Consider the following 72,089-nt stretch of genomic DNA (forward strand, 5'->3'; position numbering starts at 1 on the left):
ATACTTGGGTTTCGACATGGGTGAAATGAACTGGACAGACAGGAACGAATCATAGCTATACAAATAAGATGTAACATGATTTGCACTGTTAAAGACAGATCCTCTTAAATCCATGTTCACATATTTTTTTCATGTAGCCCAACCGACACTTCATAATACTCTAACTTATTACTAGAACCATAATATCAGATCTGAAACCGATGTCTCTTAATATTTACGCTAAAGATTGTGGTTACATGTCTACCACATACCAGATAATGTGTGAAAGCTGCACATTTCAGCCCACTGTTGGCATGTCAAAGGTGGACTACTGGAAGAGGCTGTATCTTCACATTCACATGCATGGAATACAAACGGTTCCTCTCTATCTGGTGACTCCTATGATATGGCTCTGCATACTGTAGATCACAAGAGCTTTTTGCATACTGCTCTGAAGATCTTCTGGTTCCCTTGACTGTTATCTCTACAGACCTCAGCAAAAGGTATCTTTCTGGCAGAGATACGTCTAACAGTTGTATACTTAGTAGGTTCAAAATGTATGAGAACCGCGAATTCCAACGAAAAATATGGATCTGAAAGCCAACTTAGGAAAACGCATTAATGAATGTAAGTGTTTACCAGAGTAACTAGTAATTTCGTTCAATATTTTCCCTAAAAAGGTGCTGAGTAAGAACATATCTCCAACTTCACCAGCCTGAGGCACAAAAGCGAACGTTGTCATTTATTAAGTTTCCTTTTCCGCAGAGTTAGGGACTGAGTGGCTGGAGATGTTTAGAGTGAGTGATATGTACCTCATGGCTATTCTCTTCCCTCTCTTTGTAATTTTATCTATATATATATATCTATTTATTTATATCCGTCTAAATATCTATCAACCTATCTATCTATTAAATCCATCTATATACTTGTGTGTGTGTGTGTGTGTGTGTGTGTGTGTGTGTGTGTGTGTGTGTGTGTGTGTGTGTGATTCTGAAAAAAGGTTAAAGCCCAAGCTGTGGGCACATGGGTGTAGATGGTAATTAATCGAAAAGGTTATAGAATACCGTATCTGATGTATACTGAGGTCGTGTTGCTTTGTTATAATGGCCAGGAATTTCACAGGTTTGGAAATCTGTGAATGTCCAAGTTGCTTAGAATGAATGTACAGTAAATATAGGAGTTGGTAAAATGATAGTTACTGAGACGGAAGGTGACTCAGTGTGATGTGCTAGTGATTGGAAAGGAACTCGAAAGAGTGACGGAGATTAAACACCGCGATGCAGTAACATAAGAGAGAAGTAACTGCTGGAAGAAAGTGGAAAGGTGAGTGACACAGGGAGGCATGGTGGCTGGTACTGTGAAAAACATCAAGCAATGGAAAGTTTTGAGTATGGAGGCGGCAAGAGGGTTTCATGACGTTATAGTTATTACCTACATTAATGTATGGTTACGAAGGTTAGTTATGGCGTAAGTGTGAAAAGTCAGGGGTAAGAGCGGAGGAAATGGGGCTGCAGAGGACTGTGTGTGATTGTGTGGAGTGGAGAGGATGGGAGACAATGAGATCTGAGACAGATATGGAGTTACAAAAATCTGTTGCCAGTAAGGTAAAAAGAGTGTACAGATGGTACTGTAAGATGGAGGAAGAGTAGGTGATGTGTAGAATGGGTGGTGAAACAGGCAAATCTGAATATCAGACCGAAGAAGGAATGGTGGGCCAAAAAAGGTCGAAGGAATAAAAAGTGTGAAACACGAATTTGAAAATTTGATGAGCTGGGGAAATGATATGGATCGAGGTGGCTGGATAAAGTAACCATGGAGAAGTACATGACAAGATTTGTCACTTTTTTTTTTTTTTTTTTTTTTTTATGGTAGTCAACGGAATGGCTCGGTCCGAGAGATGGGTACGGTATGTTGTTATTGTTGATCTTCCTCAGTCTGTTTGGTCGAGCCTACCCATCAACCACAGGCAAGCTACCTTGCCTGCAAGGCCGTTGCGTACAGTGAACTGATATTCCCTTGCGGTTGACAGCGTCTCAGTGTGGCGAGACGTGGGGAAAATTGTGGTGTTTGAATCTTGGGTATATGCCGCATTTGCCTCTCTCGACTCAGTAAACAGGGGTACCGTAGGTGGCTCCACTTCACCCCGTGAACTCGTTATATGGCTACCATCCAACGTTGTAAATGGTTTCCTGGGCAACAGGAAACCATTAGACTTGGCATTGAGTGTACAGCCAACGGAAGAGGAAAGAAGAACGTTAATAGGTGACAGGAAGGGAAGGTAGGACTGGAAGAGACGAGGGCATATACAGAAATAAGACGATAAAGATGAGGAAAGTAGCACTACATGAAGTGAGTGGATGATGGTCGCCACCATCTGCCCCGGACAAATGTATGTGAAGAACATTTATGAAGTTGTGAAGAGCGGTGATGAAGAAAAAGTGCCCCAAAATATATATGCACATTGTTAGGTTTATAAGGTGCAACCCCATGGACTGAATGTCAGTGACTGAGTGGCTTATTTCATAGAGGCATAGAGCTGATAATACACACACACTCCTACTTTTTTCTGAAATCTAACCCACCCTATCTTTAGGTGAGAAAAAAGTTCAAAGTAGCAAAGATAATGATAAGTGATATCTGAATGAATGTTCAATTGATTTTCTTTTGTTGTTAATCAATACAGTATGGTATATTTTAATTGGCGATTGCAAGAGATTATAATTAATCGCATTAGGAAGAGCAGTGAATGATTTTACAGTTGGTTTATTTTGTGTGATTTGATGACAATGAAATTAATATAACCAGAAGTTAAATTCATTGCAATTACATAAACAAATACTGTACCTCAGAGACACATGTTACCATACTGAATGATCACTATATTATTAAGAAGACCTAAAAAGGATCAGAAAAATGGTTTGGCTACAACCTAAACTTACTGAGATCTGCAACATCTCCTTAGTTATTTCAAGAAACCAAACTGCCTCGATTTAGAATCCCTTGCACAAACTATAAATAACACAAGCAGTACAAACACGGCTTCCAGTAATGTAAGTATGGTGCTAATCCCAGCTTGAATGCAGGTGGTGGTAATAGGCCAGCCACGACTGCAGGTGCAAAGGTGGCGTCATATCGCTGCTTGTCACTGCCTCCGCAAGCGTGAACGAAGTTGTCGACAGATGCCATCAAACTACCTGTTGATACCAGTAAATGCCTCCACAGCTGTCTGAGACGTCTTGCTTGCACTGTATCTACATCTAGTATTTTGTGTGGCAGCTCCCAACAAACATCCAAGGGTTCCTTTCTTGTAAAGGATTTCCAGTACGAATTAAATTAACTATCATTCAACAAGAAGCGGTGCCGCAGTAGAGCAAACCCGTCCCCGGCAATCATTTTGGTGCTGACGTATAAACACAACAGGATATCTAGTTAAAGATGTCACATATCAAATTTAGAGCAAATCGCGTGAAATTTGAAGATTTTATGCCCATTTGAAATTTTTGGCCCGACCCACCTGACACTGACCCCCCCCCCTACCGCTAACTTGGGGGGTGACCCCCCTGATGTAATGAGGCATGTTATAGGATGCAAATTTGAAAGATGCATCTCTAGGTTTTGGTTTCATGTCGATATGACGAATTTGAAAGTAATTATGGCGGAAAAAAAAAATAACATTTTTAGGCCTATAGCGTGGGTCTTAGCCCAGTTTAGCCCAAAATTTAATCGGGTTATCAGAAGGTCGTAGCCCATCATCCCTGCAATTTTAGTCAAAATCGCACCAGTAGTTTTCGCGTAAAGTTAACAGTCAGTCAGTCAGACAGACAGACAGACAAACCAAGTGAAAACTAAACCCGTCCCCAAGCCCCTCCGGTGCGGGGACGGGTAACAAGAGATTTGCATGATATTCCAGGATTTGTATGAGCCCACGGATATTACTAATCTTGTCCCTGGATGAAGTTTTAATTGGACTGTGGTTTCTCCAAACTAGTGTCGGTGATAACAATTGTCCACGAAGAAGGCGAGGTGGGTCAAGGACTGACTTATGATATATCCCGCACAGATTTAGTATGGAAAGTGGGAAGGTACTGGTTTTCCTTTCTTCAGCAGAGACGTCATATTGAGACTTTTTTTTTCCCTTCAACCAATGACACAAATTTTCTATACTGAAACAGACTCGCATACACTGTTCGAACAGTAAATTTTAAGTCCACTTCAAAACTTAACCTGACTGAATCCCAGAAACTGTCTCCTCTTATCCATTATTCGTAGCTTCTTTTCTCCGGAATGCTTGAGTTGCGTCTTCGTATGAACAGGATGTTGTCAGAAGAATCAAGGGATAGTACGGTTTGGATGAATGGTACATAGAACCAGTAGAGTTTCGATTGATAATTGTCTGAAACTAAACTATATCATTATTCAGTAACAGGAAACCTTAAAGAGGATGCTGGTCATGACAGAGGGTTCTGGTATTAGTGGCTTTGGAGATTTTGTTAGATGTCATCCCGTAGCAGTAAGTTCTGCATATTACACAATATTCACATACCCTAATATGTTTCTGATTAGCAATATAATTAGCACGTGAGATAATGTTAAAGAATAAAATGCAAAATAGATATTATGAGTCCTCTTTTACGCTATCTAAAATTCATCTTAGTGGCAGGACTGTTATCACCCTCAGACGAGGCAGTGAAACGTGCTATTTCACTTGATAAAGAGGTGTTGATGACTTTTCCTGGCGGAAGACGCCGAAAATATCACCAAAGAATCAGCCTAGGAGCAAGGACAACATAGGCCGTATTCTTGTCTGTTTTTCCCTTAAATGTTATTACATATTAGCTGGGGTACCCGGCGTTGCCCGGGTAAAACCCTATGATCGTGCATACCGGCAGTGCCTGGGACTCTGAACAGCTACACCCTCTGTGGAAGATGATCCTCAGGGTCCCATGCTACCCACTGAATCTATATTCCTCTTTGGGAACATTTCCACAAGGATATATCCTTCACGGACCTCTTCGTACTATGGACCAATTTTCCCACTACCCAACACTCACCAACCGTGCCCACCCTCCCAAACCTCCCTGCCCCGCCCACTAATCCGCCCACCCATGCTGCCCGATTTAGTTAGTAATGATATGGTTATAAAAAAAAAAAATCAGGTAATTGTTTACTATATTTCCACCACGTTGACTTGATTATTTCTAATTCGTAATAATCTTGATCATCACGAGCACCACTTTAGCATCAGTATTGTTTCATTCATTCATTCATCGCCAGACGCCATGTATCCCAGACAGGGTGGCCAAGGGCTTAGAGTTAATTGTTTTACAGGGAGGGGCACTAATCCTCCACCAACCCCACTTGACGTACACATCTAAATTCGTCATAAAAAGTTACACCTGTTACAGTGGTTTTAAAACTTACATATGCATCTCTTTCGATTTCCATAGAGGACAGAAAGAAAGAAATACAAAGTTACTCCACTTTCTCATATATATATATATATATATATATATATATATATATATATATATATATATATATATATATATATATATATATATCCCATTCGATCCCAGGGGTCCTGGGCGAGGCACTGTTCTGGGAGGGTACTAAGCGTACCACCCTCCGCCTATCGGCTCAGTCGCGAAGCTCATAGGTCCCTACCCGGGGGCTCCCTACTTCATTAACTTTTGAAAATTCCCAGTTCCGTCCTATATTGAGGACACTGGGCTCCAATGGTTATATATATATATATATATATTATCTCTCTCTCTCTCTTTATATATATATATATATATATATATATATATATATATATATATATATATATACAGTATATATATATTATCTCTGTCTGTCTGTCTGTCTGTCTATATATATATATATATATATATATATATATATATATATATATATCTATCTATCTATATATATATATATATATATATATATATATATATATATGTTGCCAGACGCCATAATCCCGTACGGGGTGGCCATTTGACTCTGAGTTATTTGTTTTACAGGGAGGGGCACTAACCCTCCACCAACCCACTTGACACGTAGGAAGCACGTATGGTTTGGTTATATGGTTACCACTCACTGTTGTAAATGGTTTCTTGGCTGGCAGGAAACCATTTGGCTTGTCACTCAATGTAAAGCCACCTATAAGTTCCTTGTCTTGTACAGCCTCTCTCCTGTCTTCCTAGCATCCTCCTACTGTCTTTTTGTGTGTTCTTCTCTTCCATTCTTTTTTCCTTGTCTCGTACAGTCCTACATGTTTTCCTTATATCCTACGTCCTGTCCTGTTTTCCTGCCATCCTCCTTTCCTCCTGTTTTCTTGACCTTCTAGCCTCCTTCACCCTCCTTCTCCCCTAAAACCCCAGTTATTATCCTGCTGTCTTCCCTTTTTTCTACACTCCCTTCTCCTTCCAGTCCTTGCACACTTTCCCTTCACTACATCCTTACCTCCGTGCCTTCCTACACTCCTCCTGCCAGTTTTCTTTGCTCCAGTTTTCCTACCCTTCCTCCTCTTCTCCTTGAGTCTCTCTCTCTCATTTGCTTCTCGGTTCCTCTGCCCTTATCCTTTTCGTCTCCCTGGTCTCCACCCTTCCTCCGTACTGTCTTCCTTTTCTTCATCCATCTTCTTTGTCTCTTGCTCCTTCCTTCTTCCTGTCTTAGCATCTTACTCTTTTCTTACCTTCCAGATCTCCTGTATCCTGTATATGGGAAGGAAGGGAACTGGTGCGGTGCAGCATCCTTGCCGTGCGGTGCAGCATCCTTGGCGTCCCGGGACGTAACCACGCTGTCCTGTTGTCTCAAAATGGCGTCGGGATCTCATAAATCCGTGTGTGTGTGTGTGTGTGTGTGTGTGTGTGTAATTCACCGGGTCGGTCATGATCACTTGATGGTCGTGATCGTCAGCTTTTTACCCTCCCAGAAGGGAGCTGAGAGCTCATATAGTCCGATCTAAGGGCAAGGCTGTGACCTTCACACACGCACACACCCGTCCCCTTGCTCAAGGGGGACAGTAACCACCCACTTCGTCAGTGAAACTTTTCGCAACCTGAGCGAGGCGCGAACTCCCGTCCACCAGTTGGTAAGCGGGAACGTTACCACTGCACCAACGTAAATCAGTTATATCAAGCTTAAGGAAGGTACATTACATTATAGCGAGGAAGTTACTGCACGCAATATCTAACTCCTCCAGTTCAAAGTCTCCCTTCAGCGGAAAAATAAGCATCAAAATATAGCAGGAATAAAACAAGTACGTCATCGGAATGAAGATGTTCAGGAGGCTCCCTAGAATCATTTCCTCATCAGTTTATTTCTGTACAAGCAATACTGGAAATTAAAAGAAAACGTCAACATACAAAAGATTACGTAGGTGTCATGTGCAAGCTAATGGACAAGGAAAATATGCTGGAAAAACTACCAAGCCGACGAGGAACGGATTCATTGACTACACTGGCATCATCGACCACATCTTACTTGTATTTTAAAGGCCATAGAAGTCTTCGTAACACTTCTTCCTTAGCGATACATTCTGCTTATTACACATATAGGTTGTCTTGTATGCTGTTTATTTTGACATCGACATGGCTTTCTTCAGTATCTTACAAAAGGATCCTGAAGTGTAGTGTGCAGAATAAATCGTTATGCAAGAAGTGCTAAGGCCATTCGTGCTCAGCGCTATTTCATCTTACTCCTGGTCGGGTAAGAAGGCTCCCTAACACCTTCTCCTTAAATATTTATTTTTGGACATGAGTGGTTACATCCTTTTCTACGCTGTCTATGCAGGGTATGACGATATTGGAAAGATTATGTAACACAGAAGAGGCCAGTAAGGTTAACAAACAAAATAAATGCTTAGGGAAAGGTGCTATGAGCTTCTTTAACCTACGAGAAATGAAGCCATGGTGTACCCAGAATAGCTGCCAGCAGTGTTCAGCCCTACACCCCTATGACGTATATGTTACTTTGCTTTTGCTATCTCCGGTCGACTTAATTCAAATCAGATTAAACTTTGAGCAGGTGATGTTAGATACAGCCTTCATCATTCCTCCAGTAGCCCTCCTTTTGTTGAGTAAATTATTCTGGCAACATCAATACAATAACAATGATGTATCTAAGTGGACGGTGGTTAACTGTAATATAATTGGCTCTGAGTACGAACCGCGGATTCACCTATCGGAAAGTGGAAAGCTAACTATTCTGATAAGCTCCTGAGAGTCACCAGAATTTCAAAGTCAATTAGAGCGGTTCCATTAGCAGCGTGTGAAAGGTTTATCGAGAGTGAGGGAGAGGAATCCTAGGGTCTTGGGGTACATGGTCGGGTAAGTGTCCCAGATGATTTGAACACCTGTTTCATCATCATCATCATCTTCATCATCATCATCATCATCATCATCATCATCATCATCATCATCATCATCTTCATCATCATCCAGATTGTTTTTTCCACCTAAGGATAAGGTAACGCCCAACAGTATGCATAAAAAAATATAGAATGAGAACCAACTGGAACTAACCAAAATCTGGCCAATAAATGGGCTACACTCATTCACAGTTCAAGCCCCCGGTATAGCCTACTGGCTTCACTTCACAGGCACGCCATTAACACTCACTTGTATGTTATATCTCATTTTAATATTGACATATTCATCAAAAATACACAAGAGAATAATAATGTATAATGTGCTCAATAAGTTGCCAAGGAAGAGGTGTTGCTAAATCTCGACAACCACACTGATTATAACGAAGACTGTCAAAAGAGGCGTGCATTCCTAGGTCCAGTTCATTATCTTTTTATGCAGTTTCAGCACAAGAGTATCAGGATAGGAGTATTGTGATTTCTTTTCATCCTCAATATGTATAGCCTGAATCCACTCTAGTATTCTTCACGAACACAATGGCTACTATCGGGTACAAAAATCTATTCACACTGAGACCAGAATCTGACAAATTCTGGTTAAAACTGTCCGATTGTTTATGTTGGGATAAAAAGTGAAGAGACACTCCTTTGCACTGAGCCACGTTCTTGGCAAGCTGTTTCTTACTGACAGACTAATGCTGGTGACAATGAGAAGGAAAATGATCAAAATATGCTGGTGAAAATGAGAAGCAGAATTATGAAAATATGCTGGTGAAAATGAAATGCAGAATGATCAGAATATGAAACCGTGAAACATATTCTTTGTCCAGCTTATATCCTGGCCTACACAACTGGACAAATGCATTAAACGAAGCCGATTCAAGTCTCGGTGGGAAGGCGCCCTAAATCAAAATCAAACTATAAACGATTTCCATGCAACCATTCTTCCCCCTCCCTTCAACCCTCCCCCTCCTACCCCTAGAGAGAGGTGGTGGTGCAGAGGTTGATGGGGAGGAGTTGACCCCAAGATTAACACGAAATCGCGGCTAATGGAAGCAGCGCCATCACGACCCATATTTTTCCTCAGATTATGCATTTCTCCGAGACAACTGCTGACGCTAGACCGACACTGACGATGATCACGGCGGAAGGGAGGGCTGCAAGTCACGCACGGCAGCACAATGCCCATATTCTCGCTGACGTAAGAGACTTGGAAGCTTTATTCTAACAGAATATCCCATGCACACCGAATACTAGCTTTGTGTTTGATCATAATTCAGTTGGGTATATCGTGAAGTGTGTTAAACAAAAATTGTGATAATTTTCAGATTGGTTGTGGATGTTACATGTGTAATGTGCTCAGGGCCAAAACATAATCTGGCGAACGTGAATCACTTCCAAATTCCCAGACTGGTTAAAACAAAGGCAACTTTTTCAATGCCCCTTAACCCGTCAATAGATTTTTTCTCCTTTCTCTCTTCAGCGACAAGACCTTTTTTTTTTTTTTTTTTTTTGTGTGTGTGTGTGTGTGTGTGACGATCAGTACTCAGTGTCACTGGGTCATGAACAACACCGTCATCACTTTTGTCTAACTGTGACGATTCACTAGTTAGGCCACACAAAATCGCTTATAGTTTATTCCCTTCAAAGAGCAAGCGGACTTTGCGATCACGTGACTGGCCTTATGATCTCGTTTTATATGACGATGTTGCCTGATGGATTTCCTGGGTTTAAACTTGTAACTCGATCTTATGACACCGAGACTGATATTCTGGATCATCAGGAAGTCGTTTTGTGGCCAACTATCTCATATTTATGCTCTGGCTGACCTTGACCTTGAGCTTGAAACCTTTACCTCTAGCGATAAATAAACAGTTTTTATTACTGTAAGTTACTGCCTTAACAGTATTAAGGTTTTGTCCACAACTGTGCCAAAGTCGCCAATTTCGACAGTTTTTTTTTCTACCGACATTCGTGCCACCAAATTACAGTTGTATTTATCCTATCCCTTAGAAGGCGATATTTCATTGCGATAGGAAACTAAATAGTCTGTACTTACCCAGTGTACTTCTTGGGTGGGCAAAAGGATTCTGACCTAACCTACCTAAATAATTTAACAACTTAACCTACCTAAGTAACCTAATCTAACCTAACCTAACCTAATCTAAAGTTTCAGGCAGTGATCAATGAGAAACATGTGATGCAGCAGTTGATGTGGGGTAAGGAAATATGGCTGCAGTTTTAGAATCGACCATAAAGGATGAGAGAGTGACGGGGAGGGTGTCTGAGATATTCAAGGGGAAAGTGTTTTATGAGTTTCCGAGAGTGTATGGGACAGTGAGTGACAGTGAATGAGGAAATGATTGTAAAAGTGAATGAGAGACTGAGATGGTGTGTGCGTGTGAAAATAAGTCATGTGAATGATAGCGTGATAGTGCAAATGAGTGAAATTAAGAGAGGATGTGTGTGCGCTAATGAAAGGGTGGACGAGGAATGAGAGGGGGTGAGCGTGTTTGTATGACAGGTGAATGAAAGTGAGGCAGTGCTAGCGTGAGCAATGGATAGCGAAATTAAGTGGTAAATGAGTGTAAGGAAGGAAGACAGGGTTCAATAATGACAATGAACCAGCGCGAAAAATAGCAATACTGAGTGAACGAGTGTGATAAGTGTGTGTGTGAGGAGAAAATATCAGCAACTTGCAGACTTTGAACGAGTGAGATGGTTTGAGAAAGTGAGGGAGCGTATGGAAGAGAATTTAAGAAAGAATGCGAGGGTGGCTGTGTGTGAGAGCTAGTGACTAGAGTGATTTTTAAAAATATCGTAAATGAATGTGAGAAGGGCTACATACTATCTTAAAATAACAATACTGCGTGTCTAGTATCGTTCAGTGACGGTTTTCATATATGCCCTGCGATTTACATTATTGATAAGCTTAGCCATTATTTATTTCAAACTAATTTAAGGTGAGTAAAAGCCTTCCTTGGCAATTTTTTCAATTTCCGATGAAAATATTTGTAAGTGCAGTTATTCTTGGTAGTGGTACGTAAAAATTTATGAATATAACATTAGCTTTATTGCATTCAACTTAATTTTTTTCATGATCTGGGGCATTATTTCCTTATTTTTAGCATCACACACACACAAACACACACACACACACATGATAAGCGGTGATGGCTTGAGTTAATCTTGTCCTGAACCCTCTACGTCCTGTATATCTTGACCTTCCATTTACCTGATCACGAAAACCTGCGGTGGTCCGTAATTACCGCCAGGATAATACTGGGTTCTGGGTTTTAATGGTGGAGAGTGGGATGGAGGAAGACTGGAAGACGGACGGGACAGGGAGCTGCACGATCAACAAGCTGATTATTGATTTTCCCACCCTCCTCGCCCTGCCACCTTGACTCTCCTTCAGTTGTTCTATCCCTGTTTTCCCAACTCTCTCTCTCTCTCTCTCTCTCTCTCTCTCTCTCTCTCTCTCTCTCTCTCTCGGTACTGTTTTACTTTTTATCAGCAACCATTTATTCGCCTACAAAGACAAGCAGGGATAACTTGGGCAATAGTTATTTTTTTCCTTTGGCTCTAAGTACACAATTTTTGAGTGTTTAAGGCATTGGCTATACTCTGATCACTTTGACTAGAAATAGATATCAATCTCTCCATCCTGAGCGCTGATACTGAGACGTGGAGAAATGAGCTGCAAAGGGACGAAAGTCACCCTCACGTTAAGGAACTCGAACTATAAACAAATCGTACCACTTCCTGCCCACTAACTTCGAAAACTACCAGCCTTACCTATCAAAACAGCAATGGCCACAGTGTAACCAATAAAAAAATTCACTTGCAACGATCAGTACCTGAAAATCAGTTTACGACACGAGTTTCGTGATCACCTTACTGGCGATGTCTGTACCAGGGATTAGAATGATTACTAGTAGTACCATGGACGAGTGTGATGTTATATGTCTCTTCGGGAATAAGTTATACCCGCATATTGTAATGGCGTTTCTTAGGAGTACAGAACAATTTTGGGTTAACTTGGGCTCTCTTGCAGTGGACACTGAAATACTATCACAATAAACACAGTTCCATTAGGTTGGTATAATTTGTCCATTTGAAAAACTGTGATACACTATGTTCTTCACTGCTAAATATTTCTGATCTTAAAATAGTAAGCAGATGAGTACTGCACTGCCAAAACTTTTTCTGAATAAACATCATATATCTTTGTACACTGACAGTAACGTAAGGATATTATTTCCTCTAAGTATATTTTGTTGCATTTATAGCGGATAAAGTGAGGGGTGACTTGTGCACGTATGGCCTAGCCAGGGGTAATTAATTTATGGCATAATAAATTGATGAGATAAGGGGATGACAGTCTCCATTACTTGCTTCATTATCGTGCTTCATGTTAGCAGATTATGCTCATTTATGCCAAGAACCAGAGTACACCATTTGCAGCGACCGGTCTGCCACCTCCTCGCCACACACACACACACACACACACACACACACACACACACACACACACACACACACACACACAGACTAGTGTTATTCTGACAATGAATTAGACACAAGGAATGGAGATAAATACATCTAACAATTACGATAGCCAAAGAGAAATGAACGGAAATTTACAGCACTGATCGTAGTAACAGTACAGTGCATTATTCACACAGGTCTGAATCCTTTAGCTACGGCCAAATCTTTAGACCTCTGAAGTTCCTTCGCGACAAGCTCAATGGTCTGGCGTCTCCTAGGGAAAAAATAGGTAAGAGATCAATACAGGGTTCAGGTTTTATTTTTATTTTATATTTTGATAATGCTATGGCCTGGAAATCTAGCCTTAGGTTCCGGTTTCCATTAACTTAGCCTCGATTCCCCGTATCTCGAAAGGGGTACAATGAGACTGACAGGCAACGCTACATTTACCACTGATGAATAAAATCAACCCTGAAAGCAATATTCTTGTTCTCAGAAACAATTCAGGTGTAACATTAAGCCATTCCCAGTCTACGGGTAGGAAATGGAGCACTGTACTAATATGATAAATAATAAAAATTAAAAAGTAAAGATTGGTAAAAACAATCACATACAATAAAGTTATCACCATGACTAGGTTAATTCAAAGTTGGGGAATGACAAAACAATATCAGATATAATAAAAGCATTCTTACCCATAAAACAGTGAAGTAAAAATAATGAAGAGTGGTGATATTGATAAGCTAATCATTAACAATGACTTATTAATGACAACAGAATATTAATGACATCAATGCATATGAGGAATGTATCACGAACTTTAAAAAGGTCACCTATGATTTATTCAGCAACAAACATACCATGTATCAAGTTACCGAGTGACGATGAAGAAGGAATAAAATAAAGAATAAAATGGGGACGTTAACCATTCATTGAATGTACGAGACGGTTCAAAAGCAAAGCAAGGGAGCAGAGGTCTTGTGACTACTGAGGAAGGTTTGTATGTAAATGTTTAAGGAGGGACTATGCTATAATGAGTGTGGACTCATCGGTGGCAGTGGAAATAGTGTTAAAGTTTACACAGTTTATAGGTTGAGATGAGCCCTCACAGTGACTTTGAATGGCTGAAAACGATAGAATTGAAAGAGCTTGACTCGCCCTCAAACATCTCCCTTAGTGTTCTGATTTCCTAGCGGCAAGATGGCTTTACTGTATCAGGTCAACATAAGTCACTTTACAGCGACCGCACTTTCAGGACATCAGAGATCTGATCTAAGATTCTGGTAAAATAAATCACCGTGAGGCAAGACTCTTAAAGAATACTTTCACAGCGGCTTATATATATATATATATATATATATATATATATATATATATATATATATATATATATATATATATATATATATATTACAAGGAGGCCATGTACAATACGTGTTTTATTGAAGTATATAATGGTGACCGAACTGATCAAACTACATGTCATTTTCTCACTGCTTCTGACGACGATAGGATGTTCAATTGTTCATGGTTCAGTGTGTTGAGTAAGTTTCCATATTTGATTTTTATTTCTTGAAAAATCTCTCACCCATCAGTAGGCTATCTTCAGGAAATAGTGCTTGGTGGAATGTTGAAGCTGAAATGAAGGATGGTCACGATGGTGATAGGTGAGCTGAAATTTATACCTCATTGCTGGATCAGGTCACGGGAGATGGCAGGTAATCAACCAATCAGAGTGTAGGGCACACCTGAGGAAACTCAGTCTATCATATAGCGACCTGTAGTCTATTGCCTGATGGGAGAGAAGATTCGGGCAGTTGTATGTTTATGGTAGGTTTTTTGGTGTAGATGTAAACAGCTTCTGTGATCCTTAGCCTCCTCCTGTAAGCTTCTCTATCCAAGATAATAGTTTGGTCTTTAAGTTGTTGTCTGGTTAAGGTAAGATTATGATTTCCGTTGTTGTGGCGTTGATTGCATCATCCTGTAGGTGAGTAGTTATACTCTTAGACAATGTGGTTGTGGTGAAGCCTATATATCGAAAATTTAGGCGACAACAGTCACCAATGTTCCATATCTACTGATTCACCAGATTCACATCTTGAAGAGGACTTGTTGGTGGGCAACAGCTGTTTCTCCTGATGAGGTTGAAGGTTCATCTTGTTCTGTAATAGATAATCAGATTCATTTGTACGTCGGTGTAAGTAGGTTTCACATAATAATGTGTTAAATTCTTCATGGCCTTCTCATAATCCCTCTCTGCAGATAGAGGTCAATGTTTCGAGAAGCTTCTTGTGGTGGTTATTAGGACATAAATGTGTCTATTCGTCGTCTTATGATCAAATTTCTTTCTTTCTTTGGGTATCCGTAGTTGGCATGGAACTGGAAGTCTCTCCTTAAATCAGCGCTGCATTAACGATAGACTCGCCTTTATTCATCGTATCCTCGTCAGAAGCATTGAGAAAAAACCTTACCCGTATAAAATAAACAATGCTGTCACTGTAGTAACTCTTCAATAAAACACACACACACACACACACACACACACACACACACATATACCTGTGTATATATATATATATATATATATATATATATATATATATATATATATATATATATATATATAGTATATATATATATTTCCGGACTAGCTTTCTTCTCATACTCATTCTCTAAAGTCCTTCCTTCCTTTTCACGTTACTCTTCACCCCCATTTCCGTTTTCTTCCCTCCTTCTTCCCTTTACCCATATTTTCAACACAAATGCTGCTCCCCCAAGCGAGGTCTGCCATTTTCCCCGGCCACTGAGTGCGGTGTTTCCTTCACAAATTGCAGCACCGTGGGTCCTACAGTTCTCACGCAGTTACACGCCAGATTTACAAGCAGTACTAAAGGCTTCCGCTCTCATATCGCTAATCCTTACTGCTGCCTCCTCTGCTTCTCAGGAGCAATTGCCGAGAATGCTTCATACAACGCAGCAAGAAAAGGAAAGACGGAGGTGGTAGGGGGAGATTAGTACTAAGTTTCATGGCACAGGAGCCTGTTATTTTATGGAACTGCAATATACTGCAACCCTATTTCCGAAAAAGTACTCACTGTTCCATAATTACTTCCATTATAATAAATAAAACAAGTAATGTTACTCGTCATGTTTTTTAACCTTCTAAATCTAAAGACCTTTTTTTTTTTTTTAACACTTCAATATTAGTTTACGTAAACTTAGGACAGGCTTCCATCCACAGAGAAACGTTTCTCCTAAGCTGAATAAATCACCCGATGATGCCAAGAAAAAGGATAGAGGGAAAGAAAGTAAGCCATTGGATCAAAATCATAAGGTAGATTTATACTACAAAGCCCCAAGAGGGGTATTTTTGTGCACTGATATCAAGCTATTTCTTAGGAGACAATAACAACGAAAGTACAGTAATAATGATAATAATAATAATAATAATAATAATAATAATAATAATAATAATAATAATAACAATAGTGACAGTAGTAGTAGTACCAGTAGTAGTAGTAGTAGTAGTAGTAGTAGCAGTGGTGGTGGTGGTGGTAGCAATGTAACACCCTCTACCTGTTGGTTTGATGGAGTTGGCCCTGAACAATATTTGTCCATGTGTTTCGGTATACAGGTAATTCTGAGAAAAAGAGCATTCGAGCTGATGCTATAATATTTTGTTATGATCGACGACATACTAGAAGACAATATACGGTAACAGATACAGGACTTACAATGCAATATGTAATACACTTTCGTCAGGTGGGTGTTGTTACGGATCTGAGTAATTCGCAGCATATTAGATATTAATGAGAATTAATCAATATTAATACCATGCAACAACAAATATAACTAGAGGCCCCCCCAAGGGCCCAAGAGGGGAATCACACCAGCTTCGAGCAGATACATATCTAGCGCGACTCGGAATATGACCTTGACCTTGACTTACTTTCACCAATTTCGAACTCATATGAGATTTTCATCCCTACTGCACACATGTAAAATTTTGTGATGATACCTTAAGCGGTTGCGAAGTGATCGTGGTAACAGACACACATACCTTTGACCTACTTTCACCAGTTTCGAACATGTACGAGATTTTCATTCCTCCTACACATCTGTAATATTTTGTGATGTCTTGACCGGTTGCAAAGTCATCGTGGTAACAGACACACGGATCTTAAACTACTTTCACCAAATTCGAACTCGTGATCTATTTTTTTACGTACTACACACCTGTAAGATTATGCGATATATTGAGCGGCTGCGAAGTTTTCATGCTAACACACACACACACACACACACACACACACACACACACACACACACACACACACACACATACACTCACACTGAAAACAATAATAGCTTCGCTATCGCGGCTGGTAATAATGACAATATTAATGTTATACAACCGCAATAAGAACACTCTACACACAACTATGAGCTAAATGCCAAAATAATATTGAGCTATTTATTACACAGTAATGATAACTTACTGATACACCTTGAAAGCTGACAACAGTATTAGAAAATTAAGAAATATCTTATGCCTGAGACTACCTGTTTATATATTCACACACTAGGTAAGCTCAAAAATAAATACGAACAGTATCTAATGAAGTACAAACAGTAGGAAACTGAAGGGAAAGTGTACAGTATTTCATGCCAGTTATGACTTTGGTAACGCGATATAAGACTCACCAACATGCAAAAACTTGCTTTGCAAAGGAGAGCTGCATGTTACCACCATTCGTGTAGGTACTTACGAAGCACCTCCTTCCTACTGCCTACCCCTAGTTTGGTTTAGAACTAAGTGTCTGGTGAGCACTACTCAGTCCGACATGGTTCTGTCAAGCTGTGCTGCGCATGTAGTGCAAACCTCATTGAAGGATGGCTTGATTCAGCAAGTTCACACTGAACGACTGTTGCTTCACCTGTCTAGAAGAGCTATTGCCTACATTATGCCTAATTACGCCCATCAGACCTGCTTTATTTTGGAATTCTTCCTCGTAGTTAAAGAGTACTGCAGTCAAGTGCACTCTCACTTCAAGTGGGGAAGTTTGTCAAGACTCTCACTTCCTGATTCTCTCCTCACTTGCCTGTCGTATCTAAGGTCAGATTATCCTTCTAAGCACCTCGACAAAAGTCAATCTACAGTTGGCTAATAGTTGAAGCTCTATGATATATGGACTCAATTCACTTATAATACTGTTTCACCATGTCCATATGGGACACTCTACAAGATTTCCTCTGGATAGGGTACATATAACATTATTTACATTTCTTAGTTGTTGTCCTATTTAGCTTGGCCTAGTAAACTTAACTCGGAATGGTTGTCCATGCATGGGTAATAACTCTGTCCATACTCCGTATTAACCCAAACGAATTCTGAACTCTTAGAAAGACTCAGCTTGAAAACAGTAACATAGCACAGCAAGCCCACTTCACCCACTTGATTGAGCCACTGTTTCTTCAACAGTATTAAAGGACATCCTATTTCCAAACTAAAAGTAAGTCCAGTGACGAGTGGCTTCATGACTCACTTGAGGATTCTTTAGTACCAAACAATATAAATCTAACCATCCAAAACTCACCAATTCTCAACTTTCTACTTTCTCAACACAATCTTTTAGGTTTGTTGGCAGGAACAGAAAACCTGCATGGTCCAGCAACCTTGACTTGTATGCATTGCCAGGGAAGTATTTTAAAGCTTTCGTCTGCCTTTCAGAAGCCACGCTGACATAAAATGAAACTGACATGCAGAATACCTTTCGATAATAATAATAATAATAATAATAACAATAACAATAATAATGTTATTAGCAGTCTCCACCTTCTACATAGGCGGAGACTATGGTTTTCACTGGTAATATTATTTAGTGTCTCGCAACGATTCCAGGAAAACCGGAGACTGCACAGGGAATCTGAAGGGCCCAGGTTATGTGTCCTGGCAAAGACCATTGCTAATAGTAAAAAAATCCATATCTCTTCAATGGGGTCAAGGTCAATGTAAGAAACAGTAGATGGAGACCAGTGACTGTCCGTAGGACAGTTACAGAATTCTAGTTATTATAATAATCATCATCATCATCATCATCATCATCATCATCATTATTATTATTATTATTATTATTATTATTATTATTATTATTATTATTATTATTATTATTATTATTATTATTATATTAAAGTGAAATAATAATACAAGAAAATCATATATACGCCAGTTGCGTTGGCCATTTATCATCTTTATAGCATACTTGAAAATCCACGTCAGAACAGCCAAAAATACCTATGTAGCACCGCTGCGAGATGATTCAAACTTCATCTCAAGATTCAACTTAATAAAATACATACTGGATTTTTTCTACGGGTAAAGACGGGAATGGTCGGTGTACAGTTGGATAGAATGGAGGTACAATATTTACTTGATATAATTTGTTATCGCCAGTTTATGTACTACTTAATGGCTAACACGTATGGTGAACATGATGAGGAAGAAATATAAGACTCGAACGGTATTCTTCAGACATAGAATTAAAAGAAGATATTCCAACTGTTACTACTCAGTAGCGAGAATGAAGGTGTCGATTTTTTTTTTTTTTATGTGAGGAAGAAGGAACCAAAGGCAACGAGCCCGCAAAAATGTTCCTTCCAAGAGAAAAACAAAATACAAGAGAGAGCCGAATTCAAGATCCAATCATCTCGAGATGCCTGGACACACTGCGTTTGAAAGACTGGAGATTATAGGAAGCAAGAAATACAGACAGAGGGAGACAGTTCCAGAGTTGACCTGTTGCATAAATAAAGGACTGGAAGTAAAGGTTAACTCTTGCATTAGAGAGTTGGACAGAAAAGGGATGAGAGTTTGCTGCCAGACGGGTGATACGCGCCCGTCGTAGAGGTGGAGGAATGCAAGTAGACAGTTCAGAGGAGCAGGGACCATTAAAGTAGCGATAGAAAAGAGATAAAGATGCAACAGTGCTGCGGAGAGACAGAGGTTGAAGGAAGTCAGTAAGAGGAGGAGAGTTAATGAGGCAAACAGCCTTTGACTCCACCCTATTGAGAAGAGCTGTATGTGGGGAGCCTCCCCACACATGAGAGTTGTACTCCATGCAGGGGCGGATAAAACCCCTATATAGAGTCAACAATTGTGCAGGGGTAAAGAAGGAATGGAGTCGGCTTAGCACACCCAATCTCTTGGAAGCAGATTTTACAAGAGATGTAATATGATCTTTCCAAGATAAGGCCCGAGTAAATGAAACACCATGCATGTTCAAGGATGATGCAGGATTAAGCTGAATATCATTAAACATTAGTGGGTATACTTGTTGAAGATTTTGTCGGGTTGATAGGTGCAAAAACTGAGTCTTTGATGCATTAAAAACAACCAGATTATTTTTACCCCAGTCAGAGATACGAGCCAAGTCAGATATTAGGTGTGCCATAGCCTCATCCCTTGTTTGTTGAAGTAACTGCTGATATGGACGTTGTGGGAATCGAATGGAAAGGTGAAGGGTGGAGTCATCAGGGTATGAGTGGATAGGGTTAGATGTACAGCTTAGAAGGTCATTGATGAATAAAAGGAAGAGAGTTGGTGATAGGAGAGAGCCCTGAGGAACACCACTGTTAATAGATCTAGGAGAAGAACGATGGCCGTCTACAACGGCGGCTATAGAACGACCAGAAAGGAAGCTAGAGATGAAGGCACAGATAGAAGGATAGAATCCGTAAGAGGGCAGTTTGAAAATTAAAGATTTATGCCAGACTCGATCAAAAGCCTTTGAGATGTCAAGTGCAATGTCAAAGCTTTCGCCAAAGTCCAGAAAGGAGGATCACCAGGAGTCTGAAACGTAGGTGAGAAGATCGCCTGTGGAGCGTCCCTGACGGAACCCATACTGACGATCAGAAAGAAGGTTGTAATAGGAAAGATGCTTTAATTTTTTTGTATTAAGAATAGGCTCAAAAACTTTTGAGATACAGGATGTTAAAGCAACTGGACGATAGTTAGAGGGTTGAGAATGGTCACCCTTCTTTGGGACTGACTGAATGAGGGCAAACTTCCAGCAAGAAAGAAAGGTATAAGTTGATAGACACAGGCAAAAGAGTTTGCCTAGGTAGGGTGTAAGCACAGAAGCACAGTTCTTGAGAACAACAGGACCGACTCCATGAGGCCCATATTCCTTATTAGTATTGAGGCCTGTGATAGCAGAAAATACATCAGCTGAAAAAATTTTAATGTAAGCCATGAGCAAGTCAGAGGAGGAAAGGGATGGAGGAACAGCACCGGAATCGTCTAAGGTGGAATTGGAGGAGAAAGTCTAGGCAAAGAGATCTCCTTTATCAGTAGAAGAAATAGCTACAGAGCCATCAGAGTAGAACAGAGGAGGGAAGGATGATGAGGTAAAGTTGTTAGAAAAGTTTTTGGCAAGGTGCCAGAAGGAGCGGAAGAATTCGAGTTAGAGAGTTGAGAGCATTTATTACGGATGAAATTATTTTTAGCAAAGCGAAGAACAGACTTAGCACGATTCCGGGCAGAAACGTATAAAAGATGTGATTCAGGGATGGGTTGGTTCGGTACCTTTTATAGGTCCTCCTTGTTGCGGACAGCATTAAGAAGCATGATTTAACCAAGGCTTTCGTGCATTAGTCAAAGGATATGAGGAAGGAATGTATGCTTCCATGCCTAAGAGAATAACCTCCGTAATGCGCAAGGCACACTTAGATGGCTCCCGGCCATGGAAGCAATACTCATTCCAGGGAAAACAAAAGAAGCACTGCCTGAGGGCCTCCCAATTCGTAGCTCCAAAGTGCCACAGACAACGTTTCTTTGGAGGGTCCGCAGGCCGTACCTGAGCGATAGGACAGGTTAAGGTGGTAAGGTTGTGATCGGAGGAGCCCAATGGAGAGAAAAGATTAACAGTGTAAGCAGAAGGATTAGTTGTAAGGAAGAGGTCACGTATGTTGGAGCTCTCTCCAAGGCGGTCAGGGATACGGCTAGGGTGCTGTACAAGCTGCTCTAGGTCATTGAGGATAGAAAAGGTGTAGGCTTGTTCACCAGGTGGATCAGTGAAAGGAGAGGAGAGCCAAAGGTGGTGGTGAACGTTGAAATCTCCTAGAATGGAGATGTCAGAGAAAGGAGAAATGGATAGAATGTGTTCCAGCGTAGAAGTAAGATAGTCAAAGAATTTTTGATAGTCAGTAGAATTAGGAGATAAGTAAACAGCACAGATATATTTAGTCAGAGAATGACAGGAAAGCCGAAGCCAGAGTGTAGAGAATTCAGAAGAATCGAGTTCAGGAGCACGAGAGCAAGAGAAGTTGTTGCTTATATATACACAACAGCCACCTTTGGCTTTGAAATGAGTATAGAGAAAGTAGGAGGATACAGAAAAGGGTTTGCTGTCAGTTGCTTCAGACAGCTGAGTCTCAGCTAGAAAAAGAAGGTGAGATTTAGAGACGGAGATTTGGTGCTCAACAGAGCGAAAAATTATGAGCAAGTTGATTTGTGTAACAGCATATACTCATATGTATGTAGGCATGTACGTATATTACTGAGATCATTAATTCGTGGTACATCCGAGACGGTGAGAAGATATCCCAATGTAACCTGTCTTGACGACAGGTCACCCTACCATACCTCCCCACCAACTCGATGTAGCATCGACAAGGAAGCTATTTTGTTCAACTTAACACTCGACATCTAAGCCGTTGAAGAATACTTTTGATAATTGCCGACAGCAGTACTATTGCTTAGAGACATGTTTCTGGTGGACGTGTTCCTAAACTATTACGGCTAATTCTACAGCAAAACTAACTCCACGATGCATTGCATATATCAAAGTTTCAATATTTGTGGTTCAGAATAATAAACGAATGACCCTGCTGAGACACACACACACACACACACACACACACACACACACACACACACAGCTATCATGTATCCGTGTGTGTGCGTATAAAAGTGCAGTTGATAACAAAATTAAATTTAATGTTTCATCTCATATTTCGCTCCCCCCCCCCGTCTCTCTCTCTCTCTCTCTCTCTCTCTCTCTCTCTCTCTCCGTCTGTGTGTGTGTGTGTGTGTGTGTGTGTGTGTGTGTGTGTGTCCTTTAGGGCACAGACATTTGTTCTCTCCAAGTAATAATAAATTCATGCATTACATAATGTCCAAAACCTACTCTCGTGATCGTATTTAATTGTCCAAAAGAGAATGAGGTGCACAAGTATAATGCATTACATCAATGTTTCCCAAACTATGGGGAGCGCCCTTCTGGCTGGGTGATGTGGGGGGGGGGGGTGCAGCCTGATGACAAAAATTTTAATATGTATGTTAAAAAAAAAAAAAAAACAGTCAAGTTTTTCATGAGAACGATTTCAGAGTAACATTTATATTTAATTCTTGCCACAATTAGTATACTGTTTGAACTTAACCCTCTTTAGGAAATCCTTAATAGGGTTTGCAAGTTGTTAGGAAACCGGTGAAGACTGTATAAATGTATAAATCTTTAGGATTTCAAGAACATTCCAATACTTGTGATCGTCATCACAAAAGCATCGAACATTTCCAGTTCATTTGTGTCACTGTCACGAATTCACGAGATTGTGTTATTATGCCAATTCGCGACATTGTATTATAATGGGAAGGCACGAACTCTAGTGGAAGACGCAGTGGGTTTCCCTCAGCTTAACCGTCCTTGTACGCACTTCGACTGGGATGGTTTTTCAAAACGTTCATCATTGCCTCATACGTGACTGTTCTTATGTACGACATTAGTGCTTCAATGAGTGAATTTATTATGTATGTACATCGTTCGCCCCGCTTCTGTTGGCAGCTAAAGCTAATCCACGCCCATTCTCACGCTTGAGCCTGCTGGCCACGTGCGAAACATAGTTGAAGTTTTTTTTTTTTTTTTATGATAGGAAGAAAGAACCAAAGGCCAACGAGCTCGCAAGAACTATTCCTTCCAAGAGAAAAACAAAATATTAGAGAGAGCCAAATTCAAGATACGATCATTTCGAGATGCCTGGAAACACTGCGTTTGAAGGTTAATTGATTGATTTATTGATTGATTGATTGATTGACAGAACACATGGCACCGCAACAACAACGTCATATAATATAAGCAGTAGAAACATAAAAACATTAAAAAGCAAAACTCCATTTTAAAAAAACTAGACATTAAAGTAAAAACAATGCAATCATAAAAGGTGAAGGAGGCCAGCCTCCTTCAGAAATAAAAACACATCGTCCCCAGGGGAACCAGGCTCTCCTCCAAGCATCGAAGAGAGACAGTAATCATCACCCTTCCCTCGGTGCCTCAATAACAGCCTCCGACGTAAGTCGCCCAAACTGGGACACTCAACCAGCAAATGCCTGACAGTAAGGGGAACCAAACAGTCATCACAGAATGGCTGCACTCCTACACACATGAGGAACTCACACTCATGTGTGAGCTTGATATGACCAATGCAAAGGCGAGCCAGAACAGTCTCTAACTTACGAGGTATTGTAAAACAAACTCTCTGAGAGACGAACTTCGTGACTTCCTTTAGCTTGCTGACAGGAACTCTATCCCACCTCAACTGCCAACAAGCACAAACAGCAGATAATAGCAGAGGGCATAAATCAGTGGCAGATAGAGGACAAAGAGCACGTACAGGTCGCAAAGCCGCAGCCTTAGCTAGTGCATCTACCCTTTCATTACCTATGACACCAACATGTGAGGGAACCCAGCAGAAATCCACTCTCTTCCCCTGACGACAAATGAGGAACAGCCATTCCAAAATAGCTAAAACTATAGGATGGGAAGAGTTAAAAGAGTCCAGGGCCAAAAGCGCCCCTTGAGAGTCGCTAAAAGTAGTAAAATCATTGCTAGGGTGAACAAACACCAACTTCAGGGCTAAAACAATAGCTGTTAACTGCAGTAAAAACTGAGACAGCCAAAGGAAGACTACCTCTATGGCTAAAATTAGGAAACACCACTCCAAAACCAACACCAGAGATGGATTTAGAGCCATCAGTATACACAGGCACAGAACCGTCATGACTAGAAGAATGTTCTGAAAATAACTGTAAGACACTGAGGAGCGACAGAATCCTTTGAGCCTGCAAAAAACCTGCATAAATTTACTTTGGGCAAGATCCATGGCGCAACCCTTGGGATCCGAATTGACTGACAGGTACTGCCGACAAACCAAACTCCTCCACGATATCCCGAACCCTATAACCAAATGGACGAGGCATGCAAGGGTGTCTACTATAATATAAAAAAAACAGGACTGTTGCATCACACACTCACAGACAAGTGAGTCTGGAAGGCGACGAATCCGGAGCCAGCACCATGCTGCAACAGATTGACGCAGTAGATCACAGGGAGGCACACCAGCTTCCACCAACAAGCTGAGAATCAGAGATGACAGAAAAGCTCCATTTGCAAGGTGAAGACCAGCATGATAGACAGCATCTAGAGTTTTTAGTCTGGACACTGGCAGAGGAGTAGACCTCACAGCCATATGACAGCTTGGAGATAACAAAAACCTGAAATAAATGCAAGAGTGTCCTCCATCTGCACCCCACGATGTATGGGACAGAATCCTCAGTAGATTGAGAGCCTTCCTACATGATGCTTTAAGATGTGCCAAATGTGAAACCCAAGTCAAACGGCGGTCAAATGTCAGGCCCAAGAATTTCGTCTCTGCCACACAACGGAGTCTCCTGCCATAAAGCTGGAGATCAGGGTCCGGATGTACCCCTCTGATCCTACAATAGTGCATAACCATAGTCTTTGAAGGGGAAAACCGAAAATCCTTGGAATTGACCCAGGCAGAAATCTTGTGCAAGGCAAGTTGCATACGCAGCTTAATAGCAGACATGCGGGAGCCAGAAAACCATATAGATAAATCATCCACATAAAGGGATGAGGATACCCCACCAGGCACAGTGTCAAGAATACCATTAATGGCCAGTGCAAACAGAGAAACACTTAAGACACTTCCCTGTGGAACACCTTCCTCCTGACATAGTGGCGCATAGAGGTAGAACCCACATGGACTCGAAACACACGATCAGTCAAGAAGTCTCCAAGCAACACAGACAGGCGACCACGTAAACCAAAGGCATGAAGTTGTAGGATGCCATGGTGCCAGGCAGTATCATAAGCCTTCTCAAGATCAAAGAACACAGCCACAAGATGTTGCTTAGAGGCAAAAGCTTCACAGATAGATGTTTCGAGCCTGATAAGGTTGTCTAAAGTACACAGTAATTTACGAAAGCCACTCTGCGAAGGAGAGAGATAGCAACCCATCTCTAGAAACCACACAAGCCTGACATTGACCATCTTTTCAAATAGTTTGCACACGCATGATGTTAAGGTGATAGGGCAATAGTTGGAGGCATGGGAATGGTCCTTACCAGGCTTAGGAATGGGGAGGATAACACCCAACTTCCAACTCTTGGGAAGAGAGCCCTCACTCCATACCCTGTTAAAAAGGTCCAATAAAAACTGTATTGATTCAGTTGGCAGATGACAGAGCAGAGCATATGAAATGTCACCAGGCCCAAGAGAAGTGTCACCACACTCCGAGAGGGCAGCATGCAGCTCACGGAGGCTGAAATCTAAATTATGTGGCTCTCTGCCACAAGAGGGAAAGACAAGACCCAGCCTCTCCTGATTCCTACGAAATCTAGCATATGGCTTAGAGGGATCCTTTTTAGAGACAGCACGAAACTGATTTGCAAGAGCAGAGGCTACTGAATCTGGTGCAGATACAAGATTTCCATGAAGTCGCAACCCTGGTGGGGAGGGGGGGGAGAACCTACCAGAAATCTTGTGTACCTTTTTCAACACCACAGGCATTGGAGTAGAGGATGTAACTATAGAAACATATGACCTCCATGAGTTACGGCAAGCATTCTACATGACCCATCGATAGTGAGCACATGCTTTGTGAAACTGGATTTTTAGAAAAAACACATCATGGTTGGCAAAATACTGATGGGCAGCTGCTTTGTAAGCACCTTTTGCTATTAAGCAGTCATCATTCCGCCATGGCACAGGTCTCCGGGAAAAAACACCAGAAGTCCGTGGGATGGAATGAACCTCTACCGAGAAAAGAGTCTTAGTAAAATAACGTTCGGGATCATTGATAGTTGAAAAATCAGTAACCCTGTAAACAAATACACATAGTTCCTCAAAGAGAGACCAATCAACCCTATCCAGACACCAAGATGGCATACGGGCTGCAGGAACAGAGTGAATAGTCTGGACCAACATAGGATAATGGTCACTACCATGCAGATCATCCAAAACCTCCCAAGAAAAATCAAGGGCACAATCAGAGGAGGAGATGATAAGGTCAATGACAGAATACGTGCCAGTCTGAGCATGAAAATGGGTCGGCCTCCCATCGTTTAGGACAACCAAATCTAAATCCCCAACCAAAGAAGCAAGAAGATCACCCCCAAAAAGATGGCATCCATTAAGGTCACCAAGGAGCAGAAAAGGGGGTGGAAGTTGACTGATAAGGGTCTCCAGATCAGCACGCACAACAGGAACACAAGGTGGAAGGTACAGACAAAACAGGTGGTACAGCACCTCCCAGTGTGCATCTGTACTGCTAGAACTTAATGGGGAGACTGTAATGCAAAAGAAGTAAAAGGGACATCAGATCGGCACAAAATGGCACATCCACTGCTGTGACCACCAGGAGGAGATGCATGGAAGACCTCATACCTCCTGATAGAAGGAAACAGTCTATCCCCCACCACTGCCTCCTGGAGACAGACACATAGTGGGCTCAGAGCAGAGAGCAATAACTGCAATTCCTCCCAATTTGCCATGGCACCTCTACAATTCCACTGAAGACAAATTGGTACTGATTGAGCCATATTGATTAGTGTTAAATAATATGAACTGAGAAGCACCAAGGCTATGTAGCAACCTCACTGGGAAGAGTGTGAAACCCCTTCTTCCTAGGCATGGAGCTCTGCCTCACCAACAGAGAAGACAATAAGGACTTAGAGTTTCCATGGGTGGAAGGACCTTTACCCCGAGACACGTCCTGCCCACCGCCAGGATGAACCCAAATCACAGAGACTTTCCTGGAAGATTCACTCGCCCTGTCCGCACACCCACGTGGGGGTCCAGCTGGCACCTCGGGGCCAACCAAACCCTCCCCAACCGAATCAATCAAAGGTTGGCTGCTGGGTGCCGGATCAGAGGGAGCAAGCGACCGAGGCTTTTGAGTATCTAAAGACCCAGACTTTGTCACACCTGAGCAAGAGGCAGGAACTGGAATCCTAGAAAGACCATCACAAACACCCACCGACTTAGACGCCACCACTCACCGGGTTGTTGAACGAAAATCTCCCTCAGAATCATCATGCAGTACATAAGTTTGAACCTTAGAAGGAGGGGAGTCACCCAAAGACTCCTCGCTCCTCACCTGTTTGAGGTTAGTGAATGCAACCTCCATCTCTACACCAGAACTTGAAACACAAGAAATTGTAGAGGCACACTGTAGAGAAGACTGAACATCAGTAGCAGAGCGAGCAGATACTCGTAGTACAGGGGCAGCAGTCGGTGCGGGAGTAGCAGCCAATACAGGAGTGTCAGCCGGTACAGTAGTAGTAGCTGAAAGTAACAGCTGGTACAGGAGCAGCAGCCAGACGAGATGCAGGCTGCAAAGGTACTGGCGTCCTTGGGCGACCACGAGGAGGAGAAGTAGTACATCCAGTATCTGACAAGGGATGAGGAGGAGGATCAGAATAAGGAGCAGGGGCTCCATGACGGTGCACAGCAAACTTTGACCTAGAAAGAATAGAAGCAAAGGACGCACCTGGGTGGACATACATAGACATGACACGGTCCTTAGCTTCGGTAAAACTCAGCCTCTCCGTGGCTCTGAGACAGAATTTCATGTTCCATTTTGTAATGATCACAAGATTTAGAAGAAGCAGTGTGCTCACCACCACAATTGACACAAGATACAGGACTAGGGCATTCCATACCCTCATGAACATCTAAACAACACGACACACAGACTGCTGGAATGCCCAGGGCAAGGCGCCTACAATTTCGACCAATATGACCCAATCACTGACAGTGGAAACATCTACAAGGCATAGGGACATAGGGCCTAACTCTGTACTGGTACCATGCAGCATTAAGAACAGCAGGGAGGCTCAATGAATCAAAAGTCACAATCAAGGATGGAGTTGGCACAAGGTCACCATTCATCTTCTTCTTAATCCTCTCAAACTTTATCACATTCTGGGCTGACAACTCTTCAACAAGGCATGCCTCACCGTAAATCAGCAATTCCTTAGCATACACAATGCCATGAGAAAAATTCAATGAAGCATGGGGGGAACATGCAACAGACTGACTGGAAAGCATGGACAAAGATAGAACGGCTGCACTCTAAGGGTCAGAAACCTTCACCAACAAACTGCCATCAGCCTGTGGAACCACTTTAGGGGCAGCACCGCAAGCAGCAACAAGTTTTTCATGTGTGTGAAAAATGTCGCACCTTCGGAGGTCCACCTCAGCAGGGCCACGAACAACTATGAACTTGACAAAAGGTGCAGCAGGAGGAGCAACCAAAAAATTATCTGAATCTCGCTCATGGGGGCCCTGAGGGCCAGGTACATTTCCTGTTCCCCACCTGCGACCCTTGTTACCGGAGCCACTGGACCGGGGAGGCAAGGCAGGGGAGGCCGAATCCCCCGTGGAGCCACGTTGAACCTGGAAGGGTTCCAGAGTGGCTGTGAAGGTTGAGAAGATGCACTTAGGTCTGGGAGAGAGGCAGGTTGGGGCACATTATTCGTATCCATAATAATAAACACAAAAACTTCATTCCCCCACCCAACACAAAGCCCAACAAGGGGAGGCCATATGCCAAAGGCGACCTCAGGGGTAGCAGGGGAGTATATATGGGTGACCACTGGGGGACCTGGGCTAGGGTGACCCCAGGACAATAGGAACCACCAGATCACCCAGTGCCCAATTGACCCTAGCCAATGCATGACCAGCCGATTGACCTGGTCAGGCCCAACCAGGCCGCCCATCTAGCCAGAATAAGGGACCAAAGAGGTGTTTTGCAGGGTGCATCATGCAGCATTGCTCAACCCCCAGTACTCCTGTCTCCCAGCATTACGGGACACCACGAAACGGCAAACACATGGGGAGGCAACAGTCCCATCCTAGATGGCAAGTGGGCAGGGACCAACATTACCAGCAGGCCTCCTCCACCAGTGATGTAGGGGGTGCTTGGTCCACGAAACCGATAAATGCCAAACCCTACAAAGGTAGGCATGCCTCCAAAGTAGGTGGCACTGCCAGCCATGCTTCAAGCCCTGCCACCACGTCGAGGTGACCCCCCCTCAGTGGGGCTGCAATTGAAGGACTGGAGATCATAGCTAGCAGGAAATACAGACAGAGGGAGACAGTTCCAGAGTTGACATGATGCATAAATGAAAAACTGGGAATAACGGTTAACTCTTGCATCAGTGTGGTGGACAGAAAAGGGATGAGATTTTGCTGCAAGACAGGTGCTATGCACCCATCGTAGAGGTGGAGGAATGCAAGCAGACAGTTCAGAGGAGCAGTGACCATTGAAGCACTGATAGAAAAGAGATAAAGATGCAACAGTGCGGTGAAAAGACAAAGGTTGAAGGGAGCCAGTAATAGGAGGAGAGTTAATGAGACAAAAACCCTTTGACTCCACCCTATTAAGAAGAGCTGTATGTGGGGAACCTCCCCACACATGAGAGTTGTACTCTACACAGGGGAGGATAAAACCCGTGTATAGAGTCAACAATTGTGCAGGGGTAAAGGATGGAAACTGTAAGAGGGCAGTTTGGAAATTAAAGCTTTATGCCAGACTCGATCGAAAGCCTTTGAGGTGTCAAGTGCAATGGCAAAGCTTTTGCCAAAGTCCCGAAAGGAGGAAGACCAGGAGTCTGAAAGGTAGGTGAGAAGATCGCCAGTGGAGTGTCCCTGACGGAAACCGTACTGACGATCAGAAAGAAGGTTGTGATAGGAAAGATGCTTTAAAATTTTTCTATTAAGAATTGACTCAAAAACTTTTGAGATACAGGATGGTAAAGCAATGGGATGATAGTTGGGGGGTTGGGAATGGTTACCCATCTCTGGGACTGGCTGAATGAGAGCAAACTTCCAACAAGAAGGAAAGGTACAAGTTGACAGACAAAGGCAAAAGAGCTTGCCTAGGCAGGGTGTAAACACAGAAGCACAGTTCTTGAGGACGACAGGAGGGACTCCATCAGGTCCATATGCCTTGTTAGTATTGAGGCCTGTGATGGCAGAAAATACATCAGCTGAAGAAATTCTAATGTCAGCCATGAGGAAGTCAGAGGGGGGAAATGATGGAGGAACAGCACCGGAATCATCTAAGGTGGGATTGGGGGAGAAAGTCTGAGCAAAGAGATCTGCTTCATCAGTAGAAGAAATAGCTAAAGAACCATCAGAGTAGAAAAGAGGAGCAAAGGATGATGAGGTAAAGTTGTTGGAAAGGCTTATGGGAAGGTGTCAGAAGGAGCAGGAAGAATTCGAGTTGGAGAGTTGAAAGAATTTAGTATGGATGAAATTATTTTTAGTAGAGTGAAGAACAGACTTAGCACGATTCTGGGCAGAAACATAAAAATAATGTTTTTCAGTGGTGGGTTGGCTCCGGTACCTTTTATAGGCCCTCTCCTTGTTGCAGACAGCATTTGAACAAGCGTGATTAAACCAAGGCTTTCGTGCATTAGTCAGAGGATATGAGAAACGAATGTATGCTTCCATGCCCAATGGAATAACCTTCACAATGTGCAGGGCACACTCAGATGTCTCCCAGCCATGGAAGGAATAATCATTCCAGGGAAAATCAAAGATGTACTGCCTGAGGGCCTCCCAATCTTCAGCTCCAAAATGCCACAGATGACATTTCTTTGGAGGGTCCACAGGCCGTATTGGAGCAATAGGACAGGTTAAGGTAATAAGGTTGTGGTTGGAGGAGCCCAACGGAGAGAAAAGATTAACAGTGTAAGCAGTAGGATTAGTTGTAAGAAAGAGGTCAAGTATATTTGAGCTCTCTCCAAGGTGGTCAGGGATACGGGTAGGGTGCTGTACAAGCTGCTCTAGGTCATTAAGGATAGAAAAGATGTAGGCTTGTTCACCAGGTGGATCAGTGAAAGGAGAGGAGAGCCAAAGGTGGTGGTGAACATTGAAATCTCCTAGAATAGAGATTTCAGAGAAAGGAGAAATGGATAGAATGTGTTCCATCATAGAAGTAAGATAGTCGAAGAATTTTTGATAATCAGTAAAATTAAGGGATAAGTAAACAGCAAAGATATATTTGGTCAGAGAATGGCAAGAAAACCGAAGCCAGAGTGAAGAGAATTCAGAAGAATCGAGTACAGGAACATGAGAGGATGATAAGTTGTTGCATATATACGGTATATACACAACAGTCACCTTTAGCTTTGAAATGAGTATAGAGAAAGTAGGAGGATGCAGAAAAAAGTTTGTTGTCAGTTGCCTCAGACAGCTGAGTCTCAGTTAGGAAAAGGTGAGGTTTAGAGGTGGAGAGGTGGTACTCAACTGAGCGAAAGTTAGAGGATTGGACGTGAATGTTGCAGAAATGAAGAAGGAGCGAGTCAGCCAGTAGTTCCAGGCAGCTCGAGTCATCACCAGGAGAGGGGTGGAAGGTGGGGGCATTTATGATCCCCCCCCGGGGGACTCCGAGGCTATGTGTTGTGAGGAAGCCATGATTTTTTTAATTTTGGAAAAGGTCGTGTGGTAGTCTGGTGTTGATTGTTAGAGAAACTTGTATTGGAGAGCATGCTGGCCTCCTCTCTGTGTTACTGAGACACTGAAAAAGTTCAGCAAAGGGGGATGGTCAGGAACTAGTCCCGAGGGCTGATGAAAGGGGAGCTCCAGCTCTCCCTGTCATTAGCTTTCCATCCACATGGGATGGATTTAGAAATTATCTTGCTGACATTCCATGGCAGTCTTTCTTCTCTCGTGATCCCAATTCTACCCAGTCCCAATTTGCGACTTAATACTAGCTGGTATGGATTTATTCATATCAAGTCAACAGTTCACTAGAAGATCCAACTCTCCAAAATGGTTTGATGGTAACTGTGCCAGAGCAACAGCTCAAAAGTCATTAGCATACAACTCTTACTTAAAATAAAAAACATCTGAATCACTGTCTCAATTTAAAGTTGCTAGAAATCATGCAAAAGTTGTGTTAAATCTAGCTAAATCAAACTTTCTTCAGATGCAAGCATCAAAACTACTTAGCAACCCTAATGACAATAGAATATTCTGGTCAACTCTAAATTCTTTCAGTAATATCTTTAACAAGTCATCTTCCATTCCCCCACTAAAATCTTCATATGGCAACATCACAAATGACCCACGTGGGAAAGCGGATATTTTTGCCAGTACATTTGCCAGAAACTTTACCACAGACGACACCAGCCAGAATGTCCCAGTACTAGAACTTGACTCCCGAAATTGCCCTACTTAAAATACAGACAAGATACATAAAATCCATTCTAGACAATTTACCTACCAACAAAGCTCCAGGCCTAGATGGAATTCCGCCAATTGTTTTGAAAAAGTTTTCCCCTGAACTTGCCTCTGTTCTAGCTAAATTATTCAGACTATGCATACGTACTTCTTTATTCCCTGATTCATGGAAAGAAGCCAATATCCATCCAATTCCGAAGAAAGGAAGTTCCTCTGACCCCTCAGATTACAGGCCAATGACTGTCACATCTTCTCTTGGTAAGGTATTTGAAACTTTAATTAATATGCACATGGTTAAACATCTTGAATCCAACAACTTATTTAGTGATAGACAATATGGTTTTCGCCACGAAAGATCCACCATTGACATATTCAATCTCCTAACTCATACCATCCATCAATCAATTTATCTACATGGAGAAACTCATGCAGTAGCACTTGATATTTCTAAAGCTTTCGACAGAGTATGGCACCGTTCCCAGCTGTCCAGACTCCCTTGCTATGGACTAACATCTTTTGTTCCTTTGATTTCTGCATATCTTAGTGACAGGAAAATAAGAGTAAAAGCAGATGATGTACAGTATATTCCAATTTCCACTCAATTAACACCGGCGTGCCGCAGGGGTCATTTCCGGCACCAACCCTATTCCTGGTTCATATTAATGATCTCTTATCTGTCACTCACAATCCCATCCACTCACATCCACTCATATGCAGATGACTCAACACTGCATAGTTCATTCACACTCAGACACCCATTTACAAAGCCTAATATCTCTACCTCTCAACTCAGTACAGCCATCTCCATAAATCAAGATCTATCTACGATCAGTGAATGGGGACAAAACAACCTTACCTCTTTTAACCCGCCCCATCCCGTTGACATATGGGTACGTTGCAACGATTTGCATTTGCCAGTCCCAGCGACGTACCGGTACGTCGTGCAATTGCAAGGTCCCTAATTTGCACAATTTTCAATTTACGTGCGTGATTTTTCGTATGTATACACGGGACACCTTTTTCTATTCCTCTACAAGATCCCAAGCTGGGACAATGCCTTACACCGCACAACCCCCCCTCCCCCCCTCACGCCATTGTCTTGGCAATTCACCTGTTACCAGTGACCTGGCCAATAAAGACATTCAGGGCCAGAGTGATTCCCCAATCGATGACAATGTGGAGGACAAGGTTTACCTAGCATTAGAGGAAGAAATAGTCAGAAATGATGATCAGGTAATGTGGGAAAAAAAAGGTCATGAATGGTGATTAGTTAGTGAGTGAAACAATGCTTATAATGCCTATATTACTGCTTGAAAACCAATACACTCTCATACTACATATAAATTCGTACCAAGTAAATAAATAAATACCGTTTATGAGTGGATAAAATAGTTACCCTCCCACAGAACTCGTTTTCTTTGTTGCCAGCATGTTAGAAAACCCATTCAGATAAGGAGGAACTCCTACCTGGATTGAGTATTTTAAACCTCAGGTGAGTGATTTCTTAATGAATTTTCGATGTTTCTCACCAAAAGCGGAGGTTTTAGCCAAAAAAAATTTTTTCGAAAATACCTTGGGACTGGGGAATGTCGGAGGTGCGGAAAACCTCGGGACGTGACGGGTTAATGCTAGTAAAACTAAATATATACAATTTACTAATAGACAGATATTGCCAGATTCGTATATTACCTTCAGTGCTACTAATATTCCCATCTCCAAAAGTATTGAAATTCTTGGCGTCTCACTTAACAATGCCCTCAGCTGGACCTCTCATGTTAGATCACTTGCTAAAACTGCCTCAAAGAAACTTGGATTATTGTACAAAGTCCGTAACTTCTTCGCTGATGAGCAGTTAGCTATAATTTATGAGAGTCATGTGTGCTCTCAGCTTGAATATTGCTCACCCTTGTGGAATGGATATGGAGAGGTTGCATTAAAACAACTAGACAAAATTCAGAACAGCTGTTAGAATTATTAACAACCCTGCCAATACAAATAAACTACCTCCCCTGCAAGTAAGAAGGAATGTTGCCTCCCATGCATATGTTACAGATATTTTTTTGGCAAATGCTCAGACGAAGTTGTGACCATGATGCCACCTTTCCATGCCTTCCCTCATGCTACACGGGCATCTGGTAACGCTCATGACTGGAATGTCACTCGGCCATATTGCAGAACTTCTGCCTTTCAGAATTGTTTCATTCCCCGTACTGCGTCTCTCTGGATCTCGCTTCCCCAGAGTTGTTTCCCTCCAAATTTCAACCCACATCTGTTCAAGTCTAAGTGTTGCAGATATTTTATGAACGGAGGACACCAATAAACTGGTGTATGGAGTTTTTTTTTGTTTATTCATTTGTTTTTCCTTCCTCCGTTCTGTTATTTAAAAAAAAAAAAAAAAATGGGAGTACTGCCCTGCTCGACTGGTGCTACAGTCTACTGCACGGAAGGAAAATTTCAAGAACAGTGCAGGACTCAGGAGCAGTGAATACCGAAGACCCCATCTTAGCGGCTGGATCACCCAGTCGCTAGCAATTCTACGACCCCTCCCCCTCCCCCAATCTCCCTACCGAGCTGGTGATAGGCAAGCAGTGGACGGCGCACCGGTGCGTAGTGTAGTGGCCTGAGAAGCAGAGCCGCCCAGTCTCTTCGCAGCCTCGAGTCCATTATCTCCATTGACCAGTATTTCTTTTCTGTTTTATAGGTTTAAGAGTATTAGCTAGCATGATTGGTTGCGTGAGCTAGTGATTAATTATCTTGTAACGTAAGAATTCATTTTGTTTGTAATCAATAAATTTACAGTTCTTTTATTCTGAGCTTGATTAAATGTAAATATCGTGTTTCATTTCTCCATATTGTGCTTACTTTAATTTGCTTGCTCCCAGTTTGCACAAACTTTTCTTATATTAATCACGACTTGTAGTTATGCCAGTTCCTTCATATTAATTCATAATTATCCGCTGTGCCAGCGAGGAGTTAACATCAGCAAGAATCTCATTATTATTACAAGTTCTGTGGTAAAATTAATTATTGATTGTCAAAGGGCAAGGGTCATTTTTTCTATCAGTGGCCAGTAGTACTAATGATTCAGCATCCGTGAGTGATTATTCTCCGCTGTGTATTGTTGAAGAAAAAGTTTATAAAGTAACTTTATAAATCTCGTTTTAGAAATCTGGCGCCGTAAGCCAGAGTCAATTAAAACTAATTTCTTAAGTCGATTCCCTTGTGATAAGTGGCGACTTTCCTCGTCCCCCATAAGTAGTGGAGATATAGTCATTATATATTCTTTTCCTCTCAACAGCAGACTGGTGATCTGAAGGCTATTTATTCCATTAAATTGGCTCTTTATCCCTATATCCTAAACCCCCATGATAATTGGCTACCTCACCAGGATATAACTCCTAGCACGATCTCTCTTCCAGATAGTAACTCCTAGCTAAGTTGGTACCAATCCCATTCCAGGATAGTAACTCCTGGCATTAAAGTTATTAACAAAATAGTAATTAACTCACCCATAGCTAGTTATTAGTTATAAGAATCAAAGTTCATAGGCACTAGTTTACTGGGGTTATTGTTCCTGCTTTGTTAATTACTAGTGAAAGTCTTTTCTTAGCTAGTTGTATTTTTTTTTCTTTCCATACCAGCTTAACTAGATGAAATTTGTCACCACCAGCCTGTGCCTATATTCTTAATTTTCAGTTATTAGCATTTGATTGTGAAACAGCAATCAGTACGTCCGTCTTTAGTTCACTCCGTCTCAATCTGAGTTAGCACCATGGCTTCTAACCTGTTTATTCAGGAAGCCAAGGATACGAGCCTTACTGCTCCCCAGGAGATTAAACAGTACGTCCCGCAACGCAGTCCGTGAAGAGCGTAAAATTCAGCGTGAACACGAAAGTGAACAGCGCGAACACGAGCGAGAACAGCGCCAGGAACGTGAGAGAGGACGTGAACACGAACGTGCCGAGCGCGAGGAACATGAGAAACACGAGCTTGAGATGTTGAAGCTCAAGCGAGCCTCCTTTGCTTCGGGCACATCTGATGCCGCCGACCGTATCGTCACGAGTGCTCCCCCCAGCACCCGTTTTTGCATCTCCGCACCTCAGGCTCCATTCGTACAAGGAAGGTGACCGCATAGAGCCATTCATAGCTCGTTTCGAGAACATGGCGCAGCTGTATGAGCAGGACGAAGCAGCTAAGCGGCTCCAATTTCGTAGAGGGCTCTGCCCTCGACATTCTCCACAGATTTCGTGGAGACAATCTCACCTAGGAGATGATGAAGGCCGCACTCATCAAGGCGTATGGTCTCACAGTTGATGACACCAAGAGTCAGTTCATTCGGGCACGTCTCCAAGATACGGAGACTGCTGTCAAGTTCCTTGACCATCTGACCACTTATTTAGTCGAGTGGACGGAGAAAGACGAGGTCCCTAGCACTCTATCTATCTATCTATCTATAGCCCGACGCCCTAATCCCGCAAAGGGTGGCCGCAGACAAAACGCCTCCGTCACTCTGTCACCCACCATTTGACTTCCCTCCCCCCAACTCACCCCCCCTCCCTCATATACCTCTTAACTCCATCCCTCCACCTCATCCTCGGTCTACCCCTCCCTCTCCCTCCTTCCACCTCACCTACATACACCCTCTTAGTCAGTCTTTCATTCTCCATCCTCTCCACATGTCCAAACCACCTCAGTGTATTTCTCCTAATCTTTTCAACCACATCCACATCTACCCCACAACGTTCCTTCACTTCTTCATTCGTCAACCTGTCCCTCCATGTCACTCCACATGCTCCTCTCAAGTAACTCATTTCCACTGCTCTCACTCTTGACTTGTTCCCCTCTTGCAAGGTCCACGCCTCGCTTCCATACGTCAGGGTAGGGATCACAATACCATCATGCAGTGACTTCTTAACTTCCATACTCACCTCCCTATTTCTCAACACTGCTTTCAGTGTGCCAACAACCTTCCTTCCCTGCTGTACCCTTTCACGTACTTCATCCCCCAAAGTTCCATCCTTACTCATCACACTACCCAAGTACTTGAATGCACTCACATTCTCCATATCCTCACCATCCAACCTCACTGCACACTCTGTGACTTCATTCCTCTCAAACACCATAACTTTACTTTTGTTTACATTAACTTTCAGCTTCCTCCTCCTACACACTGTCCCAAATTCATTCACCAAACCTTGCAACTCCCATTCATCTTCACTCAACAATACTGTATCATCAGCAAACAGCAACACCGGAAGCTTCCAAATCTCACCCTCATTCATTAGGGCCACCCACACATCCACTGCCCTACCTTGTACCTCCTTTACGACCCCATCCATATATATATTAAACAGCCATGGAGACATTACACACCCCTGTTTCAGTCTCACATTGAGATCAAAGAACTCACTCAGCTCACCATCCACTCGCACCGTAGCCCTAGCTCCCTCGTACATACTCTTCACAGCACTCAACAATTTCCCCTCCGCTCCATATATTCTTAATACCTTCCACATACCTTTCCTATCTATTCTGTCATAAGCTTTCTCCAAGTCCATGAAGGCAGCGTACACTTTCCTTCCCTTCTCTAGATACTTCTCTACTAAACATCTTAGAACAAATATCTGATCTACACACCCTTTTCCCTTCCTAAATCCCCCTTGTTCTTCTCCAACTAGCTCCTCTGTCATATGCCTAACCCTATCAATGAGTATTCTACCATATATTTTACCAGTCACACTAAGAAGGCAAATACCCCTATGGTTACCACATACTTCTCTCTCCCCTTTTCCTTTGTACAGAGGAACAATTATACCTGATTTCCAGAACCTCTGGAACCCTTCCCTCTTCCCAAGCCAATCTACACAACTTCCATATCCACTCCACAACAATCTCACCCCCATACCTAAGCATTTCACTACACACTCCATCAATTCCTGGGGCCTTTCCCAGCTTAATCTTCTTCATCGCTTCCACTACTTCCGACCTACTGATCTCTTCCTCCCTCCTCTCATCTCTTCTTCTCCCAGCCATTCCCCAACCACTTATACTCACACTGCTCTCACTCTCTACATTCAACAACTCGAGAGGGAATAATTGACCTTATGCTGTGTACGCACTTGGAAAAGTCATGGCTCAGGTAAAGATGTGTCAAGTAAAGAATGCCAGCCAAATGGTGGAGAAGGCTGACATATTCTTCACCGCGTACAGGTACCAAACTCGTAAGCAATAGCCCTAGAACAAGAAAGATACTACCAAGACTGGGAAGTCATCTCATTGTAAACCCCAGCACCAAGGACATTCTCAGAATAATGGCCTCGGTCCAGACAAATAACAAACAAAGGACCAAAGACAGAATGTTCAGCAACCTGGTTGGAAGAGTTACAACAAGTACCCTAACTAGCAGCAGTATCGGCCACTCACTCAACAGTCGGGATAATCTCTTTTAGCACCAGCCTCAGTGTTTCAGAGGCAGGAGTCAAATCCAGCCCTCATTCCCCAACAGTTGCAGGGTGGTGTCGTCCCTAACAGCACAGATCCTCCCCCTCATTTGACTAGTTCTTCTCAGATGGTGAGCCCTCCTCCACAGCTTGTCAATGCTCCAACTCCTCAGATGGTGAGTAGGACCCCGCAGGCATCTAGTCTGTACTAATGATTCCTTATTAACAGGAAATTGTATGATTTCTCAACCTCGTTTATTCTTATATAAATGTTAATATGGGTAAGATGTAGCTATGTGTAACTATGTGTTTCTGTGAAAAGTGCTATGTGACTTTATTTGCTGATCTTGGTCTCGCTGCTGCTTGGATTTTGATTAAACAACTTTTTTTGAAAGCTGGGGCAGGGAGCATGCCTGACTCTCTGGCATTTCATACCAGGTCGTCATCCAGGACAAACTGTTACATCTAGTCATAGTAAAGAAGAAATCTAGTGATGGACTTTGAGTTTCCCCTTTGCATAACTTATCTGTTTCATAGTGGTGGGGACAGTAAACAAATACAAGCACATCTCCTACAATTATTCTCAGTCAAATTGCCGCCAAGACACACCCTGTATTGTGCAAAGCTGCCTTGCCATGCCCTGTGTCGTGCAAAATGCCCTGGTCTTCTCCACCGCCTAGTCCCAAAACTATGCACCTCAACCTGCCAGTGACCTGCAGTCTGGTAAACTATCATCGACTTTACTCACGTCCAGCCAGTTGTGAAAACCATCACAACCCACCAGGCAACATGAGCCACCCTGCCACACCCCGTCACACGCCCGGTGTGTGTCCTGCCACTGTGTCCTGCACATGTCTGATGGGATCCTGTTCTGCTGCTGTGTCCTGCGAATTTCTAGTGAGATCCTGTCCAGCTGCTATGCGAAAATAACGTCATCATCACCTACCTCCACATCCTGCCACAACCAGAGGCACTTCTCTCAGAGCCAGCTGCATTTATAACGTATCTTAGACTTAAGATGCCCCGCCAAACCCCACTGACTCAACCTCCACGCTACGACCACCTCTCCCCACCTGGCCCAAATAATTCCCACTACCTGTCCTGTCCTAACACTGTGTGTGGCCTGCATGTCCTGAATCTGCAGTTTCATACTACAACAGTTCCAGTGACTACTACTCTTTCCTGTGTGGCGCTATTTTCTGGGTCTCCTGTGCCTTCATGGTTTGGTTAACCTGTCATCGCCCATACTTCAAATCCGGCCTGTTGTGTGAGAAATGTTACACCTGTTGTGTGAGTGATATCAAATCGTCAACGCCTCCCCATCGACCTTCGCCACCCTGCAACAGTCTCATACACTGGGCTACCCTCTAGTTAACAGTGTGGATATTGTTGTCTCGGGGCCTACACTTACTGCCTTACACTGCATGGAACCGAAAAGTGAGTGTCCCGTATCTATATAGTGATTAATTACCATCGTCTATGAAGCAGTAAGAAAATAATAAGAAAAAGTATTACAGCCTGTATTGCTAGGTGTTTAACCCGTCACGTCCCGAGGTTTTCCGCACCTATGACATCCCCCAGTCCCAAACCTTTTTGGAAAAATTTTTTTTTTGCTAAAACTTCTGCTTAGGTCGAGAAACGAAGGAAAATCACAAAGAGAGTGGTTCCCGCGGTCTATAAGTGGTCCGTACAGGTGCGGTTCCCCCCCGCAGGTATGGTGTTCTCTAATGGGCTGGATATGCGTTTACGTTTTCTATGGTAAGGAATAATGGGAGAAACAACATACAACACCTCTATATATATTGAATTTGAACTAATAAACAATAACAGTAACAATATAATGGATTTCAGACACATATATATGAAAAATAAGCATTGTACCATCGCGCGAGCATAGCGAGTTTGGTCCGAGTCGTAACATGCTATATGCTAAGTTTCTGGTATGAGTCAACCTATCATTTTTTCTACTTGTATACTTCTGTTTCAATGACATTTTACCAATTACAACTGTTTGTAAGTGTTTTCAGATGTTTTCATTCATTACGATGACATGCAGCATAAGTATAGCGCACATCAGCTTAGTAAGCGCACTCGCTATGACTCGTTTTTCAACACACCAAATTGTTTTATCACTTTCCAATTATTTTCCCCTTTACATAGAACCTTTCCTCCACCACTGTAAAGGTTTTCAATTATTTTCATTCATTACGAGGGCATTTAGCGATATGCTAGCGCATATTCACGTAGCAACCACGATCTCAAACACTCGTGTTTCATCATCTACTTTATTTATTCACTCCAATTATAATTTCCCACTTACATTACACACGTTTACACCCCTATAATGCACTGTACATACTTACTGCCATTATTTATTCAAGTGAGCGTGAGAATATCGCCTGAAAATACCCTCGCAAGGAATGTTTCGACAAACATAATACTCGCACACTTATATACTAATTCACTCACACACTTATATACTAATTATTCACTTTATCACTTGCTGACTTTTATTTTGACTAATACTTGCCTTCTTCATTCAACTGAGCGTCAGGAAATCTTATCTTTATACAAACGCTATGAATATTTGACTTAGAATATATATCATCACATACAATAATTTGAACTTATATTATACCCGTAAGAATGTCCCATAATAATAATTATATAATTACGGGCCGTATTTATTGCACTGAGCGACAGAATATCGCATCATAAAACCCCCTCTATGTAACTTTCAACTTAGGGCAGATTTATATACTTACACAAAATGTTTTCACTTATGTTCGACCCGTATGCATTTTATACTAATATTTGGAGATCAACTTGACTGATAATTTCACTGAGCGTCTGTCTGTCGTATTTACCTCATAATTTCAGCGTCTCGTACTAAAATTGCATCAACGTGTGATATTCACTAAAACATGGGTGAATACAGAGACCCACGTCACACTGCACGCACTCATAGCGGGTGTCCTTCCTCTGTGTCGTGAGTCTCACCTGGGAATTACTGCATACGTGACACCTGCGTTGGGGCCTAGGTCTGTTTGGCTGGGGAGGGATAGGAGTGGGGAAATGGCGGCCGGATATTCTCTGGGGAGTTTGGGCAATATGGGCAGTGCGGGTGCGATGTTGGGGCCTTTCAACAGCATACTTTGCAAAGATTTCTCTTGTGAGCTCCCTCACAAACCCTTCAAATGTTTCCTGAACTCCTGTGGTCATGGCGTGAAGGTGGTGGCAATTCAGAGCAGTGATATCTAGTAAGTGAAAGAACAGTTTTTTATACCACTTCATCGTTGTCCTGGCACACTCTACCGTCGATATCATGGAGTCTGACTGGTCCACGAGGCGCATGTTTATATTGTAATCCATAACACACTCAGGTTTCCAAACACGACGCCTGCTCTCGCTACGGTAATCTACTGAATCAGTACAGTGCATCAAGGGGAGGTGAACCGTGGACAAGAGGCTTACTTCTCTGTTGTGGTTCCACATTGTGGCAAGGATGTTGTTGGCTTTGAAGAAGACAACCTCACTCCTTGCAAGTTTCCGCCCTACCTTGGCCATGTGACGCCGGTTCACCTTTACGGTTCCACAGACTCCCGTTTCATGTGTGTGAAGATAACGAGCGAGAAGAAGGCTAGTGTACCAATTGTCGAGGTAGAGAACGTGACCGCGATGAAGGTAGTCTTGTATCATCGTCTTTTCCACTGCTCCCGACAGTCCAATACTTCGATCTTCTATTATGTCTGTCTGTGCACCGGTGTACAAGACTATGTCTTGCACGTATCCAGTCCTACAGTCACACATAACAAAGATCTTGAACCCAAAACAGTGCCTTTTGCTGGGTATATACTGTCTGAATGAAATATTGCCTCTCCACAACACGAGACTCTCGTCTATGACGAGATCTCTATAGGGATAGAATGAGGAACGAAAGGTTTGCCTGAGGTGATCAAAGACCAACCGAATTCGCCTCATTTTATCAGTGTTGTTTGCATTTGCAGGGTCATGAGCATCATAAAAATGGAGGCGACTTAGAATTTGTTGAAACTGATTACGGCTCATCACTTGACCAAATATGGGGGTAAACATAACAGGGTCCCTAGTCCAGTAAGCAGGAATTCTATTCTTTCTTATAATACCCATCAAAAGGACCAGGGCAAAAAATAAGAACATTTCTGGAAGGGAGACAGGGTAATCATAGATCATAGAATGCCTACTCCTTGTTCCCAATCTTTCACTCTCTAGGTGCTGGGCGCTTGCAAACAGGTTTGTTTGGTATACAATCTGCTCAACAAATGCCTCACTGAAAAACAGGTGGAAAAAATCCAACCTGGTGGAATTACTGTGAATTCCTGGTGCAATGCAGCCAGATCGCCCTTGCTCAGTGAAGGGGTGAATGAGGGGAGAAAAATCACTCCCATCCTCCCAATCCCACGACACAAATCCCTCGTCCCCATCAGCCCCATCACCGCCTTCGTCTGGGTGGGGAGGAGATCCTGGTTGGGGAGGTGGGGGAGAAGGAGTACGGAGGGCTTCCCCACTGTCACTCCTCTTCCTTCTGCCTTTACCCTTTCCCTTTCCCTTACCCTTACGGCCTTGAGGAACATTAGGGGGCTGTGGGGATGAACTAGGAGAATATTGGGGAGCAGAAGACGTGCTGGGGAGTGGTTCCTCCCCACCTTCCCCCTCCATTACAACACCACGTGCTCTCTCACGCAACCTAGCTCGACCACGTGTTAGGGGATATTGGGGAGCATAAGACGTGCTTTGGAGTGGTTCCTCCCCACCTTCCCCCTCCCTCACAACCCCACGTGATAAGGAACGCACCCACACTGGCCCACGTGATCCACTATGCCGCCTCACACTACATAGGGAGAGCAATGACTCACTCACGTCACTCTCACTTTCCCTAATCCTCCCTGTACTTTCCCTTTCACTCCCCACTCCCTCCACTTGATTTCCTAGCTCCCCAAACAGAATGCTAGGCCCATACCTGCTCATACGACGTGGTGTGTGCTCTGGGCCACGATGTGTAATCACCTCCCGTCCATACCACGTGGCAGCACGTCCCACGGCTCCGTCCTCGTCCTCATTCTCGTCCTCGAATTCTGGTTCCAAATCACGCTGGGGATAGGGATAGGATATACCACGTGCCTTCTTTGCCTCCTGCCCCTCTCTAGCAGCACGGTAAGTCACGTACTGCCGCTTCCTGGGTGACGGAACTTCCTCATCACTGCTGGTGGTTTCTTCCTCCTCTGGCTGCGCATAATCTTTGTCCATCTCCTCGTCGTCCAGTGGGGAATCACTGTCGCCGGTAAAGGTGTCCAGGGCGACTTGAATTTCGCTGTCTGAGAGACCTCTCTTAGCCATGTCTGAGCAGGACCGTGGCTACCAGGTGAGTGGACGAGTGGTGGGCTAGCGCGGGTCGCGCAGGGTTGCCGAGTGTCCCCGCCTGGTGGCAGGTAGGGGAAGGTCAGGCGAGGGTACGTACCGCAAATCAAGCGCGAAATTTGAAAATTGTCGAAATTATGCACATTGCAATTGCACGACGTACTGGTACGTCGCTGGGACTGGCAAATGCAAATCGTTGCAACGTACCCATACGTCGACAGGACGGGGCAGGTTAAGGCCCGACTCCTCGGTCCTAGAACACCTAACGTGTAGCGGGGTCCTCTTTCGAGACTGGGGCTTAGTACAAATAGAAGAGAGGCAGGACACAAAAACTCTAGGCAATAACCTATACATGTATTTTACTTAGACACAAAACAAAACAGCAGATAGTACAACACAGTATTTGGTCAATTATATCTCTTACAACTAGATAATCAGTATCTCGCAGGATACTAATTCAAGATGCACTGGTAAGAGCACTCTGTGTGTAGTGTACAGGATTAATATCGTCCAGGGTCTCCATGCACGTGGGGAAGTTGGAGGTGGGTCTCACGGGGGAGGTGGCGAAGCACTGGGGGTCTAATTATATTTATAGTAATATGATGTGGAGGTTATTGTTAGTGAGTTCAACTTATTATTTTCTGATAGCAAGAGGGTTAAGGTAATTTATCATAACACGAATCAAGGTTTCTGCGTACGTGGGGAAATTAGAGAAGAGGTTCACTAAGGGAGGGTTTAAGGCACTGGGGTCGCTTTATATGGTAATATAAAGTGGAGGTTATTGATAGCACGTTCGCTTTACTATTATCTGATAGCAAGGGATATTTGGATAATTTACTAACATGAATTCCACGGCTTGAGTGTTTCACTGATATAATATGCAGGGCGTCATACTATGAGTCTGGTTCACCAACACTTGAATTCTGCACTTGTTATTTACTATTCTGCCCCGTAGTATATTAGACTATTAGTCCAACTTCACGTGACACTTGACCTGGTGCTCGGGGTGCTCTATATCACCCCGTTACTGTTACACTACACTTCAGGGCATAATTGCAACGTCATGAGTCACTATACAGTGGGGGCGGCGGGGAGATATGCCAGCGACAATTCAGATGGGACTGGGACACCGCCAGGGAAGGTCGTGCCGAGAGGGCATGGGACGACACGCAGGGGCGTCTTCTCTCGTCCGGGGCTGCAGGTGGCGAAGGGGCCCGTACTTTCCGGGCTGGGAACAGGCGTGTGGCCCTCAGGACTGGGGCCGAATAATTCCAGGAATCTCTGGCTCAGGTCTCTGCCGGAGGTGGAGGTCCTCTGCCGTTGTGGCATAGGGAGGTCCTGCCTGGGCATTCTGGGGGGGGGCCTGGAGCTCCCAAGTGCTGCAGTCCCCAGAGACAAGTGGCGCCGTCGGGGAGGGGCTGTGGCACTGACCTGAATCAGGGTCCATCAGGTGGGTCTTCTCCAGGGCCAGGCGTAGGAAGCAGAGGCCGGAGGAGGCAATAGGGCCTCTCCAGTATTCTCCTACATCCTCTGCATCGGGGGTCGGAATACTCGTCTCACGCTGGGGTGGCAGGGCTGCTCCCAACTGCTTCCAGTTGTGGGGCCCGGATACTGGCCGTGGCTTCCCAGAGGCGTGACCATAAGGTGCCGAGGCTCAGCTACTGACTGTGGCCTGAGAGGGGGAATTAATACCAGCGCACCTCTGGACACCTTCGGAGCAGCTACTGGCCATCTGGCAAAGGCGGGAGTGGCTACAGGCCGACTCCTGCAGAAGGGATGGAGAGCAGCTACTGGCCGACTCGAGGGCAACACCTTCGGAGCGGCTACCGGCCGTCTGACGAAGGCGGGAGCGGCTACAGGCCAACTGCCGGAGGGGTGTGGAGCAGCTACAGGCAAACTCGGGGGCAACACCTTCAGAGCGGCTACAGGCCGTCTGATGAAGGTGGGAGTGGCTACAGGCCAACTCCGTCAGGAGGGAATGTGGGGCGGCTACCGGCCGTCCCCAGAAGAACAGCTTCTGACGAAGGCGGGAGTGACTACAGGCCGTCTCCTGATTACCCTCAGGTCGGTGGTGTGCCGATTCCTGTACGAGGGGCGGGCGGCTACAGGCCATCCCTAAAGGGAACACACCTTCGAAGAGGCTACTGGCACACTCCTTAGGAAGGCGGGAGTGGCTACAGGCCAACTCCTGAGGGGGCTGATCGGAGTTGGACAGACAGCTCCATCCCGATCTGATTTGGTGGAACCTCGCCTGGAAGGTAGTCCAGGATTCCTGCTATGGCGACGGTGAGACAGCTCCACGTCATAGGGGCATACGGCCCGTGCTGGCTTGAGCCGTTGTCGCGCCGAGTCTTGTTGTGCTGCAGTTGCTCCTCTGTGGGGTCCTTGTGGGGGTGTCCTTGTGGGGGTTTCAGGGAATTTTTTTGGGCACTATGCTGTATTTCACAGCCCACTGGTGAAAAATTCCTTTCTCTCACTCACCGTCGCTGCCTGACAACAGCGCCCAGGCATTACGTCACCATTCCCTGTTGTGAGGCGCAGGCCAGGTTACTTAACTTCCCGGTCAAGACTGTGTCACCCTACTCTCTCAAAGGAACTTCCTCCGATTGTATATTTCTGTAATTATTATTTTTTGTTACCCTCCCATCTCATTCTAAACTAACATTCACCTCAGTGAACACCTTATTCATAATTATCATCCTTTCACCTTCTCTAGAAATTGCAAGTAATTTTCTCTTCATTTTGTGATCCTTATTCAATCCTGATTTTATTCAGAGTCTTAGCTCTTTCATATTGTTTTATTTCATTTGTATTCATCTCCTTTCCTCATATGAGTAATTATTGCCTGTAATTCAGTCTCTTTAAAATAATATTCATTGTATTGTATATATTAATTTTCCTTCATAGTAACTCCATTGTGTATAATTCGTTTTCATCCATTCTTTGTTCATTATTACTATACTCATTCATTCGTGTATTCATTCTTCATTTATTTACTTATTCGTTTATTCATTCATTTCTTCGTTCGTTTAATCATACATACGGTACTTATTCATCCATCCATCCATTTCCCAATCCTACATTGCCCCATTAGGAGAGTAGGAGCCCGGGGTTAGGCAAGTTGGTCCTGACATTTAAGGTGAGAGAGACCAGCCTCACTCATCCCTGAATGGCATTACATGAGCAATAAACCCCAACCATCCCTTGGATATAAACCTTCACCGGCTCAATCCGATTGGAGCGCCGTAATTACCTACTAAACCACCAGGCGCCAAAATTTGGTTATATGGTTACCACCCAGCGTAGTAAACAGTTTCCTGGTGTACAGTAAACCATTAGGCTTGTCACTCAGTGTAGAGTCACCCACAGGGAGAAGGAAGAGGAAAGAATGAAGGAAAGACAGAAGAGGGAGCGTAAAGTCACTCGGAAGCAGAAGGACGAGGAAAGAAAGAAGGAAAGAAAAACAGAAGAGGATGAAAGGAAAGAAGGATGGAGGAAAGGAAAGGGCAGACATCTGAGAGAAGCACTACATCGAGTGAGTGGATGGTGAGCGCCCCCACCTACCACATACTTTATTCATTCTATATAAAATTCCCAGTTTCCTATCACGTAATTTTATATACCATCTATAACTCTTACTTTAATGTATTTTTACCATGACAGTGTGCTTTTATTATAATTATTATATTCTCTTTTCTTACATAAGCCAACTATTTACATTGCAACACATACTTTTTTTATTTTACAATATCCATTGTATTCATCTATGCTTAGTAATTTAGGTACATTGCTTTCTCCATTCCCGAGGTAACTAGACTCTTTATCCATGTATTTTCCCATTGTCATGAGACAACTTTTTAATTACCCCTTCTTATTAACAAGACATTGTATAATTTGTCAACCTTGATTATTCTTATGTACTGTAGATCTTAATATGGGTAATACGTAGTTATAAGTAACTATGTGTAGCTGTAAGAAGTGCCACATGACTTTATTTGCTGATCCTGGTCTCGCCACCGCTTGGAATTTGATTATACAGCATCTTTTGAACGCTGGGACAGGGAGCGCGCTCGGCTCTCTGGCGGTTCATACCAGATCGTTATCCAGGGTGGACTGTTACATTTAGTCACAGTAGAGAAAAAAAATCTAGTGACGGACTTTGATTTTACCCTTCGTGTAACTTGTCCATTTCAAGTCCTCAGGTCATCACATTCGTCGATTTGTGTGCTCTGCATCCTTATCAATGGCTGGCCACTTCCTCCACAGGCCTTCCCATAGGTAGCAGTTTCTTTCTTGTTCAGCCAGGATTTGTGGGAGGTGTCCTGAGACATTGGTTCCTCAGGTTGCTCTGTCAGGCAGAGTCTAGTTCGGCCTTAGGAGTATACAGGTAGACAGATCCATGCTCAGCTTATTGATGGATCAGTGAGATTGTTTCCTGAGACATGTATCTAGGTAGCATCTCTTTTTTACACTGGCTCGACATTTGCAGTTGTCATGGTAACATACCTGGTGCTAAGAATAGTTGTACCATAGATGTTGCCACTCAGACTATGGCTGCGGTAACACGAGCCATGGCCAAGGCTTCAAATTGTCGCACCCCGCTGACCATTGCTTTACTGCAAGATCTGATACATAGCCAAGATGTTGTCCTGGAACAAGAGTCTGACCCAACACTTGCCGTAGTGTGGAATAAATTAGGGTAGTGTGATTAAGCATTCATGGGGAGGTCAAGCCAGGTTCCTTAGTAAACAAGGACGGCTGTACCGTGAGTCACAAACACCCCAGGGAAAGTTCAACTGCGGTTTGTTGGTCCCACAAGTATCACCAAGTAGTGCTCGAACTGGGTCGATCAGTGTTGGGAGGTCATGTGGGCAAAAAGCAGACCCTTGGCTGTATCCTCACTGACTTTTTTCTGGCCAGAAATGAGACAGGAAATAGGCTTGTGCATTCCTGCAATGTGTGTCAGCATACCACTAATTGGGGATGTGTCCTTCCTGCGCCATTCGAATCCACGTCTATAATCTCTGAGCTATTTGAGAAAGAGAGGACAGTGGCAGTGAGGGTGCAGACATGATGTCTTGCCTGTCTAACATTTCATCCCGGACCTGTATATACACATATACCGTAGATTAAAGAGGAAGTTCGAGAACCATGCAGAGGCATTCCAAGGCCGTGTTTGAATTACCTTGTGGTGCATCTCGAACTGTCAGTCTTTGTGAGGATTCCCAGAGAATCCTGTACATGCTTTATTCACATGAGTGTTCACACCCATGCTGGGTGTTAAAATGTGACCTGCCCGAGTTTGCATAGGGATTCTCAGCTTACCGATGTTAGTTCTAAGTGTAATGTAATGATGTTTGAGCACGTATGAACAAATACAGCTGGACAGTACTTAGACTAGGGCATATGCACAGACAGCCCTGAGTAAACAGTCACTATTCTTCCTTTCGACCTGTGATGGGCTGTGGGTCACTGAGGGCCCTGTTAGTTAATTGGCACCTTTCAGGATCATTTTAATGTACCAGGGGTCAACGATGCAGAAGGTGGATCAGCTGAAGTGAAGCCTGGTCTTGCAGATGAGAGAAGGTACTGGTGCCTGATTGACTGCTGTCTTTCTTGAAAGTGCCAGGCAAGGCTCTGGATCTCACCCCTTATATCCACACTGTGCCTCTGCATATACCAGGGAACAGTTTGTTCTCCAGTTAAGAGAGATACACCATTAAACCAGGAAACTCCTGGCTGTTCTAATCAGTTTAAGAATCCAAGGACTAGCACGTTTCCTGGTTAATAATCTATCTGATAAGAATTTTCTTACAACCTTGAATGCGCGAAACTCTGGTTGGTGCTTGAATTTTTCAGCTGAGGTGTACCTTTTGTAAAATACTTATCGAATACTGAGAGAGGTCCATTGTAATTTAATACAAATTGTTTGTGACATTGACACTGTTGATGCTCCACCTTGATTGATTTCACGGCTAAAGTAATGGACGGAGCAGTTTTGCTGTGCAGGTGCATCTGGCGGGTGTAGCAATGCTGCTGCATGACCTTCAAGTTCACCATTGCTTGTTGAACACTGCTGCCTTCTCTTCTCAACCCTCGCCTCAGCATATCACTACTACTTTGTATCATATACCATTTTACACGTAGGTACAGTTACACTACGACTGTTACAGCTACACCGTGTATAACATACACCACACTACATAACAGTAAGTTGTGTTAAAGTAAATGCAGCGAGCTTTTGCTCACTTTGACATGAGTACAGGTTTTTCATCCTCGTCACGAAGTTTTTCCCTGAAGCTTACTTCTGTTAACGTAAATATGAGGTTTTTATGCTCATTGATGACAGTGGTCTTCGCCCTGTAGCAGGATAGTACACACACCACAGTATGAATCATATGTGACTGAGTTAGGATGTATATATATTTCCTTTCATATTATTTTTAGAAAAATTTCATTTTGATGGGGTGTAATGTCAAAAATTTGCGAAAATGTTTTATTATGCCAATTCGTGATATTGTGTTATTATGGGAAGCCACGAACTCTAGTGGAAGACCCAATGTATTATGTTCAGTTTAACCATCCTTGTATGCACTTCGACTGGGATGGTTGTTCAAAATATTCGTCACTGCTCCGTAAGTGACCATTATGCACGACATTAGTGCTTCACTGAGTGAATATATTATGTGTGTATATCACTCGCCTCGCCTCTGTTGGTCGCTAAAGCTAAGCCACGCCCATTTTCATGCTTGAGCTTGCTGGTGTGAGAAACATACTTAGCTGGTGAAATGCCATCACGGGAGGAGGATTACAAGAACAGTGGATGAACAGTGAACACCGAAGACCCCATCTTAGCGGCTGGATCACCCAATCTCTAGCAGTTCTACAACCCCACCATCTCCCCGCTGAGCTGGTGATAGGCTACCAGTGGATGTCGCAGCAGCGCTTAGTGCAGTGGCCTTAGAAGCAGAGCCGCCCAATCTCTTCGCAGCCACGAGTTCATTTTCTCAACTGACCAGTATTTCTTCTGTTTCTTAGGTTTAAGAGTATTAGCCAGCATGATTGGTTGCGTGAGTGAGTGAGTGCTTACGTTATCAATGTAAAAATTCATTTTGTTTGTGATTAATAAATTTACAGTTCTTTTGTTTTGAGCTTGATTAAATGTAAAAATCGTGTTTCATTTCTCCGTGATGTGCTTACCTTGGTATGCTTCCTTCCAGTTTGCTCAAACTTTTCTCATATTAATCACGACTGGTACAGTAGCTAAGCCAGCTCCTTCATATTAGTTCATAAATCCGTTGTGCCAGCTAGGAGATAACATCAGCAAGAATCTCTCTAGTACAACTAAGTTCTATGGTATAATTAATTATTGATTGTCAGGGGGAAAGAGTCATTCATTCTCAGAAGCCAGCAGTACTAATGATTCAGCATTCGTGAGTGATTATTCTCCGCTGTGTATTGTTGAAGAAAAAGCTTATTAAGTAACTTTATAAATCTCGTCTTAGAGAACTGGCGCCTTAAGCCAGAGCAAAGTAAAGCTACTTTACTGTAATTTCTTAAGTCGATTCCTTTGTGATAAGTGGCGACTTTGCTTTTCTCCCATAAGTAGTGGAAATATATTCATTATACATTGTTTTCCTCTCAACAGCAGACTGGCAAGCTGTTGACCATTTATTCCATTAAATTGGTTATTTATCCCTATATCTTAAAATCCTGTGACAGACACGCTTGGCGAATTGGGAAACACAACACTATTTGCCCTCATTGTTTTTATGTGTGTGTGTGTGTGTGTGTGTGTGTGTGTGTGTGTGTGTGTGTGTGTGTGTGTGTGTGTGTGTGTGTGTTTTAAGTAACTGAAAAAACATAATTGTTTTCAGTGCCCTACTGTTTGGATACGCGTAATATTATGAACCTTAGCTCACTGAGAAAAAGGTCAATAAGGAAATCCCTTTCTGAAAACGAGAATATAAAATCTTTATATAATCATAAACTGAACCGTATATAATATTTTTTCTCCCTGTAACCTCCCTCCTGCTGATAGTGCAGTATGGGGGGATGGGTGCTGTCACAATCTCTGCAAGTTAAGGGGTCGTTATGGTTAAGAGTTTGAAAATCACTGAAATACACTAGAGGAAAACAAAAGAGAAAAAAAAAATCTGCAGCTAACAGTATGTTGATGCTTCGCCAGGGCGGTCAGACACACGCTGACCATAACCATATGGTGCTTTCTTCGTAGGCTGGAACTCCTGCATTTCGGTAAGTAATTAAACTGAGTAAGAAGCAAACGGAACAGTTGCCTAATTTTCATTGTACGATCCACGCAGTTTGCTCTGATATATATCCCCACTTTCATTGGACCAAACTAGCATTTCATTGAAGTAATTCTGGATTATTTTACTCAAGAAAAAAAATGAGTCTGGCAGTGCGAAAAACTACGTACAATAGGTTCGCGCTCTGCCGTGATTTTTCGTGACAAATGCAATGCTTGCGACAATGAGGAGGGTGTTAAATTTTGCTAAGTGTGTGTGTGTGTGTGTGTGTGTGTGTGTGTGTGTGTGTGTGTGTGTGTGTGTGTGTGTTTGGGGAAGGGGAAATGTGAACACCGATTTTCATTTTTTTACCCAACTTTGTGATGGTAGACGGCCAGCAAAGGGGTTAGCCCATTGCTTTAGAGAACTAGAGTCAAAGGGCCAGGTTACATGACAAAGAGAACTTAAATACTTTTGATGTGATTTAGACCAGACTTGATGGAAGAGTTGAGGTTATGTCAAGAACGAAAGCATTCGAAAGAAGACAAAGTCAAATTTTTGCCCGTGTTTGTCTCTGTATGAGTGAAATAGTTAAAACAGTTTTGACCTTGCCAATTAAATGCAAATGGGTTGATTTATGGTTTTAAAAAACATTAGGTTATATGTCAAGGTTAGATTACATAGCTGCCTCAAGCATTTTTTTAGATTAGATTTTGTGGGTTGATTGAGGCTAATGCAGGATGAGGGAATTCAATGTCGACAAGAATCTACCAAAGGTGGAAGGATTTAGGGTGAACCAAGGATGAGGTGACGATTTTCAGAACAGTAGATCAAGGGTCGACGTCACAGAGCAAAGATAACCCAGTCTGATGCAACTCGGAACAAAGTAACTCAGTTTTTGAGGCAAATGGTCAAGGTTAGTGTAATAGGGCAAAATACGCCCTATGTGTGTTATACAAAGCTGATCCGTCTTATGATCTATGCTCTTTTTTTATTTTTATGTCATAATTGTTTGCTTTTTGTTATTGTCCTGCTGAAGTATGGGAAAATCTGACTGGAATTACTTATATTCATACAGTATCTTTAGTATTCACTTCACCATTATTAACCCTTTTGCGCGCGGGTAAGTTTATAAGTTTTTCCGGCTCTGACATGCAGGCTTTTCTCCTCCCCCCCCCCTCCGGCCGCCGCGTGCTCTAAAAATGTGTATTCTCGGCTTATTTTCACCACCCAAACGTATTTATTTTGCCACAAAACCCATATGTTCCTATTCGCCGATGTTTGTTCTACACGATACGCAAAAAAAATATAAATAAATAAAAACACTATACGTACGCTAGGACGCTCGTAATAAACATTCAGGATCATAGATATCCAACATCACAAGTCGAATGTTTACTAATCAATCTCTACATGTTATACCATCAATCGAAAGAGAATTTTATTAGCTTTCGAATGGGTCAGGTCCGAGTTTGATACGATGTATGGTCTTCGAGTAATAAGCGAGAAAGTAAAACCCATTTTCGACAGAAAACACCTTTGTTATTCGGGGAGGGTTTACGAAGAACTTTCAGTGGCACTCTTATGTTTTTATTCAATCATCCTATGCACAATTTCATCCTCTTTCTTCTCAGTAAAGAACGGTGATCCTAGGCCTCATAGTTTTCGAGAAAAATGCAAAAAACTACGGCGCATTTTGCCGCGAGCTGACCCTCCATCAGCCGCGCTCACTTATGCTAGTTTCCCGTAGCGCGCTAACACTTTTATGCTTGCTAGCTTCGCTTTCTTTGGTTTTATACCAACAACTATTTCATATAATTACCTCTGGTGTGTTTTTAGTCCTCTCAGAAACCACACAAGAACACTAAACCTGTTGCTAACAACAGAAACTAAAGCTGTACTTATTTCTCTGTCATTAATGTTGAGGTAAAAAACAATATACAGTATAGGTAAATACACTGATATAAATAAAGGTAAATAGATAAATGAAAAAAGAATACCACGTACTTCTCCAGTGGCGATGATCTTCCTGCAGGACCACATCGGTTGGGAGGTGAGGAGTTTTGTCCTGTGTGTGTGTGTGTGTGTGTGTGTGTGCTCCACTAGTGAAGATATCACTCAGTATGTTACCGGTCGAAACAATCACCTATGCAAAGCGGCACATCACATACAGGACACATATTCCTTATGTCTTTCCTCCTCCCCAACTTGAAGCACAAGGCACACCTGAGCCTCTACTTGTCAGGGATCCTCACCCGGTAGTGGCCAAGAGTGTGATCCAACCTCACATCGTCGTCGATGACCCGGGGACGCTTGCTTGGATACCCTCGTGCTCTGTGGTCCTGTCGTGCGGGAGCTGCAGGCCCAGGCACAGGTTCTCCCAACGGACCAGCAACTGGAGGTGGTAGTGGTTCTGGCACCCCTGATGGACCTCGTGCTGGTGGTGATGGTGGCACCTGTGATGGCCCTGCTTCTGGTGGTGCTGGTGTGGGGTCTCCCGCAGGCTGTGCTGGTGCTGGTGGTGGCTGGGCCAATCCTGGCACTGGTGGTTGTGCCTGCTGGGTGCCAGTTGATGCTGGTGCTGGCCGCCAGGTAGGTAGGTCTGGGGCGTGGTGGAGTGTGTGTGTCCAGATCCGGGCCAGTCCTCTTTGTGGAAATGCAGAAGATTGTAGATGATCTGCTCCACAAAATCCAGGAGAGTTACTTGCACACATCTGTACTTCTTATACAAGGCAAAAAAGTTGAACAGTGCCATTTGGATGAAGTAGAATGTGATCTTCGTCCACATGACAGTTCGGCATTGGATGGGGTAGTACTGGACCATTTGATCGAAATGATCCACCCTACCCATATACCTGTTATACTCCTCCACAACGATGTGCTTGTGAATGACATTCTCCACATAGGTTGTCTGCCCATCATTACCCTGCACCTTTCCTCGAACCCTCTTCGGAATGGTGTCCACAGTGTGGAAGGTGGACACCATGTTCACAATGCGCTTGTTCCTCCACAGTAGGACTAGCACATTGTCCTTGTGCCTGTATGGCATGCCCCCCTCAGGCAGGCACTTAGCCTTGGCAATTGCCTGCAGCTGGCGTGGTGCTCGTCTAGGCAGCCGTAGGGTCCACAAACGTAAAGTCCTGCTTTGAAGGGTCGTTCGCACAGGACTACAGAATTGTAATAGTTGTCCATGAACAACGTATAGCCCTGGTCCTTCAACGGTTCCATGAGGCCCAACATGGTGTTCTGGAGGGTACACTGCACCCCTGTGTAGACCTCCAGGTTCCAGATGTAGCCCGAGGACAACTCAGCCAGCATGTACATCTTGATGGCATACTTGTTGGGCTTCTGGGGGTTGCAGATGCAGAAGGACAGCCGGCCCTTCCACCCCATAGAGCCTGCATCCAGGCTGAGCTGCTCCTTGGGTAGGTACACTGACTGGAACCGCTGAAGGTGGTACTCCATGACAGTGCGAACGCGATGAACTGATCTTGGTTGTCCTGGGGAATGGCGAGCGTGTTGAAGGAGTGGATGTGCTTCAGGATGGTGTTGAAGCGCCTTCCACTCATCGCCCGTCAGACCCTAGGGTAGTGGTGCAGCTCAGAGCTCCTCCAGTGGTGCCTGAAGTTCGGCATGTGCACGACCCCCATGAAAAGGTATAGCCCCAGGAACATGGCCATCTCCTCTTCATTGCAGGAGAACCAGGCATCCAGCTGAGTCCCCAAGAATGTGGCGTACCGGTTGGTCTCCACGGTGAGGCATGACAACAACTCCTGTGTGAAGAAGAGCTGGAAAAACTGCAGGGGAATTGTTGGAATATCCACCTTTATCCCCAGGGACCCAGTGAACTGCCCGTGGTTCGGTGTGAACGGGACGCTGCTCCACCAAGGATCCTCTTCAGCGGCAGTGGCAGAGGATCGGCCAGTGAACACCCTTTGGCCTGCCCTCCGACCCCTTGGACGTCCCCCATGTCCAGGCAGCGGACCACGATGCCCTCGTCTAGGAGGGGACGCCTCGGATGAGGATGAGGACGAGGACGAGACAGAGGGCTCTGGGGACACCATCTCCTCGGCCTGGCTGGCGAGGATGTCACCGTAGCATCCTGCACGGCAGAAGCAGGTGGAGGGGCCATCACAACGAACGATGGCCCAGCTTCCGGTGACGCTAGCTCACCAAGAGGGACAGAGGGGCCTGGAGATGGGGAGCTGATGAAGAGAGTGGTGGGACTGGCAGGTCCTAGAGGTGGGGAGGGTTGTACGGTGAAGCCGGCCGATGACGGTGGTGTGGTCTCCCTCGGAGGAAGGCAACTGGGCAGCTTCACTTGCTGACCGGATGGCATCAGCTTAACCACCTCCACCCCAGAACAGTGGCTCTCAGTGTCGCTCTCCAACTCCTTGAGGATCTGATGCCACTCGTGTGGTGCCAACCTGTGTCTCATTTCTGCAAGACTTCTGTCGTTCCAAGCCAACTGGAGAATAAATTGCATTCTGAGGGATTGTGGACCCTGTGGCAGTCCAGTGCTATGGTAGGAGTGTGAGCTGAAATAAAGGAGTCATGATATGTTATTCACAGTCAGCCAAGAACTTGGCTCAACACTGGCACAATGCAAGGGTTCATGATATATGTGTATGTCCTTGGAAAACATCGTCTCCTACACCTGACTTAGCACACAGGTAGGGGCCAGTAGCACGTGGTTACCCCTTTCATTTTTTTTTTTTGGACATTACACATAACCAAATCTATCATTTTTATGAGCTACACAGTACATTTCACCAGTAACATGTAAATGGAAGTGTTCCGTAGGCCATTACCTGTGCGCTAAGGTGTAGCAGATGGTGTTTCCCTTACGAGAACACGCTGCAGTAAGTCAGCCTTTCACTGTCATTACACATAAAACATAGCCAAATATATCAGTCCATGGGAAACACAGTAGATTTCATCAGGAAAGAAAAAAACATATATATGTAAAGCACATGTTCCAAACCTCTCATTGCATTTCGCTACCTTTGTGCTAGCCCAGGTGTACCATACGAAACACACTCTTCCTTACGAGCACATGGCTCACTTTTTCACTGTCTTTTCACATAAAACATAGCCAAATACATGAAGACATGGGAAACACAGTAGATTTCACCAAGAAAAAAAAATATATATATGTAAATGCACGTGTTTCTAACCTCACATTGCATTTCGCTACCTTTGTGCTAGCTCAGGTGTAAGACACACACTCTTCCTTACGAGCACGAGGCTCACTTTTCCACTGTCTTTTCACATAAAACATAGCCAAATATATCAGTACATGGGAAACACAGTAGATTTCACCAATAAAAAAAATATATATATATGTAAATGAACATGTTCCAAACCTCATGTTGCATTTCGCTGCCTTTGTGCTAGCTCAGGTGTACGACACACACTCTTCCTTACAAGCACGTGGCTCACTTTTCCACTGTCTTTTCACATAAAACATAACCAAAGCTATCAATATCAATACATGAGATAAACAGTATATTACATCACAACAAGTACAAGTATGTGGCCCTTACCTGTCCACTAAGGTGTAGCAGATGATGTTTCCCTTACCAGAAGATGCTGCAGTGTTTACGATTTTATTTCACAATACACATAACCAAATCCATCATTTTATGAGACATACATGATATTTCACCACAACAGTACCTGATCGTGCTCTGTATGTCACATCTGTGATACCTAAGGTATCGCAGACGATATTTTCCGACGAGCAAGTGGTGCATTGTTTACGTTCATCCACACAAGCATATGATAAACATATCAATAACACTCATGCTTTATTTCACACAGAAAACATACGGAATAAGTATAACAATATGATCAAATCAAATATCCCTATAAACCTCCTGTACTGTATTTTATCCTCTCCTGACAACGGCGTGTCATGGGCAGGCGTACGTGACTCCTCGCCTAGCCAATATTTCGTCACGTACACTTGCTGTACTATCCTCCTATCTATTGCACAATAACACTATCCACAGCATGAAACAAGGACTTCATCAACACCTTGGCAAATATTCCCTTCAAGACAACACTGTGTCATCAGGCAGTTTCCTGCCTCCATCAGCTAAACCTTTCATCATGTCTTTCCTCATGTTGCACACTGTATTCACCTGATTCACTGTCACTATTATTCAATGGTTGAATACTCACATTGGGTGCAGGGTAGAGGGAGTGTAGTTATTGGGAACCGCCAATAAACAGGGTATGCCTACCACAATCTTCGTTGGGCCAACGTCAGAATAACGACCATGAATGATTCACAAAAACCTAATTCCCTATTGCAAACACCAAATCTAATCACAATAGTACCCAAAACATAAACACAAGCACTATTGATATAGTGGAATATGACGCGCATCCCGGGACGGGGTAATTAGAGTAAGATTTAAATGCCCAGCCATGCACTACCTTCTCCCTCGACAGCTGATGTGGAACTAATCAACCTGGCCAGGCTGCCGTGCATCTCAGGCCCCAAGGCTGCCAAATCATTACTTTTGATGAGATGCGTGGTAACTATGATACATCCAAAATTGACGCCGATTGGCTGAAAACTTTTTCTTTGACGTAAGTTTTTATGTTTTTATGATGACAAATGCATCTTCACATATAGTCGCAGACACTTCCAAATGACGACAAGTGCGTCATTGCGGGCGAAGAGGTTAAAAGCATATCTGTATAGTTAAATGTCCTTATATGCTTAATGATGAAACCATTGCTCGATAAGGCCTCTACTGTACATTAGAATCACTGAGAGGATTCTCATGTATAATCTAACATTTCACCATATGGTGAGCGATGGATTAAAGCAATGTTTATTATGCGGCCAATTCCCATTAGGCTGATAAACCATTATGTGGTGTGTCTGCAACATAAATACGTGAATTGATATCATGCTAACATGGCACTTAGCTGCTGCATCTTCCTGTGATGGGACTAAGTAAATTATATATTTTTTTCTTTTTAATGAATGTAACAAAGTTTACCTCACCTAGATTATATCCATTGGTTACATTACTGTCATTTACCAAAAATGTTGTCAGAATACACTATGATATCTTCCTTCCAGGTATCTGTTGTGTGTTCTGTTGAATAAAACAGCTCTGTTGGTGATTCCACATCGAGGTAGTAGGGAACTTTTGGTACGGCAATCCATCATCAAGACAACAGAATAAGTTGCCCTCTCATGGACCCGGGGGTACAGTGCCACGAATTCGTGGTTCCAATAACATCAGAGTGTTGGTAGACACTTGTGTACGGATTTTTCAGGGCATCCATAAGCCTTAATAAGTTTGATCCTTTGCAGCCTCCAAACAATGAGTTACAATTTTGTAAACATTTAGACTTAAATCCTCTTACTTCTCTTTTTAAAAATTCATCAAAAATCCCAATTTACCTTTCTTACTTCTTCATTCTTTTCTTTTTATTAGTAAGCTTCGCCATATAAATGGCGAAGCTTAATGTTTTCGTCAGTATTATTAAGCTCACCATATATATGGCGAAGCTTCTTGTTTTCCTCGCTATTATTAAGCTTTGCCGTATAAATGGCAAAGCTTCTTGTTTTCCTCAATATTATTAAGCTTCACCATATAAATGGTGAGGCTTCATGTTTTTGTCAGTATTATTAAGCTTCACCATATACCTGGCGAAGCTTCTTGTTTTCGTCATTATTATTATTATTATTATTATTATTATTATTTTTCTTTGCATATTTTTTAATTAGTTCTCGATATTACACATGAAAGTACTCTAGGGTAGCCCAAGTCCTTGTGGTGAATATAAATTACCTTGACCTATTTTTGCAGGTGATATACTAATTTTCCTTCTAAAAATTGCATACTTGAATTTGAAATATCTCAGAAACTAATTGAGGTGCAGTTATCTGTTTGAAAATAAAAATATTTGCTGAATAATTTTGGCTTAATATTTTTCCATTTACCCTAGTGGAAAGTACCAAAATCAAATCTGCTCTCTTTTTTTTTTTTTTTTTTTAAATGCAACATCTTGTAGAGAAAGCCATGAGGGCTTTAAATCTGTAACTTTCCAGATATATAGCTGTGGTCCCTTCTATGATCTGAAATGAGTATGGTTAGTTACAGTTAGCCAGTTCTGACACAAGTGAACAATTTAAGCATGCGTTCTTCAACATCTTTGTCTTCAGATCCCTTGTTCATATTACAGAAGTTACCTTAGGCAGGGCTGTGATCAGGAATTTTGAAAGGTGGGAGGGTTGGAAAAAAAAATATATATATTTCCTCATAACAGTTGCCCCATGAGAAACGTAAGAGCCAGGGCTAGACAAGCTGGTCCTGACAATCAAGATGAGACTGAGCAGCCTCACTCATCCCTGAGTGGCAGTACGTGAGCAATAAACCCCAACGACCCTTGGATGTAAACCTGCACAGGCTCAGTCCAACTGGAAAGCCTTTATTACCCAGTAAACTTAGTAATGGAATACGGCAAACTTCAGTACTGTAACTGACTAAGCTACTGAAAAGGTACAGATTCAGGGTAATTTTCCTTCTGAACTCTACAGAACCTGGGAAGTGAAACAAAGAATTCGGTCATTTACTTGACATCTTTCACTAAAAAGTATGGGAAAAACAGGAAGCAGTGCCAAGACACAGCTAACCCGTCCCCGGCATTCATTTTAGTGCTGATGTATACAGTACTCGTCAAAATAGCGTTGTCCGCCGGGTGCGCAATACTTATGGCCAAAAAAGAATCACCCATTTTGGGGGGTAAAAATTGAGCCACAAGTTTGCGCTGCGAGCATGACGTCACGGTAGCCTGAGGCCTTCCGACGCGCTGGTTGGTTCCCGCCTCAGTCGCCCACGGGCTGCCTGAGAGAGAGGAACTCCGCCGAGTGTCCCTCTCAAATTGCGCCATTTTTTACCGAGTGTCCCGCAGTGTTTTGGGGTTCACCACTTTGTTATGGCACCTACCTGTGAACTATCGAGTGAAATCATATCCCAGATCATTGCTCTAAAGGAGGCAGGCCACCAGACAAAGGAAATTAGTGAATTGGTTGGTGTGGCACGATCGACAGTGCGTCGTTGGTGTGCGCGGTTTCGGTTGGAAAACAGTGGTGAAGTTCCCACAAAGAAACCGAGGTCTGGTAGGCCTAGGAAAACTTCCCCAAGGTCTGTTAATGTTTTAAAACGTGCAGTGGAGTTTAATCCTCGTGTGAGTGCAAGGAAAATTAAGGAGAGCAACCCGGAAGTGTTTGGTGAGGTGTCTGTGAGAACAGTGTCTCGTAGGGTGCATGAGCTTGGTTACACAAGTCATAGGCCTGTGAAAAAGCCTCTTCTCACCAAGAGCCAGAGAATTCGTAGGCTTGCCTTTGCTAATAAATATCTAAACTGGGGTGAGAAGCAATGGTTGTCAGTGTTGTGGTCTGATGAGGCAACGTTTAGTGTTACCTGTAACAGAGGAGCACGTGTGTATCGACGCAAAGGTAGTGACCCACTTGACCCACGGTATGTAGAAAGCACAGTTAAACGTCCTGATTCACTCATGGTGTGGGCTTGTTTCTCGGGTCAAGGCTTGGGGAAGCTTGTTGTGCTTCCCAAGAATGTAAGAGTGAATCAGGATGTTTACCTGGAGCTTCTGTGTGATCATTTACCAGACTCATTCGAGCTAACAGGTGCACGAGTGTTTCAGCAGGACGGTGCACCTGCTCACAAGGCCAAATCGGTCACCAATTGGCTTCGTGACTGCGAGGTATTATTCATGACAGACTGGCCAGGAAATAGCCCAGACCTCAACCCGATTGAAAACCTCTGGTACCTCGTAAAGAAGAGTCTCCAAGGGAAGGACATTAGCTCTCTGCCTAAGCTGGAAGCTGCCATTCGTGACTCCTGGGACAAAATACCCCTCCAGCACCTCAGAAGCCTCGCCCTTTCACTTCCAAGACGTCTCAGGTCCGTGAAGAAACGTAAAGGCTACCCTACGAAGCACTAAAGGTAAATAAAATGCATTATTTGTATGTTTTTTCAATGTTGAAAGGTTTGTTTCTTAGGAGGGACGCAGGTCGCTCAATAATTCTGACGAGCACTGTAAACATAACAGGATATCTAGTCAAAGATGTCAGATATCAAGTTTGCAGTAAATCAGGAGAAAATTGACAAATTTATGTCCACTTGAAATTTTAGGCCCGGCCCACCTGACATTGGCTCCCGTATCGTTAACTGAGGGGTGACCCTCCTGATGTGATGAGGCATGTTATAGGATGTAGATTTGATAGACGCACCTTTAGGTTTGGGTTCCACGTCGATATGACGAATCAGAAAGGAGTTATGGCGAAAATAATAATTTGTACCTGTTCCCGTTTTTTGTTTTTGTTTTTACATTTTTGGGACCGACAGCCTCAGTCTTGGCCCAATTTGGCCCAAAATTTAATCAGGTGATCAAAAGGTCATCGCCTAACATCCCTGTAATTTTAGTCAAAATTGCACACAGATAGACAAACAAAGAAACAAACAGACAATCAGAGTGAAAACAATACCCGTCCCCGAACTGCTCTGGGGCAGGGACGGGTAACAAGAGGAAACACTTCTTTACTTGCTGATTTCTGACCGTAAACTAACTCACTCTACACAGAGGTACCTTTTATATAACATTATGAAACATTCTAGAAATTTCCACTACGTTCTACAGACTTTCATTTTTTCAATAACCTTCCATGACTTTCCATTTATTTTCTTCGGTAATAAACACTCTAAGACCTTCATGAAACTTCCTAATTCGTTCTTTCATATATTTTGTAAAACTTTTTAACTCCTTTTCTATTATTTTTCTATGTCGGAACATTCTTAACAGGATTTAATTTAATGAGCTGCATTTTTTGGATTATTTTCATTCAAATTTTCCATTCTTTGTAAATGGGGGGTTAAGTCCTCAAACCTCCTCACCCTCAACGTGTGCACGGCCTTGGCCTTAGGGTCTTAAAAATTGATTATATTACGCATACTTTGTATACCACATGGCGAAGCTTCCTTATTGTGGCTACACATTACACAATAAGAATACGTAACTAATTATTATTTTTCTTGACACTTTTTTGTCTTCGATCTTGATGTTAATTTACATGAAGCCACTCTAGGGAAAGCGAAGTCCTCATACTAAATATAAATGACGACCTATAACTAAAGGTGATATACTCATTTTTGTAAAAATTGCATACTTGAAACTGAAATATCTCCGAAACTAATTGACATAAAGCTATTTGGTTGAAAGTCTATGATAAAAATGTTTGCTGAATAATTATGGCTTAATATTTTGCCATTTAGCCTGGTGGAAAGTACCGAATTCAAATCTGCTCAGGTTTATCTTTGCAACACGTTTTAGAGAAAACCACAAAAGCTTTAAAGCTGCAACTGTCCACATCTAAAGCTGTGTTTCCTCTTATAATCTGAAAGGAATATGGTTACAGTTAAGCACACAGTTAACTAGTTATTGAGACAAATGTAAAATTTACATATGCATTCTTTGACACCTTTGTATTCAGTTCCCTTGTTGATGTTATGCAAGAAGTTACATTAGGTTAGGATCTTCAGATATTGTTTATATTATACATACCTTATACTCTACACGGCAAAGCATTTATATTGTGGTTTTATGATAAGGTTAGGTAACGAGCTATTATGCTTCGCAATACAAATGGCGACATTCTTGTTAGGGTATTATTATTACTATTATTATTATTTTATCTTTTTTTTTTCTTCTATCTTGATGTTCACGAAGGCAGTCTAGAGTAATCGAATTCCTTGTGCCAAACATAAATGACCTATTTCTGAATGTCATTTACTCATTTTTATTCTAAAATCTCCATACTTGAAATGGAAAAATCTCAGAAATTAATTGAGATGCGGTCATTTAGTTGAAAATCCTGTGATAGAAATGTTTGCTGATAATTTTGGCTTAATATTTTGCCATTTAGCCCAGTGGAAATTGTCGAATTCAAATCTGCTCAGTTTTTCCATAGCAACACGTTTTAGAGAAAACCACAAAGCTTTAAAACTGTAACTTTTCATGGATATTGTTGTGGTCCCTTTTACAATCTGAAGGAATATGGTTACAGTTAAGCATACCGTTAGTCAGTTATTTAGGCAAACGTAAAATTTACACAAGCGTGCTTCAACACCTTTGTTTTCAGATCTTGTTGATGTTACACAAAAGGTTACCAACCCGCCCTGTCCCGACCACTTTCTCACCAATGGTACCCCCAAATCCCGACCATTTTTGGACCAAATTTTTTTTTTGCTAAAACTTTCGCTTTTGGTCAGAAACAATGGTCAGTCACAAAGAAATTGTTCCCCGGGGTCCATAATTGCCCTAAACAGGTATGCCTTGGTCACACCTGGCACCATGTTCTGTGTAGGTGGTCTGATCCTCTAACGTTTTCTATGGTATTATAAGTCTGGGAAACTAATGAAAGTAAGTAGATATGTATTTATTACAAACATAAAAACATGTGATAAAAGAGTAAACTGGATTTTATACAAAAATAGAGCTGAAATAAACATTGTACCATCGTGCGAAACGAGCAAAATCGGGCAGACTGGTCACGATGAATCGCTAACATTCGAAAATCATGATACATATCATTTTTTTTACTTACATAATACTTCTATAATAACATTATACCATTTTACATTTTATTGAACTGTTTTTACGTATTCACAGGCCTTTCGATAACATTTAGCGTAATGTTAGCGCTTATTTACGTAGTGAGTGAACTCGCTGTGACTGTTGTTTCAACTCGTATTGTGTTTTTCTACTTAGATAATACTTTCCTAATAACATTATACACTTTTCAACTTTATAGAACTGTTTTGAGATAATTTCAGGCCTTACGTAAATGTTTAGCATAATAATAGCGCATAATAACACACGGTGAAGTCGCTATGACTACTATTTCAACTTACAACCTATTTTTGTACTTATATAATAATTCTCCACTAACATTGCAAATGTTTACACTTGATATAATTAATATCACATAAATTCAGACCTTACGATTCAACTGAGCGTCATATTAGCGTGTACTTACACAGTGAGTGTTATCGCGATATCATTTGTTTCATCTTACACTAGTATTCAACTTATAAATTACCTTACTACTAACATTACATCAAATTCCACTTTATATAATTCCTATCACATACTTACTGACCAGAATGTTCTACTGAGCGTAATATTTTCGCAGATTTACACAGTGGGTGTACTCGTGACATCAATTATTACAACTTACACTATTTTTCAACTTATACGTTTTATTCATGCTAACATTACACCCGTTTCCACTTTATATTCTTGCTTTCACATATTTACTGACCAGAGTGTTATACTGAGCGTCATATTTTCGCAGATTTACACAGTGGGTGTAGTTTTGATATCACTTCTTTCAACTTACACTAATTCTCAACTTATACATTACTTTCCTGAAAACATTACACCCGTTTCAACTTTATATATGACTTAGCACCTACTGACTGGCCTTACCATTATAATGAGCGTCATATCGCCATCCCACACAGTTTCAGTAGTGTAGGAAATTATGGTACTCTTAGAAACAAGGCTGAAGGCACAACGCAACATTGTACTCGACACACTCGTACCTTGTGTCTTTTCTCTGAGTGGATGGTCTGACTGTCGAGTGCTTACATACATGGCAGCGGCGCTGGGGTTTACGACGGTTTGGGTCGGAAGGGACTGTGCTAGGATAGTGGCGTCCTGCAAGACGTAGGGGAGTCTGGGCAGCCATGGGGGTGCGGATGCAGTGTGTGGGTCTGTCCTGGGCATGCTTGGCGATTATTTCACGTGCCAGCTCCCTCACAAACCCCTCAAAGGTCTCGGATACTCCGGTGGTCATGGCGTGCAGGTAGTGGGCGTTCAGGGCCGTGATGTCGAGCAAGTGGAAAAAGAGTTTCTTGTACCACTTCATCGTGGTCCTGGCACAGTCAACACTGGAAATCATCGAGTCTGACTGATCCACTTGCCTCATGTTCAGATTATAGTCCAGTACAGACTCTTGTTTCCATACGTTGAGCCTCCTCTCGTTACGGTGATCCACGGAGTCTGTGCGGTGCATCAGGGGGCTGTGAACAGTTGATAGGAGGCAAACTTCCCTGTTGTGGTTCCACAGGGTGGCAAGGATGTTATTGGGCTGGAAGAAAACCACCTCGTTCTTGTCAAGTTTCCTCCCTATCTTGACCATATGGCGACGGTTTCTCTTGACTGTACCACAGACTCCGGTGTCGTGTTGGTGGAGGAACCTAGCGAGAAGAGGGCTAGTGTACCAGTTGTCCAGGTACAACACATGACCACGATGAAGGTACTCCTCTATCATTGTCTTCACCACGGCCCCAGAGAGTCCTATACTCCGATCTTCTGTTATAGCTGTCTGTGCGCCCGTGTACAAGACTATGTCTTGCACATAACCAGTCTTACAGTCACACATAACAAAGATCTTGAACCCGAAACGGTGTCTCTTGCTGGGTATGTACTGCTTAAAGGAAATATTGCCTCTCCACAACACAAGACTCTCGTCTATGACGAGGTCTCTGTAGGGATAAAATGAGGAGCGGAACATTTCCCGTAAATGATCAAATACCAGCCTAATTCTCCTCATTTTATCTGTGTTATTTGCATTGGATGGATCTTCTGCATCAAAAAAGTGGAGGCGGCCGAGAATATACTGAAATCTGTTACGGGTGTGAGGATCATTGGGTCAGTTGTCCAGTAGGCAGGAATTTGGTTTTTCCTTACCACACCCATCAAGAGAACCAGGGCAAAAAATAAGAACATCTCTGAAATTGTAACGGGATAGTCATATTGTTGGGAATGCCTGCTCATGGTTCCCAAACGTTCACTTTCACGGCGCTGTGTTCGTGAAAATATATTAGTCTGTTCAACTATGTGCCCCACAAACGCCTCTCCAAAGAACAAGTGGAAAAAATCTACCCTAGACGAACCCGCATGCACACCTGGAGCCGTGCAACCAGACCGCCACTCCTCAGTGAAAGGGTGAATGATGGGAGTAAAATTACTCCCATCTTCCCAGTTCCACGAGACACCACCGTCTCCAGCCACGTCCCCATCGTCCCCTTCGTCAGGGTGGGGAGGTGAGGGTGGTGGGGGAGGTTGGGGAGGTGGAGAGCGGCGCCTCTCATCACTCGCACTTCTCTTCCCTCTCCCTTTTTCTTTACCCTTTCCCTTCCCTTTCCTTCCTTTCCCCACATCCTGGGGCTGTGGGGAGGAAATTTGGGAATATTGTGGGGCGAAAGACGTGCTGGGGAGTGGCTCCACCTCCTCTCCCCTAGGCCTACGTGCACCACGTGCACGTGCTGCCTCCCTCACACCACTTGCCCCTTCACCCCGCACTCCCGCCACACCACTTTCCCTTTCACCCAGCACTCCAACCACACCACTTTCCACTTCCCAGACAAAAGACTTTCACCATACCTTATATGTCTTCTCGCCCCACCTTCTGATCCTCGGGGTGATATTTTTTCTTTTCCCAACCACGAGGCGATATCACGTCCTAAGCCACCGTCATCCTCACCGTCCTCATCCTCGTCCTCATCAGATTCGGGATGGAGAGATAGCCGTGCACGTGGTTGGGGAGCAGGCTGGCCTTCCCTTGCCTTACGGTATGTCACATACCGCTTTTTCCGGGGCGAAGGGACCTCTTCATCACTGCTTGTTATTTCTTCCTCTGGCTGGACGTAATTGCGATCCACCACATCATCGTCAAGTGGAGAATCACTATCTCCAGTGAAGGCTTCCAGGGCGGATGCAATTTCGTCGTCTGAGAGACCTTTCCGCGCCATGTCTGACCTGGGTCACTGCTAGCAGGTGAATGACCGAGACAAGGGCGAGCGCGGGTCACGCGGGGTCTAGGATGCTGCCCGCCTGGCGGCAGGTAGGGGAGGCTTGGGTACGTGGACGAATCGAAAATCTCGCGCGAATTTTGAAAATTGTGGAAATTATGAACCTTGCAATTGCATGACGTTGAAGTACGTCAACGGGATTGGCAGTGACATAACGTGAGGACGTGGAAGTACGTCGACGGGACGCCGCGGGTTAAGGTTTTTGAGATCTTGTTTATACTATACTTTCCTCATATACCTTATGGTAAAGATTCCTTACTGTGGCTTCATAAGAAGGGTAGGCAGATAGTTAACAATGGTTATTATTATTATCCTAGAGTTAACAGTGGTTATTATTATTATCCCCTTCTCTTTCTCTTTCTCCTTCATCCCCCACCCTCGTTTCCCTCGTCCTCCTATTTTTTCCTCAGACTCCTGTACTTCTTTTACAAAGAAGTTTCATTTTCCATTGATTGGAAGGCACGGTAGATATTGCCCGAAACTAGCCAAATGTAATAAGTGAGAAATATGTTAACATTATTTCACAGATTTGTCAGATTTAAACGAAACTTGGTTGAAAGACAGGAAGTGAAGAAAGGACAAAGTGGTTCACCTTTGAGAACAATCAAGCAGAATATCAGGTCACTCGTCAGTATCATAGTTTCGGCTCTTCAGGTAAATAGGATAATATTTAGTTTGGTTTAAACGTGGCAAAGCGATTAAAGGTCAGAGAAAGCTTTAACTGTTCAATTTGAGAACAATAAGTATAAGGTCATGGTTATAGGGCAAGATCAACTTAGACATTCTTCATCCATTTGGCCAAAAGTTTGTGGAGGTGTTAGTGGTCACGCAAGGATGAAGTACTGTATTTCAGGTTTGAGAACAATCAAGAGCAAAATCAAAAGTTCGGTCAAAGGCTTATCGCAAGGATTGGGCTTTGCATTCTCTAAATGTTTACCTTAAGATTTCATTCAGCTCGGGAGGGACTTTTTGAACGGGAGGACTTTAGTCAAATCCTTCGTTGACTGTTCCACTACAATGACACTTTAAAAACAAGAAGCGGTGCCAAGGCACAGCAAACCCATCCCCGGCAGTCATTTTAGTTCTAACGAATAAACACAACGAGATATCCAATCAAAAATGTCACATATTAAAATGGAGTGTATCGGATTAAAATTAACGATTTTATGCCCATTTGAAATTTTAGGCCCAACCCACCTGACATTAATCCCCCCTACTTCTAACGGACAGGTGACCCTCCTGATGTAATGAGGCATGTTACAAGATGCAGATTTGAAAGATGCACCTTTAGGTTTTGGTTTAACCCGCCCCGTCCCAGAGACGTGAATTCACGTCCTCACATGATGTGCACTCATATCCCAGAGATGTATATTAATGCAGCAACATTGCAAGGTCCCTAATTTGCACAATTTTCAATTTTCGCGAGTGATTTTTGGCACGTATACACGGGACACCTTCCTCTACAAGATGCCAGGCAGGGACAATGCCTTATCCAGCATGACCTCCTCCCCCCCCTGCATGACCTTTTCTCAGCAATTCACCTGTTATCAGTGACCTGGCCAGTAAAGCCATGTCATGCCATGGTACGAAATTCAGGGCCAGAGTGATTCCCTAATCGATGAGAATGTGGAGGACAAACATTAGAGGAAGAAACAGTCAGAAATGATGATCAGGTAATGTGGCAAAAAAAGGTCAGGAATGGTGATGAGTTAGTGAGTGAAACAATGCTTATAATGCCTATATTACCGTTTGAAAACCTATATACTCTCGCACTACGTATAAATTCGTACCAAACAAATAAATAAATACCGTTTATGAGTGGTGTAGAATAGTTATCCTCCCATTGAACTCGTTTTCTTTGCAGCCAGCCTGATAGAAAACCCTGTAAGGTAAGGAGGTACTCCTACCTGGATCGAGTATTTTAAACCTCAGGTGAGCGATTTCTCTATGAATTTTCGATGTTTCTCACCAAAAGCGGATGTTTGAGCCAAAAAAAAAAAAGTTCTAAAAATGTCGGGACTGGGGCGTACCACTGCCCAGAAAAAGTCGAGATGGGGCGGGTCAATGTTGATATGACGAATTTAAAGGAGTTATGGCGAGAAAACTTTTTTTTTTTTTTACATCTTTTAAAACATTTTTTAGCCCTAGAGTCTGGGTCTTAGCCCAGTTTGACCCAAAATTTAATAAGGTGATCAGAGGGTCATAGCCCATCAACCCTGTAATTTTAGTCAAGTTTGCGTCACTAGTTTTCGCGTACTGTTGTTAACAGACAGACAGACAGACAAACAAACAAACGAACAAATAGACAGACAAACCGAGTGAAAACAATACCCGTCCCCGAGCCCCGCCAGGGCTGGGACGGGTAGTAAGTGAAAAAAACATCCGGTGTAGTAAATGGACTGGTAATCCCATCCATACATCGTTGTTTGCTTTGTTTTTACTTTGCTTGTATGACTCCAGTACAGTGAAGCGTAAGTGATCCCAAAGGTGTCATCATAATGGTTTAAGTGCTTTTGGTCAAACTGAGTTTGACGCTCTCACGTTTGCTGTATTTCATCATCCTTATGTTATTATGATGACTTGCTTAATACTCTATGGCAGTATAATTTTATTTCATTCATTCATCATCCAATCCTACGTTGCCCCATGAGGAGCGTAGGAGCCCGGGGCTAGGCAAGTTG

This window comes from Coenobita brevimanus, chromosome 90 (genome assembly GCF_032717465.1).
Source record: "Coenobita brevimanus isolate Jiangsu-jjx chromosome 90, ASM3271746v2, whole genome shotgun sequence".
Classification (NCBI taxonomy): domain Eukaryota; kingdom Metazoa; phylum Arthropoda; class Malacostraca; order Decapoda; family Coenobitidae; genus Coenobita; species Coenobita brevimanus.